The 72,089-nt window shown below is 38.2% G+C and overlaps 3 protein-coding genes across 3 annotated transcripts in view; 2 read left to right on the top strand and 1 right to left on the bottom strand.

Annotated features, from left to right (window-relative positions):
* Positions 1–7,374: 7,374 nt before the first annotated feature.
* NME8 (NME/NM23 family member 8) lies at positions 7,375–59,708 on the top strand. Its single transcript, XM_061165274.1, has 16 exons — positions 7,375–7,576; positions 24,985–25,024; positions 25,103–25,160; positions 25,352–25,458; positions 29,217–29,288; positions 33,032–33,148; positions 38,556–38,622; positions 39,635–39,708; positions 41,127–41,219; positions 42,325–42,506; positions 46,686–46,858; positions 53,733–53,877; positions 54,563–54,670; positions 57,741–57,892; positions 58,469–58,613; positions 59,360–59,708. Exons 2-16 carry the CDS (start codon positions 24,992–24,994, stop codon positions 59,595–59,597), a joined length of 1,764 nt encoding a protein of 587 aa, XP_061021257.1. The 5' UTR covers positions 7,375–7,576; positions 24,985–24,991; the 3' UTR covers positions 59,598–59,708.
* On the top strand, positions 9,902–10,783 carry LOC133073021 (probable G-protein coupled receptor 141). Its single transcript, XM_061166530.1, has one exon. It carries the CDS (start codon positions 9,902–9,904, stop codon positions 10,781–10,783), a length of 882 nt encoding a protein of 293 aa, XP_061022513.1.
* Positions 59,709–68,477: 8,769 nt separating the features above from the next.
* Positions 68,478–72,089, bottom strand: part of SFRP4 (secreted frizzled related protein 4) — a 9,985-nt gene continuing 6,373 nt past the window's right edge. The window contains exons 5-6 of the mRNA XM_061165275.1: positions 71,516–71,579; positions 68,478–69,019 (exon numbers count right to left, since the gene is read on the bottom strand). Of these exons, the coding sequence (XP_061021258.1) occupies positions 68,834–69,019; positions 71,516–71,579 (250 nt within the window). The 3' untranslated portion in view covers positions 68,478–68,833. The remainder of the gene's footprint in view (positions 69,020–71,515; positions 71,580–72,089) is intronic.

Here is a 72,089-nt window from a genome sequence, read left to right on the forward strand (position 1 = left end):
CTGTTCCTTGCCCAAAGTGATATGGTGCCCATCTGAGTCCAAACTCCGGTGTAAATAAGCAAAGAGATTTCCTCATTAACAGCCCTGGTTTAGTTTTATATTCCATCGGCTACACCTGTTCTGCTCCCCATGCCTCTACAGTCAACAGGCAATTTTCTTTTTCTTTTTTTTTTTCTTTTTTTCTTTTTTAATTTTTATTATTATTATTTTTTTTTTCCCAGTGGGTTTTGTCATACATTGATATGAATCAGCCATGGATTTACATGTATTCCCAATCCCGATCCCCCCTCCCACCTCCCTCTCCACCCGATTCCTCTGGGTCTTCCCAGTGCACCAGGCCGGAGCACTTGTCTCGTGCATCCCACCTGGGCTGGTGATCTGTTTCACCATAGATAGTATACATGCTGTTCTTTTCAAATATCCCACCCTCACATTCTCCCACAAAGTTCAAAAGTCTGTTCTGTGTTTCTGTGTCTCTTTTTCTGTTCTGTATATAGGGTTATCGTTATCACCTTTCTAAATTCCATATACATGTGTCAGTATGCTGTAATGTTCTTTATCTTTCTGGCTTACTTCACTCTGTATAATGGGCTCCAGCTTCATCCATCTCATTAGGACTGGTTCAAATGAATTCTTTTTAATGGCTGAGTAATATTCCATGGTGTATATGTACCACAGCTTCCTTATCCATTCATCTGCTGATGGGCATCTAGGTTGCTTCCATGTCCTGGCTATTATAAACAGTGCTGCGATGAACATTGGGGTGCACGTGTCTCTTTCAGATCTGGTTTCGTCAGTGTGTATGCCCAGAAGTAGGATTGCTGGGTCATATGGCAGTTCTATTTCCAGTTTTTTAAGAAATCTCCACACTGTTTTCCATAGCGGCTGTACTAGTTTGCATTCCCACCAACAGTGTAAGAGGGTTCCCTTTTCTCCACACCCTCTCCAGCATTTATTGCTTGTAGACTTTTGGATAGCAGCCATCCTGACTGGCGTGTAATGGTACCTCATTGTGGTTTTGATTTGCATTTCTCTAATAATGAGTGATGTTGAGCATCTTTTCATGTGTTTGTTAGCCATCTGTATGTCTTCTTTGGAGAAATGTCTGTTTAGTTCTTTGGCCCATTTTTTGATTGGGTCATTGATTTTTCTGTAATTGAGCTGCAGGAGTTGCTTGTATATTTTTGAGATTAATCCTTTGTCTGTTTCTTCATTTGCTATTATTTTCTCCCAATCTGAGGGCTGTCTTTTCACCTTACTTATAGTTTCCTCTGTAGTGCAAAAGCTTTTAAGTTTCATTAGGTCCCATTTGTTTAGTTTTGCTTTTATTTCCAATATTCTGGGAGGTGGGTCATAGAGGATCTTGCTTTGATTTATGTCAGAGAGTGTTTTGCCTATGTTCTCCTCTAGGAGTTTTATAGTTTCTGGTCTTACATTTAGATCTTTAATCCATTTTGAGTTTATTTTTGTGTATGGTGTTAGAAAGTGTTCTAGTTTCATTCTTTTACAAGTGGTTGACCAGTTTTCCCAGCACCACTTGTTAAAGAGGTTGTCTTTTTTCCATTGTATATCCTTGCCTCCTTTGTCAAAAATAAGGTGTCCATAGGTTCGTGGATTTATCTCTGGGCTTTCTATTCTGTTCCATTGATCTATATTTCTGTCTTTGTGCCAGTACCATACTGTCTTGATGACTGTGGCTTTGTAGTAGAGTCTGAAGTCAGGCAGGTTGATTCCTCCAGTTCCATTCTTCTTTCTCAAGATTACTTTGGCTATTCGAGGTTTTTTGTATTTCCATACAAATTGTGAAATTCTTTGGTCTAGTTCTGTGAAAAATACCGTTGGTAGCTTGATAGGGATTGCATTGAATCTATAGACTGCTTTGGGTAGAATAGCCATTTTGACAATATTAATTCTTCCAATCCATGAACACGGTATGTTTCTCCATCTGTTTGTGTCCTCTTTGATTTCTTTCATCAGTGTTTTATAGTTTTCTATGTATAGGTCCTTTGTTTCTTTAGGTAGATATACTCCTAAGTATTTTATTCTTTTTGTTGCAATGGTGAATGGTATTGTTTCCTTAATTTCTCTGTCTGTTTTTTCATTGTTAGTATATAGGAATGCAAGGGATTTCTGTGCTAAGGGGAAGGTTCATAGCATTACAGGCTTACATCAAGAAACAGGAAAAAAACCAATTAAATAACCTAACTCTACACCTAAAGCAATTAGAGAAGGAAGAAATGAAGAACCCCAGAGTTAGCAGAAGGAAAGAAATCTTAAAAATCAGGGCAGAAATAAATGCAAAAGAAACTAAAGAGACCATAGCAAAAATCAACAAAGCTAAAAGCTGGTTTTTTGAAAAACTAAACAAAATTGACAAACCATTAGCAAGACTCATTAAGAAACAAAGAGAGAAAAACCAAATTAACAAAATTAGAAATGAAAATGGAGAGATCACAACAGACAACACTGAAATACAAAGGATCATAAGAGACTACTACCAGCAGCTCTATGCCAATAAAATGCACAACTTGGATGAAATGGACAAATTCTTAGAAAAGTATAACTTTCCAAAACTGAACCAGGAAGAAATAGAAGATCTTAACAGACCCATCACAAGCAAGGAAATCGAAACTGTCATCAAAAATCTTCCAGCAAACAAAAGCCCAGGACCAGATGGCTTCACAGCTAAATTCTACCAAAAATTTAGAGAAGAGCTAACACCTATCTTACTCAAACTCTTCCAGAAAATTGCAGAAGAAGGTAAGCTTCCAAACTCATTCTATGAGGCCACCATCACCCTAATTCCAAAACCAGACAAAGATGCCACAAAAAAAGAAAACTACAGGCCAATATCACTGATGAACATAGATGCAAAAATCCTTAACAAAATTCTAGCAAACAGAATCCAACAACATATTAAAAAAATCATACACCATGACCAAGTGGGCTTTATCCCAGGAATGCAAGGATTCTTTAATATCCGCAAATCAATCAATGTAATACACCACATTAACAAATTGAAAGATAAAAACCATATGATTATCTCAATAGATGCAGAGAAAGCCTTTGACAAAATTCAACACTCATTTATGATTAAAACTCTCCAAAAAGCAGGAATAGAAGGAACATACCTCAACATAATAAAAGCTATATATGACAAACCCACAGCAAGCATCACCCTCAATGGTGAAAAATTGAAGGCATTTCCCCTGAAATCAGGAACAAGACAAGGGTGCCCACTCTCACCACTACTATTCAACATAGTGTTGGAAGTGCTGGCCACAGCAATCAGAGCAGAAAAAGAAGTAAAAGGAGTCCAGATAGGAAAAGAAGAAGTAAAACTCTCACTGTTTGCAGATGACATGATCCTCTACATAGAAAACCCTAAAGACTCTACCAGAAAATTACTAGAGCTAATCAATGAATATAGTAAAGTTGCAGGATATAAAATCAACAGGCAATTTTCAATCCTTAGCTTATTTGTTCTCGTGGCAATATTTGTTCCTGTTGACCTTTACCTCTCTTGAAATCCTTTTATCCTTTGGATTCCTCAACAACTCTTCTCCCTGGTTCTCCTCTGCCCCACCTCCCCCAGCTTCAGGCACACCTGCTGATCCAACCAATGCTTGTTATTCTCTGCAAAAAAGCTGGCAACCTACAATTAGCAAAGAAAGGAGGTGAGATCACAAGGAATAGGGACTATTGAATGCATGTGTTTTCCTTAAATCTAGTCAACAGAACCTTCTGTAATTGAGCATTTGACTTATGACTGAGGAAGTGAATTGTTTTAACTTAACTAAAATGGGCACAATGTGGAGAATGGCTACCATATTGGACAGTATAGTGTAGAGTCTCACAACATAAAGGATGGTGCATGGTGCATGGTCTGTGGGACCATGCAGGTTGTGCATCACCCAGGTACCAGTTAGAAATGCAGAACAGGCCCCACCCCAGATCCACTGAAATAGAATTTGCATCTTAACAAGATCACCAGGTCATTCATAAGCACAGTAACATTTGAGAAACACTGCTTAGAAAGTTTAATTTTGAATCACTATTGTGATGGACACCTGTTTATATCCCAGTACATCTGTGGCTATTATTATACCTGAAGAAGTTTCCTTCTGTGAATTTTTACAAAGTCCCTCTCAATACATTAATTAAATACTTCATTAATCATATCTTGATTGAAGTCCCACAGGATGTCAAAATTCTAAGATAAGTCTTTTATTTCAGAAAGGAACTGAGTTTAATCTATTGATCTGAGCTACATCTCATCCTTCTCTTGAGGGGGTATCATGTGTTAGTAAAACCACTACTTCCTTTCCTTTGTTCTGAGGAAATATTATCTTTCTTTCGTAAAGGAGTAGAATATAGAAGAGAAAAAATTAAACCACATTGTTCAATAATCTCCAAACAGGTAACCAGCTTGACTGTGAAATCAGGTCACACCCTATGGCTTATGAGAAGACTCACGCAAAGCATTTAAAGATCTGAAGCTAAATATATCAGAGAAAAAGTTTACGTTGAACAAATGTTTTCTCATTTTCTGTTGAATGTGTCCATGCTCTGGGATCTCCCAAGGATTAAAGAGACTCAATTTCCTAAAAAAGAGACAAAACTCTTTGGAATATAGTGAAGCTTCCAGATGTAGTGGTTTGGGAGATGGTCACTTTGGCTGACAGCGCAGGTCATAAAGGAGGGTGGGCTAGGAGTCTCAGAGGCAGGGTGTCTGTGCGGACTCTACTTGGGCTGCCTCAGTTCCTTCTGTAAAATGAAGTATCTGGATTTGTTAGAGCCTCTTTTAGGTCAGTTCTAGCTCTTATGCTCATCTTTGAAAACCTGTAAGAAGGAAGTTAAAATGATTAAGTCATTATCTCCAAAAGAAGGATCATTTCACAGTCACTTTAAGAAAAGCATATGCATTTATTCAACAAATACTCAACTCATTCAACAAGTATATGCTACACACTGACCTGGACATGGGGAAGTGACAATGACGGTACCGTTAGGGTCAGTGAAGTCCAGCTTAGGAAAGTGGTAAATTCTCAAACCTTGTTTACATGCCTAAGCCATTGACTGAGGCTTTGCAATGCCAGGCGGGGTGCCCTGTTTGATTTAGAGTCCAAAAGTCAAGGACACAGCACATCCTTAGGTATGTTCCAGGCAGCGTATCTCAGTAGACCAGAAGGCAGGCAATAATCCACAATGAACAATTAAGCAATTAAAACACCTTGTGGAAAATCATACGTAAAAACTTCAACTGGGGCGGTGTGGTGTGTTCCCTGAGCAGTCGCCTGACACTGTGGCAGTCAAAGAGGGCTTCTCAGAGGTGGTTAACATCAGCGCTGAGAACTGAATACAAGAGGCAGCCTGACACGTGGAAGTGAGAAAAGCACTCTGGGCAGAGACTCACAGATGCGCCTGAAACTAACACAACACTGTAAATGAACTTTACTCAGACATAAACAAGAAAGAAATAATGCCATTTGCAGCAACATGGATGGACTTAGAGACTATCATACTACGTGAAGGAAGTCAGACAGAGAGAGATAAATATCATATGATATCAATATATGTGGAATCTAAAAAAAGACTATACAAATGAACTTATTTAGAAAACAAAAACAGACTCATATACATAGAAAGCAATCTTAAGTTTACCAAAGGGGAAATGTGGGTGGTGAGGGATAAATTAGGAGTTTAGGATTAACATATACACACAACTACAGGTATATACAAAATAGATAATCAACAAGAACCTACTATATAGCACAGGGAACTCTACTCAATATTCTGTATTAACCTATTTGGGAAAAGAATCTGAAAAAGAATAGGTATATGTATGTGTACAACTGAATCACTGGGCTGTACATGTGAAACTAACACAACCCTGCAAAATAACTATATTGCAATAAATCATACCTGTGATTAAATTATAAACCTAAAAAATAAGAGGATTGTATTGTTCTGAACTGGGAAATTTCTAAGCTCTCATACTAAGGTTTTTTTATTTTTCTTAAAAATCTTGGCACATCTGAATGAAAAGAGCTGAATTCTGAGTATAGTGAGAAAAATATACTAAATACATGCATTCTTCTAGCTGTGTTTTAACTACAATATATACACTTTTTTAATACTTTGAATTCCTTATGCTGTCAGTGTGAACAATTAATCTGTGTGCTGGCCATAGTCTTGAATTATAGCTGACTTTTATTTTTAGGCTCAGCTGTTGGTCACAACTGACATTTCCTAGTTAGTCCTTCATCAGATAAGCAAACCCTAAATATAGCATAGTTTCTATGGGAACATACTTTATCTTGAAGATTCCAAGAAACACATTTTATCTGAAAAACAAGACCTGCCAGATAAAATGTGAAAATCCAGGCTCACAATCCAGATTTTCTACTTTCAAAATAATGCGATTTAAGGAGAGATGTTTAAAATGGATTGAAAAATTGGCTCCATGAGAAATCTTTCTAACGGAGTTGAATTGGTATAGATCTGCTTTTGACTGTAAGAGTTGGAAATCTCATCTTTTCTTGTTTTTCTTGTAATAATCAAGCACATGACTCTATTATGTTTAGATTCTATTGTTTTATATCTCTGTGGCTACAAACACTGTTGGGTAATCATCTAGCAGATGGCGTAGGTGGTGATGATTACTCATTCTTCCCAAAGTAAATGAAAATTTTATGAGTTGTTACTGAAATGTAGGTCATAATGACTTTGCTTTACAGGTTATAGAGTTTGGGGCCTTTTAAATACCTGTAGCTGAACAGTAATATGATTTGGGGCTGCATTTGCCTGTTAGTATTCAAGGTATGTTGGTTTCTTTCATCTTTAGGTGTACTAAACCCAATTTCCTTAAAGTTATGCTTTGAGACCTTAAGACAGCTAAAGATGACTATGCAGTTAGAGCAGGAAGTAAAAAGACTGATAGAAGAATATTTAAGACTTTTGAGAAAAACAAAATGAGCCCTCTTATGGAAGTTACATCACCAGACAGTCAAGCTCCAAAGGAGTCATATCTCCAAATGGCAGTTATTGAGGGAAGGGAGTCTTTGGAAATTGAACACCAGAGAGATAAATATTTTGAGCTTACTGCTGAGAATAAGAAAGTCTCATAGGAAGTAGTCCTCTCCATCACTCTTGTACTGAATATGAAACATTTTGGATATAATAAGGAACACTGAGGGTGAAAAAAGCTCTAAATTTTTCATGCTAATAAGAAAAATTACTGCAAAGAAGTAATGGATAGTGAAAATGAAAGTCCTAACTTAAGAAGAATGATTTGAGTCTGTCTCACCACTAGCTTTAGAGATAAACATCTGTTGGTGGCCCAGATGCTTTATCTGGACCCTCCATCTTGACTGTGTAACTTCGGAAGTTCTCAATCTAAAGCTTCAGCTCTTCACCAGTTCATTATCCACCCCATGACTTCCCTTGACTGTTGTTAGTGAAGACTTGATTCTAGGAAAGTATTCTTCTTACCTGCTCTGATGTAGATCACCAACAAATGACCAGGTTGTCTTGAGTCTTCCACCAGCAGAAAATCATAAGAGGAAAAGAACAAGTAAGTAGTTTGGGTGGTCATTTAATGGTTTCTGCATGAGAAACAGAGCTAGAAATCTCAGTGCTTGGTTTTTACAAGCAAAGAAATACTTAGAAATTTCCTGGGGTTGGCGGTCCTAAGGGTAAGGTCTTGAGAGAAAGGGAAGGGGATGATCCAACTCCTCTCTTTGCTAAAAATTTATCCCAATGCATTTGAATATTTATAGGGTGATTCTGAGAGAACTTCAAAAGGGTGGAATTTTATGTTTATGATATATCTTTGTGTACACTGTAGAAGGAAAAGTAGCATTGAGACTTTTAAGACCAAGTCCATGTCAGGGAATTTGTTGGCTCTTTAGACATGGAATCTTTCTTACTTCTCATAACATTCTTACAAACTAGATCTCATTCCCATATTTGCGATTGAAGAGGCAACTTCAGTGTTAAGCATATAAAAACCACCTAAACTGGTTGGACATGATAGATTATTTAAGTTTTCCTTGCCTTAAAGTCATTTCAAACTTAACATCTTGTCTCCTTAGACTGCAGGACTACTGACATTTTAAAATTTTAGTAGTTTTGAATTTGTTTTTCATAAGTCACATAAAACTATTTTGTTTCACACAAAAAGTATATAAGCTTATATACTTATAAGTATATAAGTATATGTGTTTTATGTATATGTAATTGGCTATAATGTATATTTCAGCACATAAAATTTAGATTGTTATGCAAAATATAATTATTATTTCTAAATTACAATAAAATCTTATTTGAGGGTAGTCAACCTGACAGGACCAATGGAAATTTTTTTATAAGCAAAAATTTAATTATTCTAAGAAGATTCCATGGTAGCAGAAGAAAAATTCTAAGATATTAAGGTATTCACTGTGGAATAACTACTCCCTCAGAAACATATGCTCAAACTTCTTCTGACCACGTGGAGAGCAGATACATGAGGAAAATGAACACAGATAATTCCAGATGGGAAAGTTTGACTTGTTGAAGCCTGGGTCTCATACGATCTAATCAAAGATCTGAAAAAGTTTTTTTTTAATTGTCAAATATTTATTATATACTTAACAATGCAACAACAATTTTATGTAACATAACTGTGTATCTGCCCCTATGTAGAGTAAGGAGAAAAAAGTAAATAATGTCTTTTTTGTCTTTGCTGTTTCACCTTAAGAGTCATTACTTTGAGTAGCTCTTTTTTTATATATATAAAGTTGTCTCAAACACACTGACTCATTTAATTTTACAGTGATGTAGGCAGTATGTGAAGTGAAAGTCGCTTAGTCATGTCCAACTGTTTGCAACCCCATGGACTATACAGTCCATGGAATTCTCTGTAGCCTTTCCCTTCTCCAGGGGATCTTCCCAACCTAGGGATAGAGCCCAGGTGTCCTGTACTGCAGGCGAATTCTTCACCAGCTGAGCTATTGTAGGCAGTATGATCTTCTGTATTTCATAGCTAGAGTTCTGTGAGGCCAGATGACTTATGCATGCTCTAATAGCAAACAAATGACCGAGTGGCACTTAGGTATGGCAAAGCACATTGCCAAGCATTCTTGTCTTTCTGCTATACTATCACTGCCCCTTATGCATCGAGTACCTGAAAAACTTAAATGAAAGCTAAACAGAACCTACACTCAAACTCCAACTTTTTACCAAATGTAACACACCAATCCAGGAAAGTTTCAGAGTCTGGAAGAAGGAAAGAGTGAAGGTGATATGTATATTATAGGCCACTTCTTCCTCAAAGCTGTTCACAGAAAATATTTTCAAGTGTCTGATATATCTTCTCACAACAATTTCATGTGACTTACATGATCGCTACAGTATCTCAAAGTGGATTTCCTGACAATAGGAAGGATGGCCTTTATTTTATAGATCTGATGTGGATGTTTGCTGGGTACATACAGGCCCTACCATCACTTAAACTTTATTTTGTTCATCATGATTTTTTTGCATTAGTTTTGATTCTAAAAAATATTGCATTAGACTGTTATTCATTTTGATGACTGAGTCTCTAGCCCTTCCTTAAATTTTATACCAGAGAATAATATGTCTTATGCTCAGCCCTGTGCTGGTACGTGAATTTAGACATATCCATGAACAGAATGCCTGACTGCCCAATGACAAGTTTTATATTCAATCTTATTTTTGTCATTTTGTTTCACTCTCTGACTTTTCAGTATTTTTGAGTAATGAAGATGAGTCTCTGACAATATTTATTGGGTATTCAGTTCATGGGCAGTTGCTGTGCAGTTTTAATATATCCACTCTAATTTTGTAAAACTTTTAATTTAAGGTTTTATGGCCTCCTAGCATTTTGTGGTGAAAGATGGAGCTGACCAATGTGAGCACCCTGTCAAACGCTTCAAACACAGACCTGAGTCGCTGTGACAGGCACTGCAGGACAATTCTCCTATCACTATACAGTGTGGTTTTGCTGGGAGGCGCTGCAGGGGCCATTGCGATGTCTTATATGATGCTCAAAAGGAACAGCCAATCAATCGTCGCCACGATTGTTCTCAATATCATCGTGCTACACTCCATCCTCCTGTTCAGCCTTCCCTTCCGCCTCAGCTATTATGTCTTAGTTGTCTGGGAGTTTGGATCCTTCACCTGCCGATTGGTTAGCAGCATAATATATGGTCATATGTATTTCACCTTTGTTTTCTATGTGGCCATCATTGTAAGTCGATTGCTCATGTATTTTAAGAAACTCCAAACTCAGTTCCAAAAGTACCATGTGGTGGTTTTAAGCATTATTATTTGGATGGTGGGTAGTGTCATTTTTTTGCCAATATTTTTTTTACACTATGGCACTAATCCAAGTTACTCAGAACAACAGTGTTTCGAGTTCTACAAAGACCTCAAAAGCGAGGAGTTTATTATCTTGAACTACTCTATGATTGTCATTATGATGACAACGGTTATGACCCTCTTTCTGATACAGATGTGGGTCATTGTTCAACTGGTAAAGGCTCTTTGGCCAGACATGTGGACCCATCAAGAGTACAGAGCTCAAATCAAGAGCTTCTTCTTCCTCCTCATAATAGTGGTTTGTTTTATACCCCACCATGCCTTCCGGATACACTTCATTCAACATTACTCAGAGACAGAAAATTCTGAGTTAGTTCTTTATAACGAAATTTTTGTTGCTTTAACTACAGCCTGTTGCCTGGATATGCTGTGTTTCGTAGGTGGTGTTATCCACTAAAGATGCTTATGTTACTTGCTTTGTAATCAGTTTCTCACTATTGTGATAAAATAGTTTCAGTTGAGTAGCTGCTTCCACAGCTTCAAAATTTTTCAAATTCTTGTTCTTAATCATCACCAAAATGATTTTTTCACAAAAAGGTAATGAGGATTGATTTTTTTCTCTCTTCTCAACAAACTGTTATTAGTTCTTCACTACCTGAACATGTTCAATTGCCTTAACGCTACACAAGTTGATCCCAACCATCCAGACTCAACAAATCTCTCTTTTTTTCTTGTAATATTTACTTCCACTATGCACAGCTGTTGGCTTTCCCAGTATACTCTCTTCTTTGCATTTATTTTCACTGAGCTTTGATCCTAGAATATTCTTCAAGGTCCAGAGAACCCAAAGATAAAGACTCTACAGAAGCCTTAACTTATTCAACTTATGGTCAACTTGGCGATGGCTCTATCTTGAAAATTACTGATATTTTACCATATCTGGAGGAAAGAATTAGCTCAGAACGTCAAGAGACCTAGAGGAAATTCTTTCGGGATTGATGGGGCATTGTGGTTTGATTCTGATTAAGATATAACAGGTAGTCAGGAAGCTGAGATTACCTCCCAGATCTCCCTTTCCAGACATGCAGCCATAAAGCAAGAAAAGAAATAGGAAAAGGCGGAAAACAACTGGATTTAGTCTAAGCATGCTGGCAGAATGTATTAGAGCCATGCCTCTGAGACTGTGGGACTATTCTCAAGCTTCTTTAAGGCACCATATATAACCAGTAGTGTTATACAAAATCAGTCAGTGTCAGTTAAATGCAATAAAACAACCAAGACAACCAACTCAGATTCTACTTATCAAATACAGACATCGATAGGTCCTTACGCTTTGCTTTGCTTATAATTACACTCCATAAAGAGGGCTTACCACTTCTTCCCTCTTTAGCAAATTGGCTAGAGGCTTTAGTCTTGGCCAAGACGACTTCATGCCAGAGCACTGAAGCAGGAAGTTTTGACTTGGTTCCATTACCCTCTTATCAAAAATCCTTCCCACTCATTCTGGATTTTGGAGAGAAATGAAAAAAACCCACCAAGAATTATAAACGTACATGCATCTTGAAACTGGCTTCTGAGTTTTCATTTCCTTGTGATTTTCTACTGGGTCTATCAGACAGAAAGTCAAGTAGATTACTGGAAAAGGAGGGGAAATTGTACCCCCTGTGCCAGAGAGAAATTGCGTAGTACCTACAGTTTACCATACTGTAAGGTCAATATCATAAACCTGTTATATGGGAACAATCTTTTGTTTTTTAGTGCATTTACTTTTGAACAGTAGTCTTCAGAGTGGGAGTGGGTACAATAATAATTTAGTGGAATGTAAAAGAGTAGTAGTAGAAATTTATTTCTATTTATTTTATATTAAAATATAGTTTATTGTACTGATATTCATAAAGGAACTTATCAGCAATGTATGGGTATAAACTATGTATAAATATTACTTAATGGGGATATATACAATTTTTTTTTTACTGATAAGGATGTAAGATCAAAATAATCTGAAATCCACTGTTCCTGAAGACTATTCAAGCAATGACAATATTCCCTGTCAAAATGTTTTTCTCTTAGGGATAAGACCATTCTTTCTTTAGTGAAAGTATCTTGATGAAATGTAATGAAATGTAACTATCAAGATAATATAGAAAAGCATATCAGATATTACCATCAGATACATAACAAACAAATGTATTTGTACAGACCATCTATTATTGTCCTTATCAAATTGCCTTATAAGTGTGTTTGTGTGTAATTATCTCTTATACTCTCCACATTTCAGACCAAAGGAATGGGTTTTATTTGATTGTGTATATTTAATCCTCCCTTGAAAATCAAACTGCTCTTGAAGATAGAAAAGTGTGAAATCAGACTCTGAAGGTTGAATATTGTGAGATCTGGGAATTGCAAATTCGGTCCTCAAGTAGTAATCATCTGTCCTATGAGCCCTCTGCCCAGGGTGGAAGTTGCTTACACAACAGGTAATAAACCAATGACCTCATAAATCCAGTCAGATGGAGGTTTGTGCTGGTATCTCTCAATCTGGGTGATGATAAATATTGATATTTCAGAGTGAAAACCACTAAGATCGAGAGTACTCTAGATCTCAGATATTAACCAGATCAAGGATACATCTTCAGATTAGCTGATTTACCAGTAATTTTCTTTTTCTCTCAAGCAGTCATTTTGCCACTTGATAGCAAATACTTCTTCAATAAAACTCTATGCATAAAAGGTTACTATTAACTCCTTCATTTATATGGAGCTAAAACAAAGACAAACTCTCTACCCACTTTATTTATACTAAATCCAGAATCTTTAGTGCTTAAGACTTACAAAGGGGATATCAGTTGGACAAAGTACTGTGAGCTGATCAAGTATTCATTTCCTGTCAAGATCCCACCAGGAAATGAAGTCCCACACAAATTAGGCTAATTCAAGGATAACACAATGATCAGAGACTAGTTATAAAGAAGTGTATACAATGCAGGGAAATCCAAAACAATGGCACTCCAAGGCTAGTGATAGTAGTGCTGTCACTATCCTTATGCCCAAAATGACAAACAGGGGTACTGGTGACCAAAAACTGGAAACAGGAGTATTCTGGAGTGAAAGTAAAAGTCGCTCAGTTGTGTCTGGCTCTTTGCAACCCATGGACTATATAGTCCATGGAATTCTCCAGGCCAGAATACTGGAGAGGGTAGCCTTTTCCTTATCCAGGGGATCTTCCCAACCCAGGGATCCAACCCAGTTCTCCTGTGTTGCAGGCAGATTATTTACCAGCTGAGCCACAGTTCAGTTCAGTCGTTCAGTTGTGTCCAACTCTTTGCGACCCCATGAACCACAGCACGCCAGGTCTCCCTGTCCATCATCAACTGCTGGAGTCCACCCAAACCCATGTCCATTGAGTCGGTGATGCCATCCAACCATCTCATCCTCTGTTGTCCCCTTCTCCTCCTGCCCTCAATCTTTCCCACAAGGGAAGCCCAATTGTGGAGTGAGCTGCTTTGAAAGAAGCTATGACCTTAGGCCAAGAAATCAATCATCCCACGGCAAAGCTGTAGAAAATAAACCAGTGGAAAACATACCATCATCTTATTCTTCTCCACCCTTCCAATGTTTTGGTGATGTTCTCAATTTGCAGAATTCACCAGAAGGCAAGGGAGACTGTTGAGGTGGTTAATACAAGTAAGATTTTCTGGGTAGAGAATCATGGAGAAAAATGTTGACAGACCCCTACTTTCAAAAATATGCTTTATTGAAGTCATTGCTCATAAAACAGAAGCAAAAAATCAGAGATCAAACTTGATGGTAAGATGCAATTTTTAAAAAAATGTCCAGAAGATGATAAAATATAAGCTGACACATTTCAAAGAATAAGCAACATAAAAATTTCAGAGATGAAGCTCATACTGAAAACTTCATAAAAGAGAATTTGTTTAGAACACGGTAAAAAATCTGGCGGTCAGGATCAGTAAAAGCAAACAATCCCATGAAAAATTTTTCAAAAATTAAAAAGAATTAGCAGGAAAATGATTGGCTGTGGACCACAGAAAGGGAGTTCTAACATATGTATTGGTATTTTTTTAGAAGTTGCTATTTCATCTCTCTTTTAAAATATACTTTTGTTGAGCATGGGATTCTAGGCTGGCAGTTCTTTTCCTCCACTGTCTTCTTACTTAGAGCTTTGGTTTCAGGGTATTTTTAGCCTCATTAAATGAGTTTGAAAGTATGCCTCTTCTATTTTCTGGAAGAGTTAGAGAAAGATTGACATTAAGTCTTCTCTATACGTTTGCTGGAACTCATTTTTGAAGTCATCTGATCCTGGATTCTTTTTCTTTGCAGTGTCTTTGATTAGTGATTTCATTTCTTTACTTATAGATCTGTTGAGATTTTCCCTTTCACCTTGAATCATTTTATGTAATATTATGTTGGTAGGAATTTACACATTTAACCTAAGTTATCCAATTTATTAGTGAACTGTTGTTCATAGTATTCTCTTAAAATCCTTAGTTATTTCTTCAAGCTTGGTAGTAATTTTCTCACTCTTTTATCTGATTTTGTGTATTTGTGTTTTCTCCCCTATTTTCTTTGTCAGCTGAGCTAAAGTTAATTTTTATTATCATTTCTAAGAATCAACTTTCTGTTATGTTGATTTTCCATGTTTTTTATTTTATTTATGTCCACTGTAAATTTTATTATTTCCTACCCTCTACTAGCATTCACTGTAATTTTACCTCATTGGATATTAGGTATTTTTGTATTTTTGTAAGTATTCTCGAGCTTTCTTCTGGAAGGCAGTTTGTTCCTCATTAAGGTGTTGTTTTTAAGATCTGTTAGGCAGGTCCAGAGCAGTATTACATCTAGAGCTATTTATTCCACATTATTCAAGCAAGAACTTGCTGAGTTCTATACCTAGTGTCCCATAAATTATTAAATTCTTCAATAAGTCTGGTGGGAATGTGTACTATTCCCAACCCTATGTGAGCAATGGGCACAATTCCCACTAGTCCTCTAATGTTCATTCTTCCTTCCCTAGACAGATCAGGACTCAGCTGAACACCCAAGGAGAGGGTGGTGATACAAGTGTCCAGAGTTCTCTCTGCTTTGCTCTCTGTTTTCTGTTACCTCTCCCTAAAAATTCTCATTGCCTGCATTCTCAGCTCAGCCTCCTTAACCCCGGGACTGTGCCTGGTTCTACCTGGGTCCTCCTCCCTATGTGGCACATTGGAAACGTACAAGGCAGTGATCTAAAGCAATCAGAGGGTTCATCTCCTCGATTTCCTGTCTCTCATTGATCATTGCCCTTCTTTACCTGATCTTCGTCCAATGTCTTGAAAACCACTGTTACACGTATCTTGTCAGTTTGTTATTGTTCCAGGCAGTATGGTAAGTCTGGTTTCCATCGTTCCATCTTGGCCAGAACCGCAGGAATTTAATATATAACAACATGTCATAATTATTCATGATCTTTTTTCTTATCTATTGGCTCAGCAATCTGTCTCAGATAATATCATGGTGCTAGGGGTAAAGAACCCATCTTCCTAAAGATGTGGGTTCAATCCTTGGGTCAGGAAGATCACACTCAAGTATTCTTGCCTGGAGATTCTCTTGGACAGAGCAGCCTGGTGGTCGACAGTTCATAGGGTTGCACAGAGTTGGACACGACTGAAGTGACTTAGCATACGTGCATGAAGATGACCTGCTTACAGAGGTTGTAATCAAATTTTCTTTCTTTCTTTTATTGCTCAATCACTGAATCGTTTGTGTAAAAGGATATCAGCATTGATCATCTGAAAACATTTCAGTCATGCAATTCTTCTCCCTTCTCCATGCCCACTCCTATCTCCCCTGCCTTCTTTCTCTACCATCTCCATTCAATTCTTAACTAGATAGGAATTTTTGTGAAAAGTTAGTTTTGCAAGTTTTAAGTAGACAGGACTTCCACACAGGTATGCTGATCAAAATATTTTAGAGTTATATCTTTGCACGACAATAGAAAACAATAATCGAATACTCACCATAAGCTGGAGATGGTTTTTAGCATTTTCTATCTTTTAAATCATTGAATCCACACAACAGTCATTAAATAGGCTCTATTATTAGCTCCAGTAAAAACTACAGAGCGGCTTCCCTGGTGGCCCAGTAGTAAAGTATCCACCTGCCAATGCAGGATACTCGGTTTTGATCTCTGGGTCAGGAAAGTCCCCTGGAGAAGGAAATGGCAACCCACTTCAGTATTCTTGCCTGGAACATCCCATGGACAGAGGATCCTGGTGGGCTACAGTCCATGGGGTTGCAAAGAGTTGGATGTGACTTAGCAACTAAACAACAACAAAGACTGCAGAGAGGTTAAGAAATTTGCCTAAGATTACAAAAACTACCATATCTAATATTGCTTCATTGGGGATTTTATAGAAAATGTGTGTGTTGGGTGCAGGAAGAGCACAAATTAGCTAGAAAAAGCCTTTTTTTAAAAAAAAAGTTTTTTGATGTGGACCATTTTAAGAAGTCTTTTTGAATTTGTTACAATATTTGCTTCTGTTTTATGTTTTTGTTTTTTGATCCTGAGGCATGTGGGATCTTCACTTCCCAACCAGGGATCAAACCCTGTGCCTTCTGCATTGGAAGGCAAAATCTTAACACTGGACCACCAGGAAAGTCTCTAGAAAAAGCCTTGGTGTAATAACCTTATTTACTCACAAACTACCAGTCACACAGAGCAAGGTTGAGCCAGAAGGTGCGATTACTCAAACCTAATGATGAAAGTGAAAGAGAAGAGTGAAAAAGTTGGCTTAAAGCTCAACATTCAGAAAACTAAGATCACGGCATCTGGTTCCATCACTTCATGGGAAATAGATGGGGAAACTGGAAACAGTGTCAGACTTTATTTTTTTGCGCTCCAAAATCACTGCAGATGGTGACTGCAGCCATGAAATTAAAAGACACTTACTCCTTGAAAGGAAAGTTATGACCAACATAGATAGCATATTTAAAAGCAGAGACATTACTTTGCCAACAAAGGTCCGTCCGGTCAAGGCTATGGTTTTTCCAGTAGTCATGTATGGATGTGAGAGTTGCACTGTGAAGAAAACTGAGCGCTGAAAAATTGATGCTTTTGAACTGTGGTGTTGGAGAAGACTCTTGAGAGTCCCTTGGACTGCAAGGAGATCCAACCAGTCCATCCTAAAGGAAATCAGTCCTGGGTGTTCATTGGAAGGACTGATGCTGAAGCTGAAACTCCAATACTTTGGCCACCTTATGCAAAGCGTTGACTCATTGGAAAAGACCCTGATGCTGGGAGGGATTGGGGGCAGGAGAAAAAGGGGACGACAGAGGATAAGATGGCTGGATGGCATCACTGACTCAATGGACATGAGTTTGAGTAAACTCCGGGGGTTGGTGATGGACAGGGAGGCCTGGCGTGCTGCGATTCATGGGGTCATAAAGAATCGGACACGACTGAGCGACTGAACTGAACTGAACTGAACGCCATCTTGCACAATTACTTGTTTACTGGGGATTTGACTGTCAATAATGGTAGCGAGTCTTCTCTTTCCATCTTGTCATCCTAAAACCTGAACTCACATTTTTCGCTCCAGGTCTGATCCTCCTTTTGTATTTCTCATTTATTTGAAAAGCATCATTCACTCACTCAAACTTGAAACTTATTTCTGTATTTTCTCCCACTTGCTCACCCTGACAAAGAGTCGGTCTCCAAGTCTGACTGATAGCAGCCCCCAGGTATTCCACGAACCTGTATCTTTTACCCTGTACCTCTAGTCTCTGCCTTCATTGAGGTCTTTAGCCCAGCTCTCTTGGGTGGCTAAAATAGTCTTCTATCTATTACCTCCTGTTTCATCGCCCCCCACCAATCATATTTGCTTCCATTACCAGGCTGATGCCACAGTGGTTTTCCTAGAATTGAAATCTTTTTATGTCAACTGTCAATTTTAAATCCTCCCACTTTAAGCCTTGAGAACACTGACACTGTTTTCATATGAAGCCCACACATAATCTTGTTCTTACAGGACCTCTGTGCTTCAGCCACAGACGGCCTTTCTGAACTCATAGGGACCTCACCCAGATCCTTTGTTTCAGTCTAGCATCACAATCACAATTCTGTGTCTGACTCTTTCATCCTCTACGACTTGGCACACCCCGTTTTCTCCACCTCATAGTCATCTTCCTTCCTTGTTCCCCCTTCATCCCAGGGGCCTCACTCTGTGGTCTGTGCTCAGCTTTGTCATACCTTCTGCTCTTGCCTCCAGTCCTTTACAGTGAGTGGAGGGAGTAATTAACTACGCTAAGTCTCCTACATAGGAACCTTCCTGTTGGGAACTTTCAAAGATGTGAACGTGTTTTCACATGTTGCAACTTGCCCTCCATCTCCTATGGCTGATGATCCTTCAGTTCTACGTCTTCCACCTCCTCTCCCTCCTCCAGTCAGTAACTCTTCTTGCCTGCTGACTTGGTGCCAACTTTATGCCAACTGCTGTCCTGCACAGCTGTACTTTTCGAGGTACTGAATATAAGATGAAAAAAAATTTTTTTTTATTTTTTGTGTTTGTTTCTGGTGTATTATTTGTGTGAAAAGCATTGTAAACTCATTATAGTACAGTACTATATAGCTGATGGTATTAGTTGGCTAATTTTGTTGGGTTTCTGAACAAATTAGACTTAAGAATATGCTCTTGGAACAGAACTTGTAGGGAACTTACTGTATTCTTACTTGTCTTTTCCAAAGGCATGGGCCAGATCTCGTGGTGCCCCTTCCCTATTTCCAAACTGAGTTATGAACTTCTATTTAACCAACCCCCCTGTTATTTTACATAGACTTCTATCACAACACCTTTCCTCTAGCATGACAAGCCTCGGTGCCAGACAGTGAGAGCAGAGAAGAAACTAAATGATATTTATTTCTTTATCTTTAGGGTTTATAATATTACATGTTTTAATTATTCTCAGAACCTTATTTTTTTATTTAGTGTGAAAAGAGAGTATTATTATTTGAATGACATTTAAATTGGCATTCAGAATCTAGAATGTTTGATCTGAAGGAGATAGGGAAAATTAACAAAAATGTACATAAATTTCTCCTAGATAGACTAGTTTGTTTCTATCTCTAGCTCAAGTAATGAACTTAAAGTAAATCCCTACAGTATTTATTTTCTTTATCATCTAATGACCTGAACCAGAGTGCTTAAATTTAAAAATAGGAATTTTGTTTAAATTCAAAAATAGGAATCCTCACCGAGCAGTTTGCAAATGTGTCAAGAATGTCTGCTGTTTCCAAATGCACTAATTTGCCAACTAATTTTTGAGTGTTTTTGTGCAAGTGATGATGCCAGGTGCCAGAGATAACCACAAGAAGAGATCAAAGTGAAAGTAATTTGGCAATTTTACAACCCAGTTCCTCTCCTATGGGCCTTCATATATATTCAGAGATCCAGAGAACCTAGAAGTGAAACAGTAAGATACTAATAAACCTATGAGACAAGAAAAAAATTGAATGCTATAGATAGTGCTGTGGGAGGGCCAAAACAAACAAGCAAAGTAGCAGGTCAATGTAGGAAAAAGCATTTTGAATGAAACTTGAAAGATTTTGTCTTTCAATTGAATTGAAATGAAAATTGAATGAAACTTGAAAGATAATGTCAAATATACTCTAGAAGAAAAACAGTACTAGATCCTTCAGGAGTAAAACCTCTCACAGACTTTTTGGCATTTTTAACTTACAGTCTCCTTTAATCAAATATAAATACATTTTCTTTTAAATAACAGTTTCAGAGAGCACTTGTCCTTGAAGTCTCTACTAGGAAGACCCAAACCAAAAGCGTATCAAGTTTATGTTTCAAAGCCTCAACATTCAAGCTTTGTGCAATTAGTAGGAATGATGTTTAAAAACTCAATTTCACCTATTGCCCTGCATGTCTTGAACTCTGGTAAATGTGATCATTTGAGAATAGATTGTATGTAGTAGTGATGTTTTCCCTTAAATAGTAAAAGCATTATGTGAAGATATTGAAACATGTGCATGAATATTTGTAGCACTTGCTAAATGCTTCCTGTAGGTGCTGCGCAATAACATCTTTTCAGGTTAACAAATTTCATTAAAAAAAAAAAAGGTTCTCAGATTCTGCATATGGGTTGGAGTACAGGAAGCAACTATAGGGTTAAGAGATGCAATGGACCTTTGTAGACAGGCTCCTTATTCCCACAGTGGACCAAGTAGATGAGCAGAATTACCTGCAAGAGAATTTCTGAATATGACCTTACCCTATCAAGGATATATATCAAGAGTACGTATTGTCCCTGCACTTCACCGTCTGGTGTTTTAGAAGGAGTATTATATATTTTCAATCACTGCTGCTTCACCAAGGTTAGATTGTCAGTAAATTGACTTGGATCCATCTTAATAGTTGTCAACAGAGGAAGAGGTTCCTAAAGAGGAAGGTTCTGGTACCTATGTTGTTGTCAACATGAGTCCAAAGGAAAACTTAGGTTCCCCAGAGGTTTACCAGATGGCTTTCTGGGGTAACCTATGAGAAGAACTGGGATAAAAACACTAAAGCTTGTGAAATGGACTCCAAATATTAGGTTGATTGCTAGCCTAAAATCAAGAAACAGTAACATATATTATAAAAACAAACTAGAGGACGTCCCTAGTGGCCCAGTGGTTAAGACTCTGTGCTTCCGTGAAGCAGGGATGGGTTTGATTCCTGGTCTGAGAAGTTCTGCATGCTGCCATGGTGCAGCCAACCCCGCCCCCCACACAAAATAAAAAACAAAACCAAAACCCCAAACCCAAACAAATTGTGAATGGAGCAATTCACGGTGGGAGGTGTGTTCCCAGGTTGGATCATCAGAATCAGGATGAACCCGAGTAGGGAGTGTTGGCAGTTAGAGTTGTGTTTTGTCTTTCTCCAGAAAATCAGACAACTAAAAAGCTAGTGAGAAAGATGCCACCTCAGAGAAATGGAGTGACCCATGTGAAACTTGCTAAAAACACAAAATAAACTGGAAGTTACACACATGACTTGTACTCTAAGTATAGATATTACCAGAGAATTCACCCCCCATAAAAGTGGGCACAGAATACTTCCCGAGCCAAGCCAGCCACTCACCCTATCAGAATAGAACTAGTCTCCCACTGAGGAGGGGTGATGAGAAAGAACACATCATGGGGCAATGGGAAAAGGAAGTTAGACCCCTGGAGAGGCAGGAGCTAAGGGAGCCTCCGAAGCACCATCTCTAAGAATTACCTACTGTAGGACGCTAGAGAAAGCTTGAGGAATGTTGGATTTTTAAGCCAAGTGAAGAATCACAAAATGCTAAGGGAAGCAATAATCACAGGGGAAGTCGTGATGAAAAATCAGCAGGCTAAGATCCAGTCAATGTGGTTGACAGAGCTGCTGCACAAAGATGCCCAGTTTAGGTCTAAATATGTGGAAATACTGAACAAAATAACTCAAATTTTTAGTACAACAATTTTAAATTTAGCTGAAAACTAGGAGAAAGAAATATCTAGGAGAGAGAAGCACCACAGGAAATTGAAATCATGGGGTGAGCATTACTGGACCAGAAAGGATTCGCTGGAGTATTAGAATGGAGAACCAACTTTCACAGACAGGGTTGGGATTCCGACCTCTACATCCCTGCCAGTCCGCACACTCTGAGGCTGAGAGGTGATTCACAGGTGGCTGAAACTACTTGTATACTGCTAGAAATAAAGATGGGCTGTCCCATTTCTGAAGTGGGACTATAAACATTTCTCCTCCAATTGGTTTAGTGGCAGGAGGTGCTTGCCATCCATTGGAATTCTGTGTGGATTAAAAACTGATTGATGAGACATTCAGGTCCCAGAATTGTGATAATCATAGATATAGATTCAGGTTTTCTGCTGAGGGAAGTAAGAAATCTAATTTGAGAAATTAACATACAACCTGTCTGGTGCTGTAAATAATGATGGACCATGCAAAGGCACATGGGACATCACTGTGTAACCATGCTTCTGCAGTCCTGTCACAGAAAGGGAAAAAAAGTGAAAGGGTCAGCCGCTCAGCGGTGTATGACTCTGTAACCCCATGGAGTGTGTAGCCCTCCAGGGTCATGGAATTCTCCAGGCAAGAATACTGGACTGGGTAGTCACTCCCTTCTCCAAAGGATCTTCACAACCCAGGAATCGAACCCAGGTCTCCTGCATTGCAAGAGATTCTTTACCATCTGAGCCACCAGGGAAACCATGTCACAGATGCTCATACTAAAAGCAATCCCTGCAAGATGCACAGTATTTTATACAGAATAGATAAACAGAAAGGTACTACTGTATAGTACAGTGAACTATATTCAATATCCTGGGATAAACCATCATGAAAAAGAATATATGTATAACCAAGTCACTTAGCTGTGCAGCAGAAATTAACACAACATCGTAAATCAACTATACTTGAATAAAATAAAATGTTTTAAAAGGCAATCCTTGTTAAAAACTCACAGAAAAAGTCATCAACACCAAAAAAAAAAAAAAAAAAAAAAAACCAGCAAAAAATCATCATGAAGAATGGTGAGCTGACCTAATGTATTTGGTGTATTTGAATCCTAAGGATAAGAGAGAAAAGAGCAAGCTGAAAAGGCAGTTAAAGTAACTTTAATGATCAAATTCATATGGCATGAAAAGAGAGTATTTTTTTTGTTGTTTCTTTAAAAATTTCCTGATATAAATTTTGCAAATGACATAATGAAATCACACACACACACACACACACACACACACACACACACACACTCACAACTCACACTCACACCAAGGCTTTACAAGATAAAGATAGTCCAGAAGAATGGTCCTAGATGCGAGAAGAGCAAGGAGAAGTGAATGAAATGTAGGACTCAGGACTGAATCCCAGACCAGGAAAAGGACATTCTTGGGAAAATGGAAAGGACCTGATGAGGTCTGTAGTGTAGCTGATATTGTATCAACATTAGCCTCCTGGCTTCAATAATTATACTATGATTGTGAAAGATAAGGTAAGGGGAGAACGTATAGAAGCTCTGGGTATTGGTTTTGCAATTTTCTTGTAAGTCTAAAGTGCTTTCTAAACGACTTTTTAAAGATGAAAAAGGGAGGTAGGCATAAGGGAATCTGGATGATTGGCTGGGCTGGACTTTTGGGAGCCCTTCTTTCCAACCAGAGGCGCAGAGGGTTCACACTGCCCTTGGTGAGCAGCGTGGCCGGCGTCAAGCGCAGGAGATGATGGCATCTGCACTGAGCAGCGCACTTTGGCGGAGGAGGGGAGACGCTGAAGGTACCCAGGCGCCAGGAGGCAGCAGGAGGTGGACGAACTTGGGAGCCAACTGCTCTGTAACTGCCGCCCAGGCCTGCGCGCTGGGATTTCGGTCCGTGGGGTGGCGGGGACGGGGCTCGCGGGCAGGCGGACGGGTGGAGGGAAACGTTGGTGTTCTTCCGCTGCCCGAACCATCCCGGCATCCATTCTCATCCTCGGGACCATCACCAGCACCAGCATCGGCGCCACGGGAGTCCGGCCGCCACCGCCCAGGCCTGCTGCGCACCCCAGGGACTTGCGCTTGGCTGAACTTACCCGGCGAAAACACAGGCCTCGGTAAGGGATTGATGCCCTCGGGGGATTTTGAGTTCCTGTTCTCGAAACGTCGGAATCTAGCAGCTAGACAAGGGTCTGTTTTGTGCAACGCTGGTGAAAGAATTCCTTTTGCAGGGTGTAGTCTTGTTTGTGGTCACGCCTTTGTACACACTAGTGTCCAGTGACACACGCAGTTGGACCCATGTGTAAACAACCTTGACACCAGGGAGCAGGATGTTTGGGCCTCACTGATTTAACATCTGCCCAGAGTTTATGCTGTGCCCAGAACACACTGGTGGCCTTGCTCTAAAAATTAAATCTTGGAAAGGAACCCAAGGAAGATCCATGTTCATGTTCATGGACAATTAACATGTGGCACACAGACAGACACTCTATAATCCTCCAGGGAAAACAAAACTCTGTTTAAGAACCTGTGTCTGCTAACAGTTCTGACTTCTTTCTCTTAGAAGCTACTGCTTTATGGGAATTCAGTCCCAGGAAATATAGAATGAAGGACAGAGGGTTCATTATGGAGCCAGCCGTAGTTTTGCAAAACATACAACTGGTTGCCCACCTTATAAAGCACCTTTAAAAAAATGTTCAAATTTTTATACAATTTTTAAAGGTTACTTTCTATTTACAGTGATTACAAAATATTGGCTGTATTCCCTGTGTTGTACAATACGTCCTTGAACCTACCTTACATCCAATAGTTTGTACCTGTAACTCCCTATCCATATGTTGTCCCTCCATCTCTCTCTCCCCACTGGTAACCAGTAGTTTGATCTCTATATCTGTGAGTCTGCTTCTTTTATGACTTACTTTGCTTCAGAATTATTGGGAGGGTAAGATAGTATGGCTGCTACAAGCATTTAGCAAGAGCCCAGCCTGAAGAGCTCTTCAGAGACCACAACTCTTCTCTCTCCAGAAGAGGGGAAAGTACATAATCCAATATTGCTGAGGGAAAATTTCTGCAGTACTTAAGATGCTGCTTGAATGAATAAACATTATTTCAATTTCCTTTTATTTGTTTTCTATTTTTCTTCCCTCTTTCGTGTGACAGTGGATAAATGGCAAGCAAAAAGCGAGAAATCCAGTTACAGGTAGGCATGACACATCAACAGTTCTTTACTTGGAGCATTGGCCCTTGAAGACTTTTGACAGCCCCTTCCTTTTTGCAGGCGGTCATCAATAATCAAAGCCTGTGGGATGAGATGATGCAGAACAAAGGCCTAACAGGTACTAGGCTTCCTGGGTGTTTGCCACCTGGAGTTAGGCTCAGGGCATCTTGTGGCACCCCAACACTGAGCACCACTCCCCACTTCCCAGAGTAAAAACCTGTTCTGTCTTTTCTCTGCCCTAAGAATTAGGAGAAGCTGCTAATCAAGACATTTTGCCTCTGTTCCTTCATGAATATTATCATCTTGTAGTGATCGATGTTTACCAAGCCTGGTGTGGACCTTGCAAAGCAATGCAAACCTTATTCAGAAAATTGAAAAATGAGCTGAACGAAGATGAACTTCTGCATTTTGCTGTAGTAAGGAGTTCCACTAAACTATTATTTTATTACTTTAAATGTTGAGGATTGTCTTAATTTAAGCAATCTGTCAACTCTTCAAAATGGACAGTGTTTACTTGGTAATTTACTGTATATTTAATTCCACTAGGTCTGAGAACAAATGTGATTTTTGTCCCATTCCTATAAAGCTAAGATCATTTACCATGATTTTGAGTGTTAGAAAAACATAAAAATGGGTATCTGTTTATTGCCATATTTATTTTCACCAGAGCATATGGTGTGTGTTCAGAATAAGGATTGCAAATAGCATTTACTAGAAAGCCTGGGGTAGGACTCTGGTTATTTACCCAGTTAATGTTAGATATGTGACTCTACCTCTTTGAATTTATGAAATCTAGTTAGAAGTCAATTATTTATGATTAAAATTTAGCCCACAAATTGAGATGCATCCTAAGTATAAAATACAACTCGATTTTGAAGACAGTGTGAAAAAAAAAGAATGTGAAATACTTCATTAATAATTTTTTACATCCATTACATGTTAGAATGATCATTTGGGGATATATTGGACTAAGTGAAATGTATCGTTAGATTATTTTCACCTGTTTCTTTTTAGTTTTTAAATGTGGCCACTGGAGAATTTAAAAGTATGTATGTGACTCATGTTCTATTTCTATTGGACAGAAACATGTCCAGGCCAGCTAGACCTAAGATGCAAAAGCAGATAACTCATGTATTTTTACTTCTTATCCCTAAAACTCATAATCCCTGGTACAAATATGAAGCCTCAATCTATTGCATGTTCTCATGTACACAGGCCTTCCTGACATCTCCCAACCCCAGCCTTGTGATGAACTTGCTTACTGACTTTAACTTATGTTTGTCCATCCTCTTCTGCATACACACTGTTTACAGGGCTTCTTTTTCTTAGTTCAAGGTTACAAATAAACAGTCTAAAGCTTAGAAACTCATCTTTTATTATTTTTTCCTCTTAAAGAAGGTGGGTTGCAAAGAAGAAGAAAAAACAAAAAAAACCTGAAGACCCAACAAAGAGAAAACAGAAAACTTTTTAAAAAAAGAGAGAATAGGTGGTTATATACTATCATTAACTCATTTTGTCAAGAGACTGACTGTCTTTTGAAATAAGGGCCATATAAGTTTTTAAAGGGCAGCATTATATTACAACCTTAACTCTGAAGAGTCAGAACCACTTGAGTAGAACTGGATTGTGATTCTAGATTTGACTTGACTTTGGCCACCTGATGTGAAGAGCCAACTCATCGGAAAAGACCCTGATGCTGGGAAAGATGGAAGGCAAAAAGAGAAGGGGGTGGCAGAGGATGAGATGGTTGGATGGCATCTCTGACTCAATGGACATGAGTTTGAGCAAACTCCGGGAGATAGTGAAGGACAGGGAAACCATGATATTGCAGAGTCAGACGCGACTTAGCAACTAAACAACAACAACAGGGAGGAAAATTAATTTCAGAGGACAGAGAATGAGGCCTAAAGGGAATTGCCATATGCAGTAGACAGTGGGTTGGTGTAAGAAGTTATAAGACAATAACAGAAGGATCTAACAGCTGGGAAATGGATCATGGAGAATCAAGGGTCAGAAAATTGACATGACTCATGGCAATCTGTCTGGAAGTGATAGGAGTGCAAGTTCATGGTCTAGGGATCATGAAGAAACTCCAGGTCAAAAAGGAAATTGGAGTCAATGGGGAGAGACAGCAGGCAGAACCCCTGCTCACTTGTCTGGCTACCTGGAAGGGAACTGGTGCATAGAAAGCAAGGCAAGAGGAAAGTGTAATTTGATGCTGTGTTCCCAGGGGGTCTGGAGTCATTAAATCCCTTCTTGTTTACAGAGCCAGAGTAGGAACAAACCTGGGGTATGCGTGTGGGTTGGGCACTGTGGTGGAGGCTGAGGGGTGGGTCCAGGAGGATTGGCCCATGTGGTTTTTTGGGCTACCATTTCAGCACAGCACAGGGTTATGTGAGAAGACAGGGCTCCTCCCACCCAGAGCCTTCTGACTGTGTCCTCCAAGCAGTACCCCAGCCAGCCAGACTTCCTCAACCTGCCTCACACGAATCAGTTTCATCACTATATCTATTCCACCAGGGAGAGCTAATAAACTATTCAAACTATATCCCAAATATGTTCATATTGTTCATTTGTTGAATTTAACAACAATAACAACAACAACAAAAATGTGTGCATTGTCTCTAAATGGCTTCTCTTCTGTTTGAGCACAACCAACAATAGAACATTCACTTAAACTGATGTTATTTTTCTTCTATGACCTGCTTATTTAAAAAAAAATAAAAGATCATGTATAATAGCTTCCAAATCTTCATTGGGAACAACGGAGGGGTGCCCTCTGCTGGATATTTTATTTCCTGCCGTTAACTAAAGAAAGACCCTTTCTGAACTTGTAAACGAATCCAAAACTAAAACCTATGAGGTTAATTACCTATTGAAATCACCCTAAGTTGCATGGTTAGTATAAAATTTTTTCTATTATGTGATCTTTTAAAAGAGTTGAAGACTTGTACTAACATTGTGTCTATACATATAAAAATTCAATAAATGTCATGTATTATAGTTTTTAGTTTTTATGTATTATAGTTTTTAATTTTTATGTATTATAGTTTTTAATTATATGCTTTATTTACTAGTACTTTGCTATAATATTAAATTGCAACAATGATGGCTAAACTGCTTTTAAATGTAATCTTTGACTACTGTCCTTTAATGTTATAGAGTAGTTCCTTTTAAGCTTTTTTCTTTTTTTTTTTTGAAAGCAGTGAAACCTACTTTTTTGAAAAGAGAAAAATAGAGAAAGAAGGAAGGAAAGAAAGGGAAAGAAAGAAAGTGATGTAGAATCCAATGTGTTAAAAAAATGACTACAACACATCCCCTCTGGCTGACATAGGGCTGAGGGACCCTGCCTGGGCTCACACCTCACTATCTTTGGCCATGGTTGAGGAACCTCTAGAAACCCAGTTTGGAAACAATTGCTCGAGGTTCCAAAAAGCAACTTTTATATAGAAGATCCTATAACACACATCCTGATAGCTGGCCCAAGAAATGTTAAATTAATTTGCAGGAACACTGTTATTTAATACATAGTTGTTGATAATCAATTTAAGACAACTTGAAATTTGTGGGAAAACTTTAAAATCAAAGGCTTTTAAATCTGACAACCAGTTTATTCAAAAAGCATTTAGGAAGCTCTGACTGATAAGGTGGGGAGTGACATGCAAGGGTGAGTATGATTCTCTGTGCATGTAGTTACCTTTCTAACAGAGGACATGAACTAGGTTCTCACAACAGTAGTACAGTGTTGAAAGGGACTGTTGGTGCCCTGAGAGAAGGGTGATGAAGTGTTAAGTGGAGGGAAGATGATTTGCAGCAGAAGGGGGAGCGAGGCAGAGTTCCTGGAGGAAGGACACTTGAGCTGGGTTGGAAAAGGAAGGGCAGGAGCAGGAAACAAGGGGAAAAGTCCAGTATATATAAAGCAGTCTATGAGGGGATGAGTTTAGCTGCAGGTTGGGAACTATAAGGATGAAGAGTGGGAAGTAAGGTTGGAGCCAAATGAGAGAGAGTCTGAATTGCCAGAATGTGTAACTTGATTCTAAATACAACTATAACATACTCATGAAATATTGTAGTAAACATAAAAATTTTCATGTATCTCTGCATTTTTTGAATGTAGTACATCAAATGACTTGAATATAGTGTCCTTTATCATTATATGAAATAATTTTTTTAGGCAGAAGCTGACAGCATTGTGACTCTCCAGCCGTTTAGAGATAAATGTGAACCTGTTTTTCTCTTCAGTGTTGTAAGTATATTTATCGTCTCAAATGTATCATCAGACTCCAATTCACAGCTAAAGAGCAAATAACGTTACACAATGACTGGACCTGTTCTTTGGTGATAGTAATTGTAGACTTTTTTGCCTTACATTTGCTTGTCTATTAACATATTTTATAACTTGACCTGTAGGAGCTCATAATGTATTGTGAAGATTAGACTACCATACACTGAGTTGATCAGGGGAAAGAAAAACAAAATGGTATCCACCTTTTCTAAGGAAATAATCAGAGATTGTTATTATAGGATGAATTATTATAGGAGTGAAAAATTGGAAATTAGGTACTCAGTAGAAGAGAATTGGTTATAAATATTCACATATATCAATACAAAGAAATATTTATATGGTCACTATTTAGTAATATAGATTGCTTTTCTCTCTCTATTTACAAATGTATAGAAAGAAGGTAGGTAGTGTATTCACCAGAATGCTAATAGAAGTTTTCTGTGTATGGGGGATATGTATATAATTTAAGTTTTTGTCTTATACTTTTCTATATTTTCCAAATATTCCAGGATAAACAACTTTAATACTAAAAAAATATTATAAGTTTTGGTTTCTAAATGAAGATTCAGGTAACTGCTCACTTGAGCGATATAGAGCAAAAAGGAAATCCTTCCCTGAGAGGGTTTGGACTGTTTCTTTGCTGTTGAAGAGACCATTTTGACATTATAAATAATTATTTTAAAAACACGTCTCAAATATAACTTTTTGCTTCTGTTAAACTATAATCTTGCAGCTATTTTAGGGAAGTGAACGACAGGGTTAACTGAATTTTAAAAAATTGCACTATAGATCTTACTGTCAACTGGAAAGATGTGATGATTTATCTGAGGGGTAGCAAGCTGTTGTTTATATGGGGCCAGACAGTAAGTATTTTCAGTTTTGCAGAAGTATCATCCCTGTATAGGTCATAGTTTGCAGACACCTGGCCAAGATATAATTCAGGGAACCAGAATGAGTAACCACCAGAGGCAGGAATGGGCTTGGCAGGTTAATGTGCCCATGAGGTGGCTTTAGCAGCAGCAGTAGTTGGAAGCCTGGCACTCAGGAGGAGAGGCTGGGCAGGTGGCCCACATAGAGTCTGCAGCTTTGGGGTGGCCATCACTGGCCGAGTGAGTCAGGTCTGAGCAGCAGACCCACGCCCACCGGAAGACGGGGCTCAAAATCTTCCTTTCATGCTGACATGCTGCCATCATCCCGGGACTGCGGGATCCTGGCCTCTCCTAACTACCAATGAACTTTTCTTCCAACTCACTTCCTGCAGTCACGCCTCACTTTGTTATCACCCATTGCTCCCATATTCAAAATCCTAATTCAAGAATCTCCATGGGGAATATAGTCAATATTTTGTAATACCTGCAAATGGAAAGCAACCTTTAAAAATTGTATAAAAATTAAAACTTAAAAAAAAAAAGATCTCAGTCCATGACTACAAAACCACCTTTGTTTTGGGCAGTGTTCTTAGCTGACAACAAATTCATTCCAGCCTGTTAACAGGAAGGGCTTTTTCAAGGGATATTAGAAAGCTTATGGAGGTCCATTTTAGTGGTAAATGGTAATTAGAGTGTCAGGTTTCATTCAGATCTTTCTCAACTGGATTCTTCTCTTTGGCCTTTGAATATGATTAAATCTTTCCAATTAAAAAAAATAATCCTTTTGATACTATGTCCCTCTCCAGCCTCCACTCACCTCTCTCCTCTACCTCAGAGCTAAATTTCTTAGAAGAGTTTCTATATTTTCACTCCATCTCTTCTCATCCCATTAATTCTTCAACCCATTCAATTGAACTTCTTTCAGATTATTCCACCAAACTGGCTGTTGCTAATGTATCCAGTTACCAGCCTGTTGTTAAATAGAGTGAATGCTTTCAGGTCTTCATTGTTCTGTACCTCTCAAATGTATTAAATGTGGTGGTCATGCCCTCCTTTTTGGAACAGTTGCTTCTTTTGACTTTTGTGACTTGATTTTCCTTCTGCTTCCTAGGTGCTACTCACCATCCCCCCCCCCCCATTCTCCTTTACAGGTTCACCTTTCTTTATTCAGCCATTACATATTGACTTCATTATGCTATAAATCTCCTTAGAAAACTTCTCCCAAACACAGTTTAAAATGTCACTTCTTATATATCAATAACTCAAATTAATGTCTTCAGCTAAATCCTACACTTTGAGCACGAGACTTGTGTATCCAACCGGTCCTTTGATCTTTCCTCTTGATAGCTCAAGGACATCTCACAATGAACTGGTCCAATACTACACCCCTCCTGCCCTCCCCATCCCCATTGGAAATGTTATCTTCTAGTGTTGCCTCATCTGGTGAGTAATATCTTAACATACCCAGTTTCTCAAGCCAGAAACAGAAAAGTCATCTCAGTGACTTCTGTTTACATTACACCCCATCCACACCAGACCTTGGTCCTGTCAATTTCACCACCCAAGCTTGCCTCACACTCATCTCCTTCTTTCTATTCTTTCCATTTCGAATAGCACTGCCATAGACTGAGCTCCCATCTCTCCCATCTTCACCTCTAGGGTAACTTCTGATTTGTTTACAGATATCTTCTCTTGCTCCATCTGTAACCTTGTCTCCATATGGTAGGTAAAATGATTTCTACAAACAGCAGTTCTAATTGTGATCCCTGCCTCTGTTTAAACATTTCAGTCTTTCCACTGCACTTAGGATAAAGGTTGCATCCTCCCAAGTTGACCCACAAGCCTCTGCACATTCTGGCTCCCCTTAGCTATTGGGCTTTTTCTCATATCAGGCCTTTCCTTAGTTTCTCTGCTGGCCTTCTTATATACCATGTTTCTTTCCAGCCATAGGACCCTCGCATCTCTATTTCCTTTTGCCTAGAATGATCTTTCTTCTTTTTATTTCTTACCTGTCCTTCACATTTTAAACCAAGAATTACTTCCTGACACTGATAAGTACCTTTACTAATCTACCCAACCAGAACAAATTATAGATGCTCCCAGCTCTTTGTACCTCCCGTAGTGGTTCCTGTCATGGCTTTTATTTCACATGTGTTTGTGGTTTTTTTCTTTTTTAAAAATAATTATACGGTACCAGGACTACTGGCTTCCCCAGTGGCTCGGCAGTAAAGAATCTGCCTGTAATGCAGGAGACATGGGTTTGATCCCTGGGTCAGGAAGATCCCCTGGAGAAGGAAATGGCAACCCATCCCAGTATTCTTAACTGGTAAATCTCATGGACAGAGGAGCCTGGTGGGCTACAGTCCATGGCATTGCAAAGAGTTGGACATGACTGAGCAACTGAACAACAAAAACCAAGACTATTATCTCATACCACCTTGCCTGGTACAATGGTAGTACACAAGTGTTCAGTAAATATGTGCTGAAAGATGGACAAAAGGGAAATAATATCAAAAATAGTGAGGGAGAGTAATGTTGGGAGGCCTGAACAGAGCCAGTAAAATTTAATGCATGGATGGCCTGTCTTTGGTTGTAGGAGAATTAGTGGTAGAAATAATCATCTAACAGATGAATTAGAGGTAGACTCAAAGAGGTGGATTTACCAAATGGACATACTTTCATACCACTAATATTTATTTTAAAATGGCTAATTACAGTAGCTAAAAAAGGATTGGTGAGGGTGTGGGTCAGAGTGGGGTGACAGTCTAGTTCAAGTATTAATTCTTGACTTATCCTGAAAATGAATTTCCTTCCTGCTTTTATTTCCCCTTATAGAATGGCACAATTGTTGCAAAAATCCAGGGTGCAAATGCACCACTTGTGAATCAAAAAATTATTACCTTGGTTGATGAGGAGAGGAAAATTGCAGCAGGTGAAATGGTTCGCCCTCAGGTAATACTTTGAATTACTAACAATTTTATTTTAAAAAATTTGTTTTAAAAATGATGTATTTCATCTTTTTTGCTGTTTTCCAGAAGTGTTTCCCCTAGTTTTATAACTATCTAGCTATCTAAATGGTGCAACCTTGTTGGGAAGTATTTTGATAATATGAATCAAAGGCTTAAAATAAAACATGTATCTTTTGACTGACAATTACACTCCATTAAGTTTCCTTAAGAAGATCATGAGACAAATAAAGAAAAGGATATTTATTTCAGTGTTGTCTATGTTACTAAAATTTTGGAACCAATCTAAATACCTAGCAGTAGTGAATAGATGACATAAATGTAATGTGTCATAAATTATACGAATTCATACAGTAGAATATTATTTAGTACATATTAGCTCTGTTTATTGATATGAAAAGAGGGCCAAGGGAAACTGAAAAATGAACAATAGAGTATTATACTTTAATATGATGCTTAGAATAACATCCTATGTGTGTAAAGTGTACTACCTGATAATAAGAAATAAAATATTTTGAAATGAATCATAAAGCATGTAGAACTATGAACATAATATACCATAAGAAAGAAAGTCACATAGGAAAGTGATTATAATTATAAATATGGACAGATAAATAGGAGTGACATATTGAAACATGCACACACATATACATACGCAACAACAAAAACAAGAAGTGTGAATTTAAGAAACAAAAAGTAAAGACTAGCTGAGAAATAATGAAAAATAAAAATTATGAGAAGGTATAGGCTCAAGGCTGTATAAGTATCTGCTATAAAAACTATCAGCTTAAATCTGGAAAGGATTAAAAATTCCCAAAACAGTAATACTGGGTTAACTATTTGTATAAGAAAGTTATATCATTTCTTCATGGACATAAACAAATTTTAGATGAATGGAAGAGCTATGAAGAAACAAAGCATAAGTCTGTTCTGTACTTCTGTGCCTCTTTTTCTGTTTTGCATGTAGGGTTGTCGTTACCATCTTTCTAAATTCCATATATATGTGTTAGTATGCTGTAATGTTCTTTATCTTTCTGGCTTACTTCACTCTGTATAATGGGCTCCAGTTTCATCCATCTCATTAGAACTGGTTCAAATGAATTCTTTTTAACGGCTGAGTAATATTCTATGGTGTAGAACAGACTTTTGAACTCTGTGGGAGAAGGTGAGGGTGGGATGTTTCGAAAGAACAGCATGTATATTATCTATGGTGAAACAGATCACCAGCCCAGGTGGGATGCATGAGACAAGTGCTCGGGCCTGGTGCACTGGGAAGACCCAGAGGAATCGGGTGGAGAGGGAGGTGGGAGGGGGGATCGGGATGGGGAATACGTGTAAATCTATTGCTGATTCATGTCAATGTATGACAAAACCCACTGAAAAAAATAAATAAATTAAAAAAAAAAAGAAAGCATAAAAGTATTAGAAGAAAATATTGGAAAGCATTTATTTTGTCATAGGTTGAGAAAGGCCTTGAAAGTATAATATGAAACAGATATCAAAAAAGAAAAAATAGATTTGATTATTTAAAAGTTTGAATAAAATATAAAAGTAAAGCAGCAAACTTGGAGAAATGTTTGCACTGTGTCTCAATGTGTTAATATCCTTAGTATGTACAAAGTGTAAGCATTAAGGAAAAAAATGAATATTTTGATGGAAAACTGGCAAATGACAAACATAGGGGATTTACACTTACAGTAGTGATTTTTCTCATTCCAGACCATTTTCCTTTACATTTTCAGGTTTCTTGTTTTTCGGGGAAACTTTGCCCTTCTTTTCTCTCTGTATCTCCCTCCCTCCCTCTTTCCACCCCCTCTACTTCTTTTTGAAGTTATAATAACTAGTAATTTTTGAGGGCTTACAGTTTGCTAGGATTTTAAAAAAGATATCATCATTTAATCCTTACAGAAACCATTTTACTCCTCACTTTTATTGAGATATAATTGACAGCTAACATTTTATTAGTTTAAGGTATACACCATAATGATTTGATGTATGTGGATATTAGGAAATGATTACTACACTTAATTGGACATAGCAACTGAACAACAACTACTACACTTAGTTAACATTTGTCATGTTTTCTGAAAAAATTTGTCATTAAAATTTTAAAAATCTACTCTTTTAGCAACTTTCACATACACAATACATAGCATTACCTATAGTCATTATGCTATACATTATGCCCTCTGAACTTATTTGGAAGTTTTACCTTTTGACCTCCTCCACCCAATTCCCTGATTCACCATGCTCTGCCTCTATCAACTACCATTCTGTTCTCTGCGCCTGTGAGTTCATTTTTTCTAGATTCCACATATAAGAGAGATCATACAGTATTTATCTTTCTTTGACTTATTTCACATAGCATAATGCGCTCACACTCCATCCACATTGTCGCAAATAGCAAGATTTCTTCCTTTTTTATGAATGAATAGGATTTCATTGTGTATAGATACAATACCTTTATCCATCGTAAGTGTCCATTAGGTTGTTTTCATGTCTCGGCTGTTGTCAATAAGACTGCAATGAACATGGGAGTGCTTTTTGAGACAATCATTTCATAGTTGGTCATAATAGTCTTTTAAGATCCTTGTGTTTCTGTGGTATTAGTTATAATGTCTCCTCTTTCATTACTAATTTTATTTATTTGAGTCTTTTCTTTTTTTCCCTCACAATCTAGCTAAAGTTCTCTTTTGTGTATTTTTTTTCAAAATCTAGCTCTTAGTTTCACTGATTTTTTTCTATTGTCTTTTAGTCTCTTTTATTTATTTCTGCTCTGATCTTTATTTCCTTCATCTACTAACTTGGGCTTCATTTAGAGCCAAGCACTTGGGGCCCCATCTCTCCATTGGAAGTCTTAAAGTTGGGGGTACTCGTTGGTGTCAAGCCCTTCACTCCTTTGGGAGATGCTGGGAGTTGTGAGTCCCCTCTCGATTTTATGTCTCTGTGTCAGGGAGAGAGTTTATAGTGAGATTGTGACTCAGCCTCTCCTACCCAATTTGGCCTGTGTTTTTTTTCCCCTCATTTGTCTGATGCATAGGAATTGCCCGGTTGTTTTCTGGATTTCGCTCAGAGGGAACTGTTCCACAAATAACTGTAGGTCTGGTGTGTCTGAGGGAAGAGGTGAGTTCAGGAGCCTCCTATGGTGCATCTTGAATCTGGACCTAGGGGAACCTTATGAAGCATTTGTGCTCAATAAGACAGGCTTAGAAACATTATGTCCTTTCCTTGGAAATGGGTAGCTAGTAGACTGTAAAAGCAGAATTTGAAGTCAGGCAGCATGACTTTTAAACATTCTCCTAATTACTATACTGCATCTGGCTTTCGCTCTGTGTGCTCTGTACTATGATTTTATTGTCCTTATTCTCATTATTCTTGCAGAATGACATCTTATTTTAATTAATTATAGTGGATATGTAAGAAATTTATTAATATCTGGTATTTATTTTATCTTATTCCATTCTGTTGGACTTTTCAAATATTTAGATTTCTCATCAATTGCCTTGTCTAGTGCAATAATAGGAATAATATACAAGCCATAATGTGAGCCACATACAAAACTTATAATATTCTACTAGTCAATTAAAAACAATAAAAAAGGTGAAGTTAATTTTCAAACATCTTTTCTTATGTCTGACATATTAAAAACATGCCGATTTAAAGATGTATTCAATATAACTTACAAGATTTTGCACAATGAGGTAATGCATAGACGAAACGAGAAGACAATCTATGAACTGGGAGAAAATATTTGCAAATGATGTGACCAACAAGGGCTTAATTTCCAAAATATATAAAGAGCTCTTATAATTCAACAACAACAACAACAAACAACCCAATTGAAAAATGGACAGAAACCTAAATAGACATTTCTCCAAAGAAGACATACAGAGATCTAATAGGAACATGAAAAGATCTTCATTACTAATTATTAGAGAAATGAAAATCAAAACTACATTGGGGTACCACACTTTACACCTGTCAGAATGGCCATCATTAAAAAGTCTACAAATAATAAATGCTGGAGAGGGTGTGGAGAAAAGGGAACCTTCTTACACTGTTGGTAGGAATGTAAACTGGTGCAGCCACTATGGAGAACAATATGGTAGTTCCTCAAAAAACTAAAAATAGAGTTGCCATATGATCCAGCAATCCCACTCCTGGGCATATACCCAGACAAAACTATAATTTGAAACAATACATGCACCCCTAGATGAATGGATAAGGAAGGTGTGGTATGTATATACACACAAACACACATACATACACACACAATGAAATATTACTCAGCCATTAAAAAGAACAAAATCATTGCAGCAACATGGATGCATCTAGAGCTTATCATACTAAGTGAGGTCAGTCAGAAAGAGAAAGATAAATATATACCACTTATATTTGGAATCTAAAATATGACACAAATGAACATATCTATGAACCAAAAACAGACTCACAAATATAGAGAACAGACTTGTGGCTTCCAACGGAGAGAGGGGGCGACGGAGGGGAGGATTGGGAGTTTGGGATTAGCAGATGCAAGCTATTATTTATTAGATGTATAAACTGTATAGCACAGGGAACTATATTCAATATCTTCTGATAAACCATATTGGAAAGGACTATGAAAAAGTATATTTATAAAACTAAGCCACTTTTCTGTATGGCAGCAATTAAATGCAGCATTGTAAATCAACTATACTTCAATAAAATAAGAAAAAGATATAGTCAATATAGGAAATAAGGTATTCCACATTCATTTTTTCAAACTAAGTCTTTGGAATGTGCTTTGTATTTTTCACTCATAGCACATCTTAGTTTGGACTAACCTCATTTCAAGCTCTCAAATATAGCCTTATGTGGTTAGTGGCTGCCTTGTTTGTCAGGGTAGATCCAACAAATACAAGACAGGTCACTATGAAGTTATAGCTGGCATAATTCTCTTATTTCTGATTATAACAGAAGTGAATGCTTTCAGTATAGCTATTTCCAAACATTTTTGATTCTGTAGTCCATTGAGAATCTATAATTATACAAACTTTTTGCCCTCAAAATGTATATATGTAAATATATAAACTTTTCAGGTAGTTTACAGAATCACAGAAGCATTTTCAGGGCTTCTCCAGAAACTAAGAATCTCTTATCCTTCCTAGGGTTTTACTCTATAGGAGGAAATTGACTATTGTTTTGAGAAAGACATTTTTTTATAAGTTAAGGAAGTATCTTTCTGCTCCTAATTTACTCAGAGCAATGGTCAAGAATGGATCCTGAAGCTTACAAATGTTCTTTCTGCTTTAATTTCTATCCCTTTAATTATACATATTTACTAGAAACAAAATTTCTAAAAACTCTCTATCATATTAAAATATAACTGTTTTATTTGCTTTTCTTTTTCACAGTATCATGAAATTGCATTTGTAGACTCAGATTCAGAGGATGCTGGGGAACTAAGCTATGAAAGTGTTGGCAAGTAAATTTACTTTAAAGTAATAGTGAAGGATTTGTGTACATGAATGATGTTCATTACAGCATCACTTGCAGCAAAAACCTTGTAATGACATCAGTGTTAATTGATAAGGACTGGTAGGATTAATGATGATTTGTGCAATACCAGACTCAGCTCTTAAAAAGCAATCTCTTTTGCTCCCCTTGCCTTGCCTTCAGCCTCTATGCCCGGAGTCTTTCAGAGATTACATTCAACCAGGGGCTTCTGTCCCCTGTGAGTAATCTGGACAGTAGTTTCCTCCTACTTTATCCTTCATCATCTTTCCAAAACTTGTAAAAATTTCCTCCCTGATGACCTGCACTCCTAGTTTGCTTTATGGATGAACAACTTCCTGCCTTCATTGGAATATCTTGAGTGAGTGTGTGAATGTATGTTCATACCCTGGAGGGATCAGAGGCAAACAACATGCTAGGTGAGCTATTCTGCACTAAAAACTAATTATAAGAATGTGTCGATAAATGTGGATAAATTCATAGACAGTTAAGCCATTGGTTTATAATGTTTGCTTGCACTGAAACTCCAGCCACTAGTGATACTGACCTGGACGGATCATTGGTGTGATTCTAAAGCACGTGAATTGTACTAGAATAACTAGTACTGGGAATTCCCTGGTGGTCCTGTGGTTAGGACTTCACATTGTCACCGCTGAGGGCCCAGATTCAACCCCTAGTTGGGGAACTAAGATCACACAAGCCATGAGATGTGGCCAAAAAAATAAAATAACTAGTACCACCTATACTTTTTTTTGGCCCTCTGACTGTAAACTCCTGTGAATGTTTCTCCTGCATGCAAATACAGGAAATATACTTTGATTCTAAGTAGAAACTCTTTGGTAGTTGCAACGCCATAAGGACAAAGCTATTGATAGACAAAATTCATTGGACATTAGTAGTTTACGCTTGCAATTGTCAAATCCTTCATTATCTAGACTTTGTGCCAAGAAAAGGAAATCCATCCCTTGTTTCTTCCTAGACCAAATATACACCATTGTTATTATAAAGCCTGATGCTGTGACTGCTAGAAAAGTTCAAGAAATTAAAGAAAAAGTAAGTAATATCTCCCAACAATAGTTTAAATTAATTGGAAAAAAAATCCCTTAATTTTCAATGTGGAGACAAGCTTATCACTCAGAGTAAACTAGAACATAAAGAACATCTAGTACTAGGTACCTCTAAAGGCTTTGGGTATTTTGTCTTACAAAGGCTCAATCTACTTAACATCCTTATTTAAGTAACTCTGCTCTACTAGCATCCAATATAAAAGATAAAAGTTGCCGTTCTTATGTTGGATGATAACAAATTCTTTGTATTTAGTTGTCATCAGTGCAAACTTGTTATAACCTCACATTAGCCTGCATTATTCCCTGAGTTGTCACAAATATATGGTCCTTTTAGATACATGATAACTTAAAGAAGCATTTAAGGTTTTGCTTTTAGAGCCCAAAGAAAAAATTTTTGGAGGAAAATTGCATTCTAATCTAAAGGTCAGCTTACTTCTCTTATAAAGAGCCAGATGGTAATGATTTTCAGGCTTATGGGGCATATGAGCTCTGTCACAGAAGTTTAACTAACTCTGCCATCGTCTGGAGAAGGCAACAAGATGGTAAATAAACAAAGGGGCATGGTTCTAGTAATCTTTGTTTCTAAACATGTGTGGTGGAAGGGGCTATGGCTTACTGACCCCTGAATAGAGATTTTGTGTTGAAACAACAAAGTTATATTAAAATTTGCAAGAATATTGCATGTGCAATAGAGGAGGTCACATGGAAAGCTATGTCAGGAGGGATTGGGTATCTTTATGAATTTCCCATCATGCATTCTTTCTTCAGCCAAAGGAGCGTTTATTAAACTACAATAAAGTAGATGGTCCATTTTGTACATTATTATACTAGAGTGACATACACACTGAATTTGTCATTAAATTAAAAAATTTTAAGACAAAGCATGGCTGAATTTTAAATTCTCTTCTTCCCTGTGATTTGGATATTTTTGTTGCTGTCAGAGTAAGATATACTAGATTATGAGTTACAGATTTAACAAAGGTAAGCCTTGAAAAAAGTTAAGAGTTAAAATAGTTTTGAAAATAGATGGTTAAAAATGCTTATAAATGTATGTCTTTTTGAATGATTTAGAAAGCTGTGACATCTTTCCTTGGAATTCAGTTAGCTCTTTTTTTTTTTTTTAATCTTGAAACAATTCACTTAAATAATAGAAATAGCGTGGAGTCTCTCGTTCAAGCAGTGAAAATTTAAACACTGACGTTGGGGGAGGCATGAAAAGAACCTTCTTTGTTTACATATTTTTGGGCCTCTTGCAACTTAGTGCCTTATGGATTGTGCTGAAGCATAATCATGTAATGCATTCAAATCTGGAAGATTTGTTAAGCCTAGGAAACAAATGTCCTTGACTTCGTTTACCTGTGGCCCCACTGCCCATTTGGATCTGACCTTGCTCTCTAATTGAAGATTATCAAGGCAGGATTTGTCATAGAAGCAGAGGATAAGAAACCGCTTACTGAAGAACAAGTAAAGCACTTCTATAGTCAAATAGCAGACCAGGTAAGAAGTTAAAAAAAAAATCCATTGTGTGCCAAATACAATGGGTTCCTATAAGTTTAGTATTCTCATTATAGAAAAAACAAATAAGTCTGACCAACCAACTAAGCTCCAGATTTCCTTGGCGGTGTCCATATCACGGTTAATCCAAAGAGAGTGACTGTGGAGAAAGCTCCAGTAGACACAGAATCAGTCAAGCAAAAATGGATGCTCTGATTGTGTTTTATTGGAGCAAAGATCTCTTTATGACATGTGTCCTCTAAGACTCTGTGCATCAGCCCCCAGGAAGTGAGTATCCAGACCTTTCCTGTAGAGTCTGATCCCAGGTTGAAGGCTCCTTGTCATAAACTTCATAGGAAAGCTTTAATCCTTTCTTTACCTACATGTAAATCCTTTTTGCCAAGCTATTTTTAAAATTCTGTTTTGTCTGGGGTAATGCAGTAAAGACTGTATTGGCAAGTCCAATGGCTTGGGTGTCAGGAGATGCAGGTTCTAGAAATGCACTGTCCAATATAGTAGCCATCAGATACATGTGGCCATTTGAACTTAAATTCATTACAGTTAAACAAAGTTACAAATTCAGAGTCTCAGTGGCACTAGCTATATCAAGTGCTCAGCAGCTGCCTGTGGTTACATATGCTGAAGAGCACAGAGCATGTTGGTCATCAGAGAAAGTTCTACTGAAAAGCACTTTGTACACCAGCTGCACCCCTCAGACCATCTTTCTTGGCCCTGGAAAAGGGCTGGACCAGTGACAGCAGCATCACCTGGGAACTAATGAGAAAATCCAGTTCTGGGGCCCCATCCTAAACCTACTGAATCATAAAGTCTGGAACTGGACTCCAGAAAACTGTGTTCAACAAGCCCTCCAGTTGATTTGGAAGCATCCTATAGTTTAACAATTGTTATTAGACTGCCTTGACGATCAGTCCCTGCCAACTGTGACCTTCTGTCCTTCAGAGATGTGTTAGTTAACAGGAGGCTTGTGAGTAACTTTCTCTTGACCAATAATCATGAAGGGAAAGAGGTCCTTGACTTGGGTAGGGTTCACCATTGTAGTCTATCCATTTCATGAGCCTAATAATATTATTTTTATTTTATTTTGTAGCCTGACTTTGAGGATTTTGTTTCTTTTATGACAAGGAACCTAAGCTATATTCTAGTTGTTTCACAAGGAAAGGAAAAACAGCCTTCCTGGGATGATAGTGAAGTTAATTCTGAGACAGAATCTAAAGAACCGTGGGATGAACAAGAAGAGACGGCCAAGCCTTTGAGGATGAAGAGCAAAAGGTAGCTCCAGGCCAGGAAGCTTATTGTTTACAATGTTTTAGCAGGTAACATAGTATAACATACAGATATCTCAAATCTAAAGACAAACATCTCTATGTCGAAGCCACAGGTATTCTTTTCAGTCTAAAATTTTATATGATCAACAAAGCCGGAGTTGCCCTGAAAGTTTATGTCAGGCAGTTTCAAAAGGGAAGAAATTCCTGTTTCTCTAACACTGGGTGCTTCATGGCCCAGGACTCCAGGGTTAGAATGAGACCAAGGCTGGTCCCTTCTAAACCATACCCCTTTCCTGTCTCTCCACATTCCACTTCTGCCTCCTGTTGTCCTAGAGACAGCAAATGTCCTCTGTCCTTTTACTCAAGGCAGTTAGTGGTGATAAATTGCTAAGAACTAAATAGTTGTACAGTTTTTTGTTAACAGTTTGTAAATTTCAAAAGTGAACATAAGTCACTTTTATTCCTCTGAAGACTCAGAAAATCCAGCATTTAGCCCATGAGTTGTCAGAGGCATGTCTGAAAGAAAGGTGGGTTAGCAGGAGCAACTTCCAAGTAGCTGAGTCCTGAGGCTTCCTGATGTGTTTCTCCTCCTGCCAGGCAGCCCATCTCCACTGCGTGTTCTGGTTGAGCATCTTCAGAACTCTCCTTGTTATCTTATTAATAAATTACGGCAGGTTTTTTTTTTAGTTGGTCCATCTGCTGGTTCCTAGCCATGTTATGATTTTTAGGCAGCAGGGAGACCCTAATACCATTAATTCCCAGTTTTAAGTGAGATAGAGGGACTGGTAGGATAAACCAAGTGCTGACAAAGGTCTTTGTAAACAGTAGGAGTTACTGTGAGAGTTTTAAGAGAAAATGATACTTAGCAGTTGGGGAGCAGGCATGGGTGGGAAATGTTGGGCTCAAGATACCAGGTTTCATACCAGAATTTTTGAGTCATTTTTTAAAGTGTTCTGTGAACCACTATTAACATAGCTGGCATAAGAGGAGTCAGTGTTTTTGGTGCTGTTGTACGGGTAGGGGTCTACTGCATCCAACTTTCAGAAGCAGTTGTTTAGTACACACATAATAAGATAATTTAAGCACTTGGCACGATAGGGGTGGAGTGAGATGTGTCAATGTTGTTTTGCAAAGTTTGCAGCATTTTTCTTTCTGTTGTTCCATGGCCAGTTCTAATTGTTGCTTCTTGACCTGCGTACAGGTTTCTTTGGAGGCAGGTACGGTGGTCTGGTATTCCCATCTCTTTAAGAATTTTCCAGTTTGTGGTGATTCATACAACCAAAGGCTTTAATGTAGTCAGTGAAGCAGAACTAGATGTTCTTCTGGAATTCTCTTGCTTTTTCTATGATCCAACAGATGCTGGCAATTTGATCTCTGGTTCACCTGCCTTTTCTAAATCCGCTTGAACATCTGGAAGTTCTCAGTTCACATACTGTTGAAGACTTGGAGAATTTTGAGCATTGCTTTGCTGGCATGTGTGATGAGTGCAATTGCACAGTAGTTTGAGCGTTCTTTGGCATTGCCTTTCTTTGGAATTGGAATGAAAACTGACCTTTTCCAGTCTTGTGGCCACTGCTGAGTTTTCCAAATTTGCTGGTATATTGAGTGCAGCACTCTCACAGCATCATCTTTTAAGATTTGAAATAGCTCAACTGGAATTCCATCAACTCCACTAGCTTTGTTTGTAATGTTGCTTCCAAAGGCCCACTTGACTTCATACTCCAGGATGAATAGGTGAATGGCTACTAGGTCAGTGATCACATCATTGTGGTTATCTGCATCATTAAGAACTTTTCTCTATAGTTCTTCTGTGTATTCTTGCCATCTCTTCTTAATATCTTCTACTTCTGTTAGGTCCACACTGTTTCTATCCTTTATTGTGCCCATCTTTGCATGAAAATGTTCCCTTGGCATCTAATTTTCTTGACGAGATCTCTAGTCTTTCCCATTCTGTTGTTTTCCTCTATTTCTTTGCATTGATCACTGAAGAAGGCTTTCTTATCTCTCCTTGCTATTCTTTGGAACTCTGCATTCAGATGGGTATATCTTTCCTTTTCTCCTTTGCCTTTCACTTCTCTTTTCTCTCAGCTATTTGTAAGGCCACCTCAGACAACCATTTTGCCTTTTTACATTTCTTATTCTTGGGGATGGTTTTGATCACTGCCTCATATACAACGTTATGAACCTCTGCCCATAGTTCTTCAGGCACTCTGTCTATCAGATCTAATCCCCTGAATCTATTTGTCACTTCTACTGTATAATCACTTCCCCTGGTGACTCAGAGGGTAAAGCGTCTGCCTATAATGAGGAGACCCGAGCTCAATCCCTGGGTCAGGAAGATCCCCTGGAGAAGGAAATGGCAACCCACTCCAGTACTCTTGTCTGGAAAATTCCATGGACGGAGGAGCCTGGTAGTCTACAGTCCATGGAGGGTCGCAAAGAGTTGGACATGATTGAGCAACTTCACTGACTGTATAATCATAAAGGATTTGATTTAGGTCATATCTGAATGGCCTACTGGTTTTCCCTACTTTCTTCAATTTAAGTCTGAATTTTGCAATAAGGAGTTCATGATCTGAGCCGCAGTCAGCTCCTGCTCTTGTTTGTGCTCACTGTATAGGGTTTTACTGATCACATGGACCACAGCCTTGTCTAACTCGATGAAACTATGAGCCATGCCATGAAGAGCCACCCAAGACGGATGGATCATGGTGGAGAGTTCTGACAAAACGTGGTCCACTGGAGAACGGAATGGCAAACCACTTCAGCATTCTTGCCTGAGAACTGCATGAACAGTATGAGAAGGCAAAAAGATATGACACTGAAAGATGAACTCCCCAGGTTGTTAGGTGCCCAATATTCTACTGGAGAAGGGAGAAGAAATAGCTCCAGAAGGAGTGAAGAGGCTGAGCCAAAGTGGAAACAATGCCCAGTTGTGGATGTGTCTGGTGATAAAAGTAAAGTCTGATGCTGTAAAGAACAATACTGCATAGGAAGTTGGAATGTTCGGTCTATGAATCAAGGTAAATTGGAAGTGGTCAAATGGGAGATGGCAAGAGTAAACACTGACAGTTTAGGGATCAGTGAACTAAAATGGACCGGAATGGGCGAATTTAATCCAGGTGACCATCATATGTACAAGTGTGGGCAAGAATCCCTTAGAAGAAATGGAGTAGCCCTCATAGTCAACAAAAGAGCCTGAAATGCAGTAGTTGGGTGCAATCCCAAAAATGACAGGATGATCTCTGTTCATTTCCAAGGCAAACCATTCAGTATCACAGTAATCCAAATCTATATTCTGCTTAGAAGAGACAAAGAAAAATAAAAAAATTAAGAGATGGCAACAAAATAGCCCGAAAAAATAAAGAATTAGAATTGAATATTAAAAGTGTTAAACTTGATAAAGAAGGACATGATGTAAAAGAAAACATTTGTGAAGAAGATACAGTGGTCAAAAAATGTATTCCGAAACCACACAGATGACATAATAAAAATATAAGTATTAGAAAGATAATAAGGAGAACTGGATATAAGTAACATTATGGTCGTAGATCTCAATACAAAGCAGAGGAAAAAGCAAGGATATATAGGAATGGCAAATATGTATTCCATAATTGTGTGTAATAAATGATCTATAACATATGAAATATGAATATGTATAAACTTAAATCCCACAAGTAACTTTGTTTACAAAGAAAACCTAAACAAATTTTTAAAAATTAAAATCTTACCACATACATTTCCTGATTGTAATCCAATAAAGTTGGAAATAAATAATAAATTTCAAATAGAAAACATCTTATCTAGTTGAAAACATGAAATGTGCTCCTAAATTAACCTAGATTCAAAGACAAAATTATAAGGAAAATTAGAAACTATCTGGATTGCTTTACATAGAGGAAAGAAAAAAAAATTTTAAACATACTTTATTTTGATGTCTTTAATATCCTCTCATGAAATCAAACATATGTGATTTCATGTAATTGATTTTTGTGTTGGTTCAATAAAAATGGAATTAAATATATATTCTTTGATGTAAAAGAGATATAACTTATCTTTCCGTGAAGTTAAATATTCATTTGTTTTATTAAAAGTTAAATTATTGTGAGAATATATTATCAGTTTTAAATTCCTGGCATGATTATTAAACTTCAGTTTATAATTATGTTTTGGATTTCAACAGTTTACAACAATATCTGGAAATACAACAAATATCTCAGTTTTGTGATGTTGAAGAGAATATAACTAATACTAAGTTTATTGAGGTCTTAATCCCTGATTTTAAAAAAATTAGAGGCATAAAATTTGAAAAGATACTGGCGTTACTTCGACCAGCCCTCTTTAATGAAAGAACAGGTAAGAAATAAGGTATAAATTGTTTAACTACTTTGTACATATGATTGGAATAATTATATTAAAATATATTAGTTTAAAATTTAACATTCAAGAAAAAGCACTTGAAGAAATTTAATTGTCACTGATTTACTAATTTCTCAATAAAAAGAATAAAACAATTTTATAGCTAAAAAGTTCAGAAAGTGCTTTCTAACCTAGGAATTTGTTAGGGTAGATTTAAGATACAAGAATTTTTATTATATATAATTATTATTATAGTTATTATAATAAAGATTAGAAGTATTCATGTCTGAAATGCCTACGTTCAACACTTAGGTAAAGTGTTATTAATAGTGTGATTTGGAAAAAATGTACTTTACCAAATCTTTCTTCATGTTTAAATTCAGAAGGTTAAAATGCAAAAACATAAAGTGCCTAACACTTCAAAGGTGCTAGCTATTTTTAACCTCACAGAATAGAGTGAATATTGGCAGAGGAAGAACTGAAACTATAAAGTAACACTATTAATTCTTTTTTATATCCAGTGTATGGAAATAAACTGATACTTGTATGTTGACCTCATAGTCTCTGACTTGCTTAACTACTTAGTTCTAGGAGCTTTTTGACATCATTTCCTTGAGAATTTCTGTTACTAGGGTTTCTGAGGGCCTTTCAGGTGGCACGAGGGGTTAAGAACCTGCCTGCCAGTGCAGGACACATAAGAGAGGAGGGTCGGGAAGATCCCATGGAGAGGGCAAGGCGACCCACTCCAGTCTTCCTGCCTGCAGAATCCCATGGACAAAGGAGCCTGGCAGGCTACAGTCCACGGGGTCACGAAGAGTGGGACACGACTGAAGTGACTCAGCTCAGCGCAGCACAGGATTTCTGAACATCAGACCTACTTACATTTTGGGCTAGGTAATTGTTGAGGGTGCTGCATCATGAGCTTTGGAAAATGTTCAGCAACATCTTTGGCCTCTACTCACTTCATGTCAGTCGCATCCCCTCGACTCCTAGTTGTGAAAATCAAAACACATCTCCAAACATTGTTAAATGCACTTTGAAGGATTGAGAACCACTGATGTGGACAATAATATAATCTAAAAATTGAGACAGTTTTGCTTCTTTCTTTTTAATATGTACACTTTTTATTTCTTTTGCTTGCCTTATTGTACTGGCTGGAACTTCCTGCATGATGCTGAATAATAAAAGAGATGACAGTACACAAGTTACCTTGCTCCTGATCTTAGAGTGAAAGCATTAAGTCTTTTACCATTAAGTGTCATGTTAGCTTTATATGCCCTTTATTTGGATTGAGGAAATTCTCACCTACTCCTAGTTTGGGGAGGTATTTTTTTTTAAATCATGAATGGATGTTATAATTTCTGAAAAAAATTTTCCTGTATCTACTGACATTTTTTCCTTGAGTTTAACAATATGGCAATTACTTTGATTTTTAAATATTTAACCAGCCTTGCATTCTCCAGATAAACTATACTTGGTTATTGTATATTGTCTTTTATTGTCCTTTTTAATATATTGCTGGGTTTGAATTTTCAATATTTTGTTGGGGACTTGCTTGTAATGTCTTTATCTGGTTTCGCTATTAGGGTAATGGGTAAATGCAGACTTCATAAAATGAGATAGGTAGTCACTGTTTTCTGGAAGAGATGGTGTAGAATTGATATTGCATCTTTTTAAAATCTTTCCTGGAATTTACCAGTGAAGCTCCTTGAGCCTGGAGTTCTCTTCTTTGGAAAGTTTCATTTGCCTTTTTAAACCTTGAACAATATGTATGTTTTTTAGATGAATAGACTTTATATTTTAGAATAGTTGTTGATTTACAGAAAAATTAAGATAGTACAGTGTTCCCATATGCCTACTCCCATAATAATTCCTTCTAATAATATTTTATTGTGATACATTTTTATAACTAGTGAACCAATATCAATACACTGTTATTAACTAAACTTCATAGTTGATGTTAAGGTTTGCTCTTTGTGTTGCACATTCTGTGGGTTTTGATAAATTCAGTGTCATGTGTCCCTTTTACAGTATCATACGTGGTAGAACCACTGCCCTAAAAATCCCTGTTCTTCTCCTATTTATCCATCTCCCCCTCCTAACCCCTGTTGTAATCTGACCTTTTTACTGTCTCTGTAGTTTTGCATGTTCCAGAATGTCATAGAGTTGAAATCATATAGTGATAAATTTCTCTTACATAACTATATACACTTAAGGTTCCTTTATGTCTTTTTGTGGCTTAAATAGCTTACTTCTTTATAGCTGAATAACATTATATTGTATGAATATACCAGCATATGTCTAGCTAATTATTAGAGGACATCTTCGTTGCATCCAGTTTTTGGCTACTATGAGTAAAGCTGCTATAGGCAGCTTTATTATGAGCATGTAACATTGGTGATAAGGATATCTCTGATGTATTGAGTCACTAGGGTTTTAGGTTTAATTTTCTACACAATATAATCTTTATCCTACCAGTACAACAACCTGCTGCAAAATACATCTCAGTTCAGTTCAGTCACTCAGTCATGTTCGACTCTTTGCAATCTCAAGGACTGCAGCACGCAAGCTTCCCTCTCCATCACCAACTCCCAGAGCTTGCTCAAACTCATGTCCATTGGGTCGGTGATGCTATCCAACCATCTCATCCTCTGTGGTCCTCTTCTCCTTCTGCCTTCAATCTTTCCCAGCATCAGGGTCTTTTCCAGTGAGTCAGTTCTTCGCATCAGGTGGTCAAAGTATTGGAGTTTCAGCTTCAGCATCGGTCCTTCCAATAAATATTCAGGATTGATTTCCTTTAGGATTGACTGGTTTGATCTCCTTGCAGTCCAAGGGACCCTTAAGAGTCTTCTCCAACACTAGAGTTCAAAAGCATGAATTCTTTGGTGCTCAGCTTTCTTTATAGTCCAGCTCTCACATCCATACATGACTACTGGAAAAACCATAGCTTTTTTGGACTTTATTGGCAAAGTAATGTCTCTGCTTTTTAATATGCTGTCTAGGTTGGTCATAGCTTTTCTTCCCAGGAGCAAGCATCTTTTAACTTCATGGCTGCAGTCACCATGTGCAGTGATTTTGGAGCCCAAGAAAATAAACTCTCTCACTGTTTCCATTGTGTCCCCATCTATTTGCCATGAAGAGTTGGGACCAGATGCCATAATCTTAGTTTTCTGAATGTTGAGTTTTAAGCCAACTGTTTCACTGTCCTCTTTCACTTTCATCAAGAGGCTCTTGAGTTCCTCTTCACTTTCTGCCATAAGCGTGGTATCATCTGCATATCTGAGGTTATTGATGTTTCTCCTGGGAATCTTGATTCCAGATTGTGTTTCATCCAGCCCGGTATTTTGCATGATGTACTCTGCATATAAGTTGAATAAGCAGAGTGACAATATACAGCCTTGATGCACTCTTTTACCAATTTGAAACCAGTCCATTGTTCCATGTCTGGTTCTAATTGTTGCTTCTTGACCTGCATACAGGTTTCTCAGGAGGCAGGTAAGGTGGTCTGTGATCCCCATCTCTTGAAGAATTTCCCACAGTTTGTTGTGATCCACACAGTCAAAGTCTTTGGCATAATTAATAAAGCAGAAGTAGAGGTTTTTCTGGAATTCTCTTGCTTTTTCTATGATCCAGTGGATGTTGGCAACTTGATCTCTGGTTCCTTTGCCTTTTCTAAATTCATCTTGAACATCTGGAAGTTCACAGTTCATGTACTGTTGAAGCCTATACATGTACTGCTGAAGCAAAATACATCTAATTGATAATAACAGCTGAGTGTGGAAAGCTCTATGATAAGAGATGCCTCACTGGATATCGAATAGGATATGCAGCCCATAATTGAGTGGAAAGATAAGTATGGCTTAATTAACCAGGGACAGTTACATGATACTTCATGGAAGAAACACTGTTTATGCAGAGACTAAAAAGTCAAGCTTGAACTAGCCAGGAAAAGGAGAATCTTGAGTAGTTTCAGTGGAGTGCTTGCCACAAAAGTCAGTCTCAAAACTGGGGTGAGAGATTATATACAAAGAAGTCAGAACAATTCAGAATTAAAGAAGTAATATTTGACAGATTTGTAAATGTTATTTTGAGATTGGAAAAATCTGACTGTAGATTAATGCTCATGGGAAGGAATCAACCAGTTGAAGTTACAAGAAAGAAAAGTTTAGGACAGGCCAAGGTCACTGAGATGAGTCAGGAGGAAATAATTTCTGTAGCAGATGTATAGGATTGGACTGAGAAGAGATTTTTATTCTATGTAGCAAGAGAGAAAGAGGGCCGGATAGCCACAGATCGTTTATAGGTTTGTGGCAGGAAGTTGAGGGGTTTGTCTTCCATTACTTGGTTTCTATGTAAATAAGAAGCAGTGTTATTGGCTGAGAGGAGGAGGCAGCCCCGCTGTGTACGTGATCCACCAAAGGCCAGCGCTTTTCTTGATCTATGTATTTTCTACCCGCTTTCCTGAGTGTTTCACACTCGAAAATGTCTCTTATTTTCTGGCAACATCACTTTCTCCCTTGCTACTGAGTTTTCCCTGTTAGCATGGTCCAACATAATAATAAACAAAATTCAATGAAATAAAAACACAACCAGGAAAGCTGCCTTGGCCCCTCCGCCCCCTCAGCTGACACCCCGTTTCTCTACTCCCCGCAGTGGACACTGCGCTCAGTGAATCGCCTTCTTGACCCTCCCGCACTCCTGACCCCCCTCCAGTCGAGCTTCTGTCAGAACTACCCTAGTCAAGTTCACCAGCGACCCCCAAATCGCCAAATCTAACTTTCAAATGGCCTGTCTTCTGTTCATCGTTCTCAGTAGTATTTACCAGTTTCTGCTTCCATACTGGTCACCTGGTTTGGATTGCCCCTGAAATCCTGACTCTTGTTCCTGGGAAACAAATACAATTTTTTCAATTTTTCTGAGCAAAGCAAATCTACCTCCAACCAAGTTGCAAAGATCTCACCTTCTACTCAATAATTTGCTGAAATAATTTTTCCCAAACAAATACAGTTTTCTCCTACAAAGAATTTTGGTGACAGCTGTTAGTGTCATAACATATTGCTATTGTGATATGCAAACCATACTGATATTTAAGGATGGCATAAAGGTGTTAATTAAAAAGGGGGAAAAACAAAATTTGAAGTTGGTTAGTCTCTTATCACTCTCCCTCTCCCTCTTGCTTGACTCTTGCCTCAGTTTTTGATTATTTCGTGTTTACTATATTTGCCATTTGGTAGTGAATGGTAATTCATCACTCTTTAAATAAATGTTGACCTTTATTGATATTTAATTATTCTGGGTCACCTCAAGAAATTCTAAAGCAAAGTCCAAGTGGATTATTTAACTTGAAGAAAACAGACATCTTCACCATATTCTCATGCATTTTCAAGAAATATAATATACCTCTATTCAACTCATCTATTACATCTTTTATTCAGATATAATAATTTTCTTCATTATAGTTCTTGTTATCTTATTTTTCAACTGAATATGGGAATATATGCAGTGTTCTTTGCTCTAAAGTATTCACTCAATAAAAGGTAAGCTGTTCATAGTTGTTGTTTTAGTACCAGCCATTTCTTTTCACCGTTATTCCTAGTTTTTAACCCCATAGTGAATGACACTTCCCCCGCAAACTTACTTTCTAAGTAAGAAAGACAGTGGCTTCTGTAAATTTTTACTTACTGACTCCCTTACTGAATTATGTTATTTTATACTATTAACCTTTTAAAAATACTCCTGAATTTTCCAAACAGCTTATATGCAAACATTGTTATCCATTTTGTTCAATTTTGTTATTTTTATGTATGGCTTAGTACTTCCAGAATAACTATTAAATAATTAAAGGCCAGTATGATAACATTTTGGCTTTGTTCTACTCCTGACTGCTTTTAATGCCTCCAGTGATTTCAATTATGATGTTTGCTTTAGGTTTTAGGCAAAAATCTCTATACTCTAAAATATTTCTATCTGCCACATGGTATGAAAAGATTTTGAATGTAGTCCAACGACATGTCTTTTGACGGCATATTTTGAAATTTGTATTTTGTTTATAAACAGGTGGGCAGTGGATGTATTTAGAATTTTTCCTATACAAACTAGTTTTCATGCTTTTCACAGTCCTTAGGTCCATTAATTTCCCACTTTTTGCTCAATTATATTTCATCTTTCAGTTATCTAGAGCCTATATTTAAGCACATTAAAAAAAGATATGTACCTAGTTATTTTGTTTTCTGAAAGTGAAAGTCACTCAGTCATGTTCGACTCTTTGTGACCCCGTGGACTATACAGTCCTTGGAATTCTCCAGGCCAGAATACTGGTGTAGGGAGCCTTTCTCTTCTCCAGGGGATCTTCCCAACCCAGGGATCAAACCCATTCTCCTGCATTGCAGGTGGATTCTTTACCAGCTGAGCCACAAGGGAAGCCCAAGAATACTGGAGTGGGTAGCCTATCCCTTCTCCAGCAGATCTTCCCAACTCAGGAATCGAACTGGGGTCTCCTGCATTGCAGGCAGATTCTTTACCAACTGAGCTATCAGGAAAGCCCAACCTTAGAACCCTAGTATATCTGAGACTGTCAGTATATCACCTTTATGTATGAAATAAAACTTATCTGACTGTACAGATTTTAAAAAATAAATCCCCCATTCTTAGATCTATAGATTTTGGTCCACTGAAGAACTGGAAATGGCATCATAAATTTGATATGTTAAGAATACTGTTCACCTTAAATTAAAAGTCAAATAATCTATTTTTGTAAAGTTAAATTTCATATGAGAATGAAATACGTTCTATGTCCTTATGATAATATAGTCTGTATTGTGTGTATAATCAATAACCTAGCACTTTAAAACTTATGTGACTTTTTATTTAGAGGATGTTTTGAATAAAATTCAAGATGAAGGCTTTAAAATATTGCTGCAAAGACAGATAGTATTATCAGAAGAAGAAGCAAAAGCACTGTGCAAAGAATATGAAAATAAAGATTATTTTGGAAGTGTTATAGAAAATATGACCAGGTAAAATAGAATTCAGGTTGAGAAAGCACAGGTTGATTTATGTTTGAATCATTTAACCTTCTAACCCTGCTTTCTGTTCAAGTTGCCAAACCTCTCAATTCTGTAAAGATGTGCTGAATCTACTTCTTTGCCAATATCACTTCCATTTTGATTCCCTGCTCAACTGTGTGTCTTCTGTGGTCCCCCCAGAATGTTATTAGAGCAATGCAAGTTCCCAGTGAAGCCTCTGGAGTATAGTTGAGTTGAATTGCATAGCGAGTTTGTGCAGTATCATCAAGTCCAAGTAGACAGCTATGACTGACTCTCAAGGGTTTTGGTAATCCTAAAGATCACTAGCCCGAGGAGATGAATGGGATGCTAGAAACCTTCTAGCAGAATAAATGAAACAGCAGCCAGACCAGAAAGCCAGCAAGCATGTACAATACAAATCAGCAGGGGCATGGGGACAATACCTGTATTTTCCCTAGACCACTCGATCAGAACCAAGGCCCTTCTTTTCCTCTCCTTTCTCTGCTTCCTTTCTTTGATGAATACACTCTTGAGAGTACACCAACAGAAATTAATTTCATACTCTTGGTAAAAAGGGTTATTTTACTATTTTCATCTAACAAATACACTTGCATTATTTATCTATGATTAGCTACAAGCCATAGTGTCATTAACTTTGTTTTTTCTTTTCTAACAGTGGTCCATCTCTAGCCCTTGTTTTAGTAAGAGAAAATGGCTTAGGATACTGGAAACAGTTAATTGGACCAAGCAATGTTGAAGAAGCCAAAGAATATCTTCCAGAGAGGTATGACTCATGTCATGGGTCCCGAGATTTTTTCATGGGAGCCACTTTGGTTTCCTCTTGGATATACAGTACAGGAACTACAGCTCTCGTCCAAAGTAGTTTCTCAGGAATGCTCCTTTTGCTGGGTAAGGAGTGGGCTATTTATGACTGAAAGCCCAGCCCACTGCCAACCTGAATACGGCCAAGGCTTTGTAAGAGAATGTTCTAAGTTGCTTCGTTTGGGGCTGGAAGTAAGTGGTAGCTACCCAACCAGAAATCTGTATCTTATATACAGAAATAGCTGCCCCATGCACTGTTTAGGAGAAGTTCTTTAGAGAAGGGCATGATAATCCTGTAGGTTATTTAATTGATATAAGAGTTTTAAGACAATGATGACTAACTTAATATGTAGTCTACAAATTGGTGGGAACATTTACAAAGTAATTTACTGATGAGTCTTAGAATTTTGTAATCAGCTCAAAACCTGGCATGTTACCTATTACCTAGTTCAGTTCAGTCACTCAGTCGTGTCCTACTCTTTGTGACCCCATGAATCGCAGCACGCCAGGCCTCCCTGTCCATCACAAACTCCCCGAGGCCACCCAAACCCATGTCCATCGAGTCGGTGATGCCATCCAACCATCTCATCCTCTGTCGTCCCCTTCTCCTCCTGCCCTCAATCTTTCCCAGCATCAGGGTCTTTTCCAATGAGTCAACTCTTCACATGAGGTGGCCAAAGTACTGGAGTTTCAGCTTCAGCACCAGTTCTTCCAATGAACACCCAGGACTGATCTCCTTTATGATGGACTGGTTGGATCTCCTTGCAGTCCAAGGGACTCTCAAGAGTCTTCTCCAACACCACAGTTCAAAAGCATCAATTCTTCGGTGCTCAGCTTTCTTTATAGTCCAGCTCTCACATCCATACATGACTACTGGAAAAACCATAGCCTTGACTAGACAGACCTTTGTTGGCAAAGTAATGTCTCTGCTTTCTAATATGCTGTCTAGTACCTGTTATCTAGGGGCACTTAAAAAAATATTTTTTGATCTTAGCTTCTGGGCTTGGTCTCAGATGAGGGAAGGAGATAGTATCTCATTCATTTCTGCTCTTAGCACGGAGCTGATGGAAACAAACGGACTTGCAATTCACCTAAATTCTTTGTGCTAATTTCAGAGCTGAATCCAGGGGAAGAAAAGCCCTCCTTCAAGTGAGCAGGAATAAAGATGCTTTATCAAACACAGGAAATGTTTGCATCCATGCTGCCACAATAAATTACAGGACTTATGAAACATCATGTATATAAAGTTAAAGTGTTTTCTTTTCGGTAGAAGGTCTTGAGTTGGACTTGTCCTCAAGGAGGCATTTTGCACTCTTTCAACCCTCTTCTCTTATGTCTTTGTTCCTGTGCCTGGAAATTACTGTAAAGGATAATATGGCTTGGGCACTCTTGACGTGGTATGAGCAGGGTGCCACAGAACCTCTTAATGAAATGTAGCAGAGAATGCAACACATGGCATCAGAGAGAAGAATCCTTATCATTACCTGGCCTATACATGTAGGCACACTCTTCTAGAAATTCTGGCTCCAAGTATGGAGGCCGCATACCAGCACAGAGACATTTTCTCCAGGTGAAGGCACTCAGTAACTGCCCCTCTTCTCCCCACTATTATAGTGAGAATTTAAATCCTAAGCCCTTATGATCCCTAATGTTGCCACAAGTTCACAATGACTCTTAGCCATTATTTTTGACTGCCTCCTTTTCTAAGTTGCCTTAGAAATAACTCCTGCACTTGGGCATCAGACTCTTTACTCTCCATTGCTTAATCTGAAATATGGTCACTTGCATACAAGAGAAACACAGCAATCCTTCTTTTCTATCCTTACACACACACACACACACACTTTTTCCAAATACCAGGTCTAACAGCCTAATGGAGGGCCTGCTTGTAGTTCTCTGCATTGAAGGGAGTCAGTTCTGGTGATGTTTCATTGTACAAATCTCCCTGACAATCACAGGCTCTTAGTCTACAAATATCTTCAAACCAGAGATGTGAGAGCAGCCAAGGGCTGAATGGGAAGGTCACATTAGATAAGGAAATCTGAAATGGTCACTGAAAAAATGAGAGATTTTACCAGCTGAGCCACAAGGGAAACTCAGAGATAAGAAAGGGGTCTTAAAACTTAGGTCAGAAAGCCAAATTTCCAGTGATGTCAGTCTGTTAACAGGAAGGGAGATTATTTGCTGTGGCTGGATTTTGTGGGTTGCTTGCTCGGGGCTATGTTTAAAGGGCAGAAAATTAATGAGCAATGAATATCACTTCTACTGAAATATAACTAGATAGGCAGAGGGACAGAAAGAAAAGGGTGCAACTGGAAAACACTGAGGAATAATGGTTGACTTTGGAGATACGTATTCATCTATCATACAAAAACAGAACTGGAATAAACTGCCCCGGCAGGACTTGTCCATTACCATCAATGTCACTGCTGCGTTGTTCCACGAAGCCATTTGGTATGCTCCTCTTCTCCTGCTGCTTTCCTTACCCGGAGGGTTCCACTGCCATGTCTCCTGGATTCAGTGTTTATAATTTGGTACCTTTGGAATAGGTCAAATGCCATCTCTAGTGCTTGAAATTATTTAGTGATTAAAGAAGGAGAAGGAATTTATTGACAGCTTAATATGCACCGTATATTTCAAACACATCATCGGATTACATCTTCAAAGACTCCCTTCGAAACAGGGTTTATTATCATATTCATATTTGAGACAACTGAAGCACAGACAAGGAAAATAGTTGATCAGTATCATGTAGCTAGCAAGTGATACTGTCAGAATTCTGTATTCTCTTCTTTTCCACTGCACCAGGGTGTTCATTCCATCTTTGACATTTGTCAGTATCCATTATCATGATTACTGAAATGTTCAACTCCTTTCTTCCTAATGACTGCTACCTCCTTAAAGATAACAGCATGCCCCAAGCCATTCTGCAGTTACTTCTTTTTGCAGAATGCAAATATGAAGTTTTACATTGTGTTATGTTATTTTATATGTTATGTTATAACAGTTTTTGACTTACTTCTTTTTCAAAGTTTATGTGCACAATTTGCAATAGAAGGTTTGCCTATCAACCAGTTGTATGGAAGTGATTCACTAGAAGATGCTGAAAGGGAAATACAATATTTCTTTCCTCCTCAACACACTGTGGCATTGATTAAACCTCATGTAACACAAGAACAAAGAGGTAAATATATAAAGATAGAACCAATGTTACGTTTTTTTTTTTTTTCAACTTCTGCGGAATTTTGCAAAGTAAAGAAAAGTTGAAAGAATAAAGCAATGAGCACCTTCATTATCAGGCGGTAGTGCTCCAAGTTTAGGCTGTGAGAGATTTTGACCAGATTTCCTTTATTTAATCACCTTAATGGTGCCCTGCCAGTTCAGTGAGAAGAGTTCAGGTTGGCTGTCTCTTCCAATCTATATCTAGAAGTTCTATATCCAAGAAGTTCCTTCGTATTTACAGTGTGGAGCTGAAAACATGTCTTCACTTTTGGCATAGAAACAGATTTCCTCCTTTATAGACCACTAGACATTTCAGGTGGTTTCTGGAAAGATGGATCCCAGAAACTGAACATCTACATTAACATATTGAAGTTCTTCTGAATGTCCCTCTGGTGCCTTTTCAGTTTAGCACAGCTTTGGTTTTTTAAAACCACTGTATGCAAGTGATACTCTGACCTTCCTTAGTTATTTCAATCTACTTAAATACAGAACAAAATGGAGGCTATCTGCAAGACTATCAAATATCTGTTTTCCCTAGAGGATATCATGAAACTTATTAAAGAGACTGGATTTGATATAACACAGATGAAAGAAATACTCCTAACTGACGAGGAAGCAGAGAAAATTTATTTTAAAATAAAAGGAAAAGAGTTTTATAAGGATGTCTTGGATGTTTTAGCTAAGTAAGTTTCTGATATATAAAAGTTCTTTGCATTGTAAACATAGTAACTGTTTGTTATAGAAACTTTGAAAAATACAAAAAATTCATTAAAACATTCTATCTAATCTAATTCATGAGAAAATCACCCTGGTAATATTTGGAGTTCATGTTTATTCTAATTCCTTTTTTTCCTTCTCTGTTTTCTCTTTATTTCTTTAGGTCTTCACATTAGATATAGAGGCTATCTGCTTTTAAATGTATGCTTTGCCAACATATTTAATCTTTGCCTTAGTTTCCTTATCCATAAAATGGGGATGTTAATAGGACCTAACTCATTGGTACTGTTGCAAAGGCTATATGATTGATACATTGAAAGTAACTGGAATAGTGCCTAGCATGTATCCCTAGAATTAAAAAACAACATTCTTCTAGAACAAAAATCCTGTTGAAAGGGACTTCCCTGGTGGTCCAGTGATTAGGACTCTGTGCTTCCACTGTAGAGGGCATGGGTTCAATCCCTGGTTAGGTAACAAAGACATAACAAACCATGCAGCATGGCCAAAAAAACCCAGAAAAACAAACCCCAATAAACCTATTGGGTGAGGGAGAAATTAAAATTTTTTTAAAAAAGCAGAAAAATCACACTGATGAGGACAAAGAATAAAGATGAGCTCTCTGGATGAAGCTGTGGCATTCTGTCTTTAGCTGTGTATTCAGTCTCTATAGTTACCAATAGTCCAAGTCTTCTGAAAGCATTCTTGTTTGCAGGGGTACATCTTTGGTCATGATTCTGACCAAGTGGAATGCTGTTTTAGACTGGAGACGATTGATGGGTTCCACAGACCCAGAGGAAGCAAGACTACTGTCCCCAGATTCTATTCGAGCCCAATTTGGAAAAAATATTTTGCAAAATGCTGTCCATGGAGCATCTACTATGGAGGAGGCAATGGAGACGATTGGTAAAATGTTTGAAGACTTCGTTCCTGAGAACCTTGAGGAAAACTAAAGTATAGTACCTCTTGAATTATTATTATATCTCCTTATTACAGTGACTGGACCTAGGACAAGGCTGGTCTATAAAGACCAGAGTTCTCCCCATATTCCTGAATCAACTTTATTTCCTGCCAGACACACTGTGCCGGTCTCTAGCAGCCTGGGAGCCTTGTAGATGCCAGGGACCTGAGAGACGGTAGGGCAAGTGAGATACCTGTGGATTTGCCAGCCTTGGTTTTAAACCTATGGGTTTGCAAGCCCTGGTCTCCAGCTGTGTCTGTGCCATCTGCTGTGACTCAGTCTCACCAATCTCTCTTCTTTCTTCTCCTCCACTTCTTCACTCTGAGTGGTCAAAGTCTCATTCAGAAGCTTCAACTCTATCCTTTAAGTGTCTGGAAACTTGGAGCCTATTAACTACCTGTGGGTACTATATGACCATAGAATAGAATAGAATATTAGAAAGTATAGAATAAAAGGCAATCAGTTCTATTCTTTGGCAAAGAGGTGCTTATTGGGGAGAGGCAGCTACATAAAATGTATGTGAATTGAGTCTTGCTTAGTTGTCGATTGAAAGCTTTTCCATCTTGGACAAAGTGGGAGATAAGAGTGTAAGACAGATAATTTTCCCCATAAAAGCTACTTTCTTTCTTCAGTTTCAAAGAGCAGGCTCACAAATGTATACTCATGTGGCTCTGGTTGCTGACTTGAATGTGGAGTATAGTCCCCACCTGGACAAGCCAAACTGAGAATCAACCTCCAGAGCATAATGAAGAAGCAATGTGAAATGGAGCAATCCCTTCACACCCAACCGGTTCCTCAGGGAGAGATGAGCAGGCACATTGATTCCTAATATTATTGATAAGCTATGATTTCCCTAGATATAAGAATGTTGTATTAATAGATTATGCATAGAAATAAAGGTAAATTCTGGCATAGTGCAGCTCATTCCAGTAGTCCAGCTCAGTTATAGACCAAAGCATGATGGTACAACCCTTGACCACTTATGTTGGGAAAACATGTATTGTATATCTGCTTGAACTGTGGGTTCTTAGTTAATACAAAACTGTGGGTGATTGGTTAAAAAATAATAATTAAGGTTACCTTCAGGGAAATACAAGTATGATGAGGAGACAAAATCACAGAAACAGTGTCTGATTATGACTACCATCTGTACATTATTAAGCATGTCAGTGATGAGTGCCTGTGGAGCAGGTGGTGAGTAGAATTACATTCTGTTTATAGTGTCTATTAGAAATATAGTGTAGATATAATGTCAACATACTTCCCCCCTTTTGTGATGAGGGAAACATTATGAATAATATAGGGGATTTTTAATTAGTGTATATTTCAGTGCTGAATTGATAGGTGTGTGTTAGATGAAAAGAGTTTTATACACACACACACACACACATACACATACACACACATGGGCTTCCTTGGTGGTTCAATTGGTAAAGAATCCACCTGCAATGCAGGAGACCTGGGTTTAATCCCTGGGTTGGGAAAATCCCCTGGAGAAGGAAATGGCAATCCACTCTGGTATTCTTGCCTGGGAAATCCCATGGACAGAGGAGCCTGGTGGGCTGCAGTCCATGGACTCACAAGAGTTGGATGGCTTAGTGATTAAACTACAGCCACCACTACACACATATATTCACATTTTGCTGGTTTCTGTCTTATGCTATCACTATATCATAACTCTCAGGGGGCTAGTATTGTGGGTATGTTTCAGACATTCAAGAATCATTTGTTTGGCTCTTGTTGGACACTGTTGCAGGGCTGTATATACACAGTGCTTGTCCTAAAGGAGCTTAAGGCTCTAAAGGCTGGAGATAGAAAATTAATTTGTGTTCTACGATTCTTAGAGGTAAGCACAGAGTGAGCAGATGCATATATGTGACAGAGAGGGAAACAGAGATTGAAGTTATCCAGAAAGAAGGCACTGCAATAATCAAAGTGGAAATTGACAGCAACCCACAATAATGTGGAAATGTGAGTTAGTGATAAGTGAAATAATCAGAGAATTTTTAGAAAGCTTCATTGTGCCCACAAGACTTGATAATTGGCTACAATTCTATCACATTACAGTTGAATTGTCAAAAGCCAAAAATAAAGATTGACACTAGAGAGCAATAAGAGACAAGCACTTGTTATGTACATGGAATCCACAATAATAGCTGATTCTCATCAGAAATCATGGAGGCCAGAAGGCAATAGGGTAACACACTTAAAGTACTGAAAGAAAAAAAAAAAAAACAATCAACCAAGAAGCCTATACCTAGCTATCCTTTAAGACTGCAGATGAAACTAAGACATTCCTAGTTAAAAAAAAAAAAAAAAAATGAAAGGAATTTATTACTACTAAATCTGCTCCACAAGAAATGCTAGAGAGGGTACTTCAAACTGAAATGAAAGGTCACTAGACAGTAACTCAAAGCCACATGAAGAAATAAAGAACACTGGTAAAAGTGTAAAAGCCAGTACTACTGTACTTTTGGTTTCTAACTCTTTTTGCTCCCCCCCCCCCATGGTATCAACATATAAAAAAGATGATACAATAATGATTAAAAACGTATATATGAATGGGCACACAGTGTACAAATATGCAGTATGTGCCAATAATAGTACAAAAGGGGAGAGACAGAAAAGTTTAGGAGAAACGTGTATACTATTAAAATACTAGTGGTATATCCATTATACACTATTGAAATTGGTATTCTTCACAGTAGGTTGTTATATGTTGTTTTTTATTTTGTTTTGCTTTCATTATAAGTTTTAGAATGTTAATTGCAATTTCTGAGGAACCACTGAGAAGTTTTATAAACTACTAGAAAAAAGAGGGAAGCAAAATGGTGTGCTAAACATAAAAATCAACCAATTCAAAAAGAGGCAGTATGGAAGAACTGAGGAACAAAAGCACACAGGACATATAGAAAACAGATAATTAAATGGCAGACCTAAGTCCTTCCTAATCAGTAACGACCTTCAATGCATATGAGTGAAAATGGAAGTATTACTTGCTCAATCATGTTCAACTTTGTGACCCCAGGGACTGTAGCCCACCAGGCTCCTCTGTCCATGGGATTCTCCAGGCAAGAATATTGGATTGGGTTGCCATTCCTTCTCCAGGGGGTCGTCCTGACCCAGGGATCGAACATTGGTCTCCTGCATTGCAAGCAGATTCTTTACCATTTGAGTCACTAGGGAAGTAAAATGAAAGTGAAAGTTGCTCAGTCGTGTCTGACTCTTTGTGACCCCATGGACTTAGTCCATGGAATTCCCCAGGCCAGAATACTGGAGTGAGTAGCCTTTCCCTTCTCCAGGGGATCTTCTCAACATAGGGATCGAACCCAGGTTTCCTGCATTGCAGGCGGATTCTTTACCAGCTGAGCCACTAGGGAAGCATGGAGTAACTTCTCCCAATTTAAATGCAGGAGTTCTCCAATTTAAAGGTGGAGAATAACAGAATGGATTAAATCATGTGATCCATTAATATGTTATCATCAAGAGACTCGCTTTCAATCCAAAGACACAAAAAACTTGAAATTAAAAAGATGGAATAGAATATTCTATGCTAATAGTAACTAAAATAAAGCTAAAGTGCCTATATTATAATCAGAAAATTGTATTTTACATCAAAGAAGTTTATGCAAAAGACAGTAAAGGACATTAGATACTGAAAAAGATTCAATTTATCAATAGATTACAATTATAAACATATGCACAATAACAAAAGAATTCCAAAATACATAAAGCAAACTTTGACAGAATTGAAGAAAGAAACAAGTTCCACAGTAATAGTTGGAGACTTCAATGGAACTCTTTCATAATAATAATGGATAGAACAAGACAGAAGATCAGCAAGGAAATGGAGGACTTCAGCAATACTATAGTCCAATTAGACTTAAATGACACACAGTTATTGCCTCGGGGTGGTCCAGGACTTCAGCAGCATTAAAGCCAAAACTCTTAATAACCAGCAGATGGCATGCTTGACTCAGTTGTACACAGTTGTTCAAAGATTTTAAAAGCAAGACATAGGGACAGGCTATTTTTTTCAGATTGTAGAATTAGGTTTAAGTAGTCAGAAATCTAATAATCAATGTCCAAAGAGATATATTCCATTAAACTTTAGTTTATGTTGGTGTTGGTCTTGAGGGGTTTGAACTTAGTAAAGTGGTATGCAGCAGCATGAGGCAGGCATCTGGGGACTGGGGTTGGTGGTATCTGGGAACATATTCTTACCCCAGAGGAAGAAAGGTTAGAAAAGACTAGAAAATTGTCAGGGCTCCAGCTCACTGGATCTTGAATCTTGAATCTTAGCTGGACCTTAGGCAGCAGATGCCTGTCATTGGCCATTGTGGCTGAGGTGCATATACCTTGTGCATATGTGTGTGTACCTGAGTGCATATACCTTGAAGCAGTGGGCTGAGATATGTAAACAAGATGAGAAGCGCATGATGGTGGGGCCATGGGTCCAAATACAGGGACGAGCTCAGATGGCAGACAATGGTGTGTCTGTGAGGGAAGGAAGCACCTCTAACCTGACAGCCAGACAGAGCCAGGGATGAGTCTCGTCTTCATGAACTATACAGTACAGAATAACCTCCAGCCTCTGGCACTGGATCAGTCATACACCTTGACCCTGAAGCCAGAGTTTCCTTCATTGCCCTACTTAGCCCTTGTAACCCGCTTCCAACATAAGAGACCTGAAGCATTGCTGATTAGAGGCTAACACCTTCTAGGATCCCCTCCGTGGATCCAGTTCCTTGTAAGCAAATGCTTTGCAGAAAATGGACCAGTTTCCTAAAATGTGCTCTGCTCTATTCTGTGGCCCTCTCCCTGGAGTCTGTTGGTGCCCTGAGACACCAAGAGTTGATCCGCTGCTAATGATGCTTGCCTGTACAGTGTTCGAACTTGCCCACCCCTTGGAAGTTACTCTGGGAGACCTCCAAAGCCAGTTCTTTTTTCAATGCTTTTAAGAAAGAAGAAAGTTTATTAAGCAATGATTTATGTGATTTTCAGCTGCTGAAATATTTCAATGACATAATAAATACTTGAAATTATTAGATGACTAAATGGTTAATGAATTTTAAAAATCCATCTGCTTGATTCAACAACAGCACTTGAGAGATCCCTTGATACCATGATGAAACTTTATTCATAATACCATGTTTTGCTTAACCTCAGTGTTCTGAACCTCATACTGTTATTCATGTTATTACAATTTTGTGAGATTTGGGATCAGCCCTCTGGCTATGAGTCTTCTCTCTTATCTAAATGTAGTTGCTAATCAAGTATGCTCCTTTTCCCTCTAAAATGTATCACTTATGTGATTTAAATTTGCCATTGCAAAATGGTTCTCATCTAGATATTACATCTGCATGTTAGAATTATCTAGTTATAAAACTACTCTCATACAAATATTGCAACTAGATATGTTAGACTTATGCCTATACTGCCTGAAGTTGTAAAGGCAAAATTACACACCATAGAGATTCTTGCTGCCATTTATTTCAAGAAAGGTTTCCTTACATGCTAGTAGAAACAGACCTCTCTTAGGTAGAAAAGTAAATAATGTAAGATACATAGGATATGAAGGCAGAACTGTCCCTGGGAGACAAGGGAGTCCCTGATGGCTGGCTTGGTCCCAGTAGTCTTGACAAGCCTTCCTTAGACACTGAAGCAGCCTGGAGAGTTTCTCCCCCAACTTTCTGTTCATCTTCCTTCTGTCTCAGCTCTCTCAGCCCTATTCAACTCCTGCCTCACTCTTTTTCCACAGGTGTTTCCTCTAATAGGATCCATATTTGACTGGATTCCATTTTGGTGCCTGCTTCTCTGAGTACCCAGACTAACACACATGTAATGAATAAAAGTTTTCATGTCTACCCGGCTTAAATCCATACTATATTTCATCACCCTCTTTCTCTTTCTCGCTCTGATAATATGTTTGTGCATGCATGCTAAGTCACTTGAATCATGTACAACTCTGTGTGACCCTATGGACTGTAGCCTGCCAGTCTCCTCTGTCCATGAGATTCTCCAGGCAAGACTACTGGAGTGGGTTGCTATGCTCTCCTCCAGGGGATCTTCCCAACCCAGGGATGGAACCTGCATCTTGTCTGTCTCCTGCATTGGCAGGTAGGTTCTTTCTCACTAGAGCTACCTGGGAAGGCCTAATATGCTTACAGTATTTTCTAATTATAAAAGCAACACATGTTCATTAGACAGAGTACAAGAAAGCATTTATGGCTTGTACTCTTCTGTGCCACATTTTTTTTCCTAGTTGTGAGAACTCATTAACAGCAGAAAATTATTTGTGTCATGAAAATCTGTCCTCCCCTCATGCCTGGGGACCCACATTCAGAAGTCAATTCTCACAAGTTATTGACAAAATAAACTAGTCATTCATTGCCCAGCTGCCTGGAGTGTGGAGAATGTTGTCAGTTGAGGGCTCATAGATGAAAAGAGACATTGAGTTTGCAGCTCAAATTTACGTTATAAGAAGGTGAAGACAATCTTAGTGAGGAGCTGGAAAATCACTTTAATACCCCTATGGGCCAAACATTCTGCAGGATAACTGACAATAGGATCAAGAACTTTCCTGGCTGGGCATACTCCTCGGCCCAGCAATGCCCCTTAAATGAACTTATCCCCCAGGACTAATTAAGGATGTGCACAGATATTAGCTATCAAGCTGTTTGAGTTATTCAGTACATTCAGTTAAGAGTCAACTTAAATCTCTAATAACATGAAGGTCTAAGTGATGCTCACCATGGAATACCTCATGGCCATTATAAAAAAGCTGGCCTGGGTTTTAGTGATGTGAGAGCTAATTCAAATAAAGGGCTGAGTGAAGAAGGCAAGTTATGAAACAGTATAATCTGTATAATAGGTTTTGGTTTTTATCATATAAATGCATAGAGGGAGACTGCAAACTGTGAGAAGAGTGACTGTCAGGAAGTGGAAATTTGGACACAGACCTACCCATAGGAACATTGTGTGACTACCAAGGCACAGATAGGAGTTATCCTGCCTCAAGCCAAGGAATGCTCAGGACTGCTGGCAATCTGCAGAAGCTACGGAAAAGGATTTGGTAACCAAACTGATGGATTCGGAAGGAATTGGGAGTTTTCTGAAGGAAGTAGCTTCATCAAGGGGACAAGGTGGTGGAGTCGAGGGACCCTGGGCTTGCCTCTTCTCATGAGCACACCCAAACTGCAACTAACTACCAAACAATCATCAATAACAAAGACTGGAGCCTACCAAAAATGATATTCTACATCCAAAGAGAAAAACCCAACAAGATGGCAGGAAGGGTGCACCGTTATATAATGAAACTCCATCCCTGCTGGCGAGTGATTTATCTCTCATAAGCATTTAGGTGGAAAAAATATTTTAAGGGAGAAAAATTTGTGGCTCTCACACAAAAGCCACTTCCACACTTGTTATATTACTCTCAATGTGGGCTGATGTTCATTTTCAACTTTTTTATAACAAATAAACAGTGATTATCAATTAATCAAAGTAATTAATGTACCTAATTAAGTTGTGATATGCAGTATATGATTTCAGTTAAATATTCAAAGGAAACAGTGTTTAAATTTGTCAAGTCATTTCCAAACTCGCATTACATTGTTTTGCACTTAAAAAAAGTTTTGCAGGAAGTTTTTTCATTTCCACTGAGTTCTAACTCCCCTCCCCACCCTCCAAATTCCTACTATGCTAAGGAGGTAATCTACAGTGTCAATGCCTTTTCATGGACTTTCCTAGATTTCTTTAGATGCGATCCTAAATACCTGTCTGGTTTTCCTTAAGGGCCAGAGTGGTTTGGTTTTTAGACAGAAACACACATGGAGTGCTTTATGGATACCTCTGTGTGGGTGTTTGTGTTGGATTCCTTTAGCTCTGTTGCTGCGGGGTAGCAGGATGCAGGTGAAATTACATTTTCAGGAAGAGATGGGTGTCCGTGCCAGCACTCTCATTAACCCTATTTCTTCACTCTGCCCTGGTTTACCCACATACCTCACCTCTGTGTCCCAAAGCCTACAGAGATAAAATTAAATTATCTGTTTAATCATCATGTGTGAATGCAACATGTAACTTACCCCTTCTCTGAGAAGCAGCAACAATGGTACATCTAAAGGAGATTTTACTCTTAAGCTTGCAGTTTGTTCTTCTATATCCTTGAGTGGTGGATGGACAAGTGACTGCAACTGTCTTTTCCAAGTGCAGAGCTGGTGTGTGGCAAGGGGGCCACAGCAGGCTGAAGACCAGGGGCTTTGGATCCACCCTCCTACCTCAGGCCCAAGGCATCCTTGGGGGCACCAGCAATCAGCAGAGAGGCTGGGCATCGAGATACCTGGGATGTCCTGGGAAGTGAGATGAGCATCACACCCACAGGTGCAAGATGCTTGGGGATGACTAACTGGTACCTGAATCATAGAGAAGAAACAAAGTGTTTCCAGTGCTGCTTAAAGGGGCTGGTAAGAAACATTGTGCATATAAAACAAGGGCATCTCCACTATGGCATGGTAACCAGAAAACAAGGCTCCAGACTTGTCTGTCTGCCTTTCCCTTTTATTCATTTAGCAATACTATTGTTTTAGTTTTTAGGGTTTCTAGCTGAAAACAGAGAAGAAAGCCTTCTTTGTAAAAACAAAAACCATAAAACCAGACTCATTCTGATTTTCCATATCCTACTTTTCTAGATTGTTCAAAAATCCCCTTTGATCACAAAAATTCTGCAAACAGTAAAGATCTTTGAAACATTCATTCCTCTTGCTTTCCTCTTTAGAAGCATTATATTTTCAGTCACATTTTGAAAGACTGCTCACATCCTAACCACCAACTGAAATAAAACGCATTGTTAAAAAAAAAAAAAAATTGGGTGTTTTGTTTGTAATATGGCATTTATTTTTCAATGCACATATTAGGTCAAATTGTAAGAACAAAAGCATCTTTGCCCTAGTGGAGCTCTCACAGAGTCTGCATACAGTTTACTCTCAATACGATAAGCTTATTTGACCAGCTTTCTTATACCTTCCATACCAAAGGACATACTACCACTATGGTTTGTAGTGACTTAAAAAGAAAAATTGAAGCATATCATTAAGAAAAATGCTGCAAGATGTGTCTATGAAGAGGACTGTGGTTGGTAAGGCGAGGGGTGTGTGGCCTTCTACAGGCTGGCTGGGTGATGCCCGGCCTCACTCTGAGAGGAAGTCCCCATTTCGGAAAGCAGTTAGCTCACGCTCGTTTTGGGTTTGTGCTCTTCGGAGCACTCCTAGCTTTGATGTTCTTCTTGGGGCTGGCTGGTTTGGGAGCAGGTGGCTTCCCCTTGGGCTTCGGGGCGTTACTGCGACTGGTGCGCCCTGCTGTTCGCTTCTTGTCCTGGGCTGTCCTCTGCTGTTCCTGCAGCCTCTCTTCCCACTGCTGGGAGGCAATGTGTACATGTGACCATCAAATATGTCTCACCTCTTCATGCTATTAAACTAATATCCAAAATAATGCATATTTTCACTGTAATATACTCATCAAGGCATTCATGATTTCCATAGCTACTCTACCCTGTGATGCTGAGCATGTATCCTGGAACAGGTGCTTTGGAAAGCACTGGATATATATGGTGATGTCTTGACATGCATTGATTTCATTGAAACAACAGCCCTTCTGGGTAGACACCAGTGTCATGACCAGGAAACAAGCATACTGATATTATTTGCAGAGCCAACAAAGTCAGAACTGGGGATTCAAATTTACCAGTCTGACTCCACAGCCGAAGGCCCTTTCTTGTTGTTCGGTTGCTCGGTCATGTCCAACTCTGTGACTCCATGCTACATGGGCTACAGCATGCCAGGTTTCTCTGTCCTTCACTGTTTTCTGGAGTTTGCTCAAACTCATGTCCACTGAGTTGGTGATGCCATCCAACCATCTCATCCTCTGTCATCCCCTTCTCCTCCTGCGAAGGCCCTAATGTATGCAATTTTTCCTATAGGCCCTCTAATGCAACTTTCCTATACAGCCAGTCATTCTTAAAAGGCTTTGCCAAGGCTAAAAGCAGAAATGGATCCAGCCTCATTTGGAAGCTGGGATTTTTTACCACACTTATAGGTTCACCTAACTCTCTTACATCTGAAGGAAGATGGAAGCCCCACCCACATTTAGTAATCCCCTCAAGTGTTAGCTACCCAGAGCTGATGAGAAATGCCATTCTAGACAGTCAAGATTCCATGATAGAAAAAGAATTTACTCTTTAAATATGAAAATGTCTAAGAAAAAAAATGAAAAAGAGTCTATTTGAATAGACGTTGCTTTTCATTATAACACATATGTCCCTACTTTATGTTAGAATATAAAAATTAGACCACAACCATAGGTCAGGCAGTAAAAATACAATGAAATGAAAAACACAGTCTCCACCCTCCTAGGGCACAACTCTAGTCCTAAAATAATAAACTTATTACTGTACATTGTTATACCATGGTGATATTTTCATACTCTTAATATTGTATTTGAGTATTTGCTGCCAAAGTGAATGACCCAGTTATGATTTTTGAAAGCTTTCTTTCCTCTCAACAATCTCAGTTTTCAAGGTGGACTTACCTTCTAGACTGATTCTTCTAATCTACTGCAGTCTTGGAAACCAGATAACAAACTCTGCTAGATTTTTCTGTTCAGCAAGACAAAGTGTGCTCCTGAGAAGCTCATGAGTGTTTAGCTTAGATGCAGCAGCAGTGTTTGGGCCTGTTATTTAGAAAAGGACTCAGTAGGAGAGGTTGTGTTGAAACTACCTTCTCCATGCATGCAAGCATGCTCAGTTGCTCAGTCATGTCCAACTCTTTTGTGACCCCATGGACTGTAGCCTGCCAGGTTCCTCTGTCCATGGGATTCTTCAGACGAGAATACTGGAGGTGGTTGCCATTTACTCCTTTAGGGGATCTTCCCAACCCAGGGATTGATCCCATGTCTCCTGCAGCTCCTGCATTGGCAGGCAGATTCTCTACCACTGAGCTACCTGGGAAGCCAACCGTCTCCATAAATGAGTATTAATACACATTCTCCCCTTGCTCAAGAATTTTCATTCCTACAAACTAAGAGAACACAGGCAGTCGCAGTATCTTTTCTGAACCAGGTAATACAAACTCTCTTGCATACATCTAAACATATTTTAAGGAAAAGGGATGCTTTTAAAATCCAAACCAATAACCTGATTTCTTTAGTTCTGGAATGATTTCACATCTCTGAGCAGAAAATTATTCTAACTCCTCTAACTAAATGACCAATTTTTCTATGATGTTACCATTAAATTATGGATTTGACCACAAAAGTATTACTTTTTGTATATGATTTATTTTGACAAAAGTCTTGAAATTATCTTAAATACAGGGAAAGAATCTTCTCTGTACAGTGACAGTGTGAATTTCAAAAAGCAGACATTCACACCCATATATGTCTGTATTGATACTACTGGATATTAATTCTGTTCAAGCACTTGACTGTCTGCTAAACAAACTAAATATAATACAATAAAGCAAGCAATAAATAAATTTAATCTGGAAATGTTAAAAACCAGTAGATCAGTATTGAATGCAACCAGATCACCTTTGAAATTGAAGAGAAATTTATGATAAAAACTCCAAATGAGAAAAGTTATTCTCTTAATTACTTATTCAAAAGACAAATACTGCTACTGTTGCTGGCTCCTATGATAGCCTAGCTGGAGCTGGGTATGGCAACCCACTCCAGTAGTCTTGCCTGGAGAATCCCCATGAACAGAGAAGCCTGACGGCCTACGGTCCATGGGGTTGCCGAGTCGGACACAACTGAGCAACTAAGCATAGCACATGATAACCTAGAGATGAAAGAATGTGAAGAATTCCCAAATATATGCATTTAAATCCACATTTATGAATTCCTAATTATACTTACTATGGATCTTTTACTGAGTTGGTCTCTCCATTTTTCAACTAAACAATTTTCAAGAAGCATCATCCTGAAAAAAGTAATTTATCTTAATAAGCAATGCTAATTATGAAAGTAAAAATTTCAAAAATAAAAAATACAAAAAATTGTAAAAACCAAAATTCTTCAATAACCATTAGCCCCACAAGTCCCCATTTATATTTTACTAATATTTTCTTTCAGTGTATTTATTTTACTAATATTTCATATTTTATTAGATCACACTGTACATTTAGATCATACTGTATATTTCCTTTCAGCATTGTATGCATTTTCTTATAGACCTGAAAAATTAAAAAATATAACTTTCCTAACTATATAAATTTAACAATGGATATCCATAATATATTTAACTATTTCTCTATGGTTGAACCTCCCTTTTGCTTAGCTATTATCATCAGCATTGAACTGAATATCACTAGTGTGCACTGGCTAATTATTTCCTTAAGACAGATTTCTGAAAGTGGAAATCTGGGGTTGAAGACTATGTATTTTTTTCTTAAGGTTTTCAATGCATAGTGCTAAATTATTTTCAAAATGG

This window comes from Dama dama, chromosome 18, assembly GCF_033118175.1.
Source record: "Dama dama isolate Ldn47 chromosome 18, ASM3311817v1, whole genome shotgun sequence".
In the NCBI taxonomy this organism is placed as follows: Eukaryota; Metazoa; Chordata; class Mammalia; order Artiodactyla; family Cervidae; genus Dama; species Dama dama.

Excerpts from the sequence above, each read along its gene's own strand:
- LOC133073021 (XM_061166530.1), top strand. The coding sequence starts at position 9,902 with ATGGAGCTGACCAATGTGAGCACCCTGTCAAACGCTTCAAACACAGAC.
- NME8 (XM_061165274.1), top strand. The coding sequence starts at position 24,992 with ATGGCAAGCAAAAAGCGAGAAATCCAGTTACAG. Across the intron at positions 53,878-54,562 it reads GTTATAGAAAATATGACCAG|TGGTCCATCTCTAGCCCTTG; the intron begins GTAAAATAGAAT and ends CTTTTCTAACAG. Across the intron at positions 58,614-59,359 it reads GTCTTGGATGTTTTAGCTAA|GGGTACATCTTTGGTCATGA; the intron begins GTAAGTTTCTGA and ends TCTTGTTTGCAG.